Here is a 72,089-nt window from a genome sequence, read left to right as displayed (position 1 = left end):
AATTCCCAATTCGATTGGTGTTTGCAATCATCGTCAACAAAGCTCAGGGCCAATCTTTAGAATTGTGCGGTTTAGATCTACACACGGATTGCTTCTCACATGGACAATTATATGTTGCATGTTCTAGAGTCGGCAAACCAGACAATCTCTATATCTGCACAGACAATGGAACAAAAAAAATATTGTATACCCACAAGCATTGTGAAATTAAACATATTAGAAACGTGCGCTTTCTCTTTTCTTTCTTTTCCATTTAACCAGACTGAGTCACAGCAACGTGTGGCTGGGTACAGCTAGTAGATATATATATATATATATATATATATATATGTAGAAAATGTGATTGTATTTAAATTTATTTTGTATGTGAAGCTTTTCTCCCTGGACCTGCCCAGTGGACCATCCTGGTAAACAAATGCAAATAAATAAATACTCTATTTTTCTTGATTGAAATTTTACAATCTCATACAAGAAATATTCAGACCCATTAAAGTGAAAGTGCACTACATTGAAAGTGCACTTTCACAAAAGCTGGTTCTCCGAACTGGAAGAAAAAAAAAAAACTTTAAACCGTATTTTGCAGGGGGCAACCCCCCCTGCACCCCCCTACTTAAATATACTAACTATGAGTTTGCACTACAGTGGGGAAAAGGATGCATTTCCTTATCCCCACTGTAACGTGCTTTGGAGAACCCGCTTTTGCAAAAGTGCACTTTTGATTTAGTGCACTTTCGCTTAAATGGGTTAGATCGTCTGGTTGTTGAAAAAGTGTGTTTTTGACAATCAGAAGTAGACCTATATATATATATATATATATATATATATATATATATATATATATATATATATATATATAAATATAACAATTTGAAGTTCATGGCTTTGTTGCAAAATCCATCTAATTTTACATATAATGTTAAACAATGGTTGTTATATAAAGAAAGTTTCTTTATTTTAAAATATTTAACTTATTGCCCATATGGGCTGAATGTGGAAATTAATTAAAGAACATTTTTAAGACTCTCACTTTAAGAAATGTTATTATGGCAATGGCTATTACTATTTAAAATGATGATGAAAATGTTTTTCATAACTCCTTGATGGCTGAAGGGCTGAGGCGCTTGGGAATAAAGTCACTTTTAATAAAGAATCATTTATATTATTTATTATTTTCTTTTTGTGGCTCAGTGTTGTGTTTCTATATGAAATACATATGCAACAGCCTCCCTTTCTAATCACATTTGAGTCACCAACACAGATCGATCAGATCACAGGTTACCCAGTCCATTACCCAGTCCAAATTAAGTGACCTATGCGATGGCAGCAGTATACAGTATCATGCAATTGCATTTTGCAACACAGCAATCCCCCTTCCCTGCTAGTATGTTAACAACAGAGTTTCTTACAGTGCAAACAAAAATGTTATCTTAAGTAAATTTGTTCCAAATGCTCTCCCCCACAGTGATGCTGGTGAGCTTCTGCTAATGAGTTTCCACAGCATCAGATCTCCTTAATAACCATATTATAGTGTGATCCTAGTTCTGCCATAAACTTGTTAATCAGTCAGACATGACGGTGGAGCACAGTGCAGGTGAAGATGTTCTTTACTACATTATGATAACCTGTTATGCAACACAGCATAGGTTCTCAGATTAGTACGAGCCTGACTACCCTTGTGGGCCATTTTAAGTCCAGCCAATTAACCCATGTGAGAATCAGGCTCTGCACCTTGTCTCTGTAAGGTAAATATTTTAGCCATTATGCCAAACGTGTAGCAAATGCTAGGTTGTGCAGGGTTACGGTAATGAACTTGGTACTGGAACGCAATACATACCACTGAATAAAATATTCCCTTGTGTATGAGTCATAAATAGCTGGTGACATTTGTACAGTGTCATTCAGGACAGCAATCAATACCCATAGAGTGCAGTCCTGAAATGTGGCATATTGTACGTGTCTGGACAACATGCAATGCCTCTGTGTGCTATGTCTGTGAATACCAAATATATATTTTAGCTGAAATAATTATGCAGAATTGTATTGCATGTCAGTAAAGAAAACTTAGCCATCTAACTCTTCAAAGCTGTTTGAAGGCTATGAATTTATTTACATGTAAGTGCATCAGTTTCTAAATGTCTGTTTAATTTTGTTAATTAGATCTTTTTGGACTTTACCAAATATAAACATTTGTGCTAATTTATTTATTACATGCATAGTTACTTGCATATTTATTTTGTGTGTCCCGCTATGTTAATTGTTTAGTCTTTTTCACTGTTTTTTCATTCTACTTATGATCAATTTGTTAAGAGTGCTTAGAAGATAAGCACTGAAATAAATATGAACTTGAATTTAAAACTTTAAACTTTCTAAGTGACTAATACCACTATTGGGAAAGTGTAGCTGATTTTGGTCCTTTGTCTCTGAAGAGATACAGAACCACATGATGACGTTTGCTATCAGATGATAGCCTCAGTCCTGTGAATGGTCAAACATCAAAAACAACTCGTGGTCCTTTGTTTGATTTCCTTCATGTGCATTTCCAGGTATGAGTCTACAATTGAGTCATACAGCCTGCAAAGGATTCTGGGTCATCCTGAAAAGATGTGATTGTGCCTCATGTGTTTAAGGTAATAAACTATTCAAACAAAAGAGTAAGACAGCATCTATCTGTCAGGAATTTGGTTTTAAGAGAGTCACGGGAAAGCTTATGGCTAATAAGTTATGAGAAAGCATAAGAGTTTGCCTAAGAGAAGAATACAAAGTCAGTTCCAATTGATGAAGAGAACGGCAGTTGACAAAGTCATTTTAAGGGTGGCGATATGTATTGTTCCATAATGTCATATTCTGAGATTAAAAAAGTGTAAATGCCAATATCCTACTGCTGAGCAGTTTTATGTCAGCAGGTCTGATAACTGTTTATGTGTGCATGTACATCTGTGGGTGATTTGCTTGAGACTAGATTATTGCTGACAGTCTGTCCAAGGGTATGATAAAGCTTATGTTTTCAACGCCCTTTAAAGCCTTCACAGCAAAACTTATGAGGTCTTCTGAAGGCATGCTTGTACAGGCTGTACACATAACAAAACAGTACAACACTGATTTACCTGCAAGTTAAACAACATTAAATCATTTATAAAAACTATAATCATGCATAAATATTAATCTCCCTGGCTATCATCCCCATGTAGCCTTAACTCTATTCCAATTAGGCCACTTGTTCAGTGGCTGCAAGCAGTCCCTCTTTGGCTTGACATCTGCCAGCCTTGTTGATGTCATCATTTTGATGCAACTGTTGGTCTGCTTTTACAGTTGTCTCATTTACAGCTTGAAGGCATCTCCTCTTTTTCCTTATGATGTCCCATTTCTTAAACTGAACTTCAAAACACCTAGGATTAGAAGGGTTTCAACAGTAAGAGCTAGTGATTCCCATTTTCTCTGTCCACATAATTTGCCTCTACATTCTGCACTGGGTACAAGTCTGACAGGGAGTGGACTGAATGTCAACTGTAATAGCAGCTTTGGAAAGCAAGTTTAGATATTTGAGCTTTCTGTTGCAAAGCCTTAAAGAAGACAAACCTTAGCAGCAGCAAAGGCATATCAATTGCAGGGCAAAGGGGGTGGATACTATGGTTGCACCCTTTTAAGGGACATGATTGGTGGTCTAAAAGATGTGCTGATCGGTCCCTTCAGGTACGAGCAATTGTCGTTATTCATATAAGTAGCATTGCTTAACATCACAACTGATTACAAAATATACAGTATTTCCTTCTACTATGTGTGTGTGTGTGTGTGTGTGTGTGTGTGTGTGTGTGTGTGTGTGTGTGTGTGTGTGTGTGTGTGTGTGTGTGTGTGTGTGTATACACCTGTGTGTGTTTGTGTCTGTCTGCAGCTGCAGCAAGCAGACACCTGCCCCAACTACAGCTCTGGATTTGATGCCAGTATAAAAATAGTCGTCAGGATCTGATAGGATCCCAGAAACTGTCATAAAATGTGCTGGACTCACTCCATCTGTAGAAGGAGTAGAAGATGAATAAGACATGAAAGTGGTGTGTAGATCAGGTTGCTTGAAAATTCATTTTGCAGTATAAACCACTCTCTGCAGCAGCAGCATTTACTTGTTGGTTAAGAGGGATAGATGGAGAGAGAGAGAGAGACAGAGACAGAAACAGAGTGGGAGAGAGAGACTTCAGTACTTTAAATTTTGTTAATATAAACTAAGTGATGGCAGTATCATAATTATGAGTTCACTATTGTACAAACATAGTTTTGAGCTGCATTGCAACTTTTTGACCAGTCATTTCAAATCAAAGAATGAGTGCAATCAAAGCACTTACCTGTTAAGAATAAACCTGCACTCTGTCAATGATCAGTAAGTGCTCTGGTCCTTAGTTGTTTTAGCCTTATGATTAAATAAGTACTTTAATTTTGGTTTTGTTTTAAAGTAACCAAATCCAATTACAAACTTACCTAAACCACTATTTCACCTCCAAAAAGCTTCTCCATAACCCCCCCCCCCCAAAAAAAAATGCAAGACTATGCCATTTGGTACTAAGATAATAAGAAAAGGGTATCAAAAGTTCCCAACTCACTCCAGCTTTTTGACCAGCACAACAACCTTATTGACACCACCATTTAATTCAGATACCTATGCATCTGGCTTAACTAATCTCTTAACTTTTAGAAGTATATTCAAAAACACAGATCTAAAATCAACTAGCTCATGTTCTGAGCTCAGATAATATCTCAATTCCTTTCAACAACAGCTGGGACAGTCATTGGAAAAGGTGTCCAACTTGCACAACTTGAGTATTGCTTACTCGTTTACCACTTCTCTAACAAAAACAAATTATCTAATAAAATATGATGCTTCATAAAAAAAAAAATCCCCACACCTAGAATACTTTATCCAAGGCAAAGTGGTTTTCTGTGAAAATCAGATCCAACCTACTTCTGGACTCCCAACTATTGACATTTGTCCAACAAGATGCCCTTTCTGTACTTACAATGATGCTAATCACTACTGCCACAACAACCCACAACCTCAAAAGTCAAGGTATAATAGGCCCTGCTCTCCAAGCCAGATCTGCTAAACTACAGACCTCCACCTCTACTTTTTCTCCACTTGAAACACAATTATGGCAATCCCTTCCTCACTATCTCACAGAGTACACTACAACGATAAGTTCAGGATACATCTCAAACAGTATCTGTTTGAGCAGTGCAAATGCAAATACCAGAATGCAAGGTATATCACTTAATCAACAGTACTCTGCACTAAGTTAATTTCCTGTCACATCACCCCATTTTCAGCATTACTCAATTGGTTCCTACTAGGTTTCTCCTTCCTGTAAATATGTACATAACTTCTCTTTCTCCTTGCTCACTATCATCTTACAACTTGTACCTCTTTCGGTCTCTCTTTCTTCTTGGACTCCGTCATCACCATTACTTATCTCTTGCTTTCTCCTCTAAGCACTTTGAGTTACACCCTACAATTTGCAAGACTAAACCTACTTCTCACTCTTTCCTTGCTAATTCTCAGATTCCTTTTTTTCACTTGTAAAATGTACATCTCAATAAGGTGTAAAGTTTGTACACAGTATAGCTCTCTATTTATTGTGACCCTTTGTATTGTACCATTGGTTGTAATTGTTACATTTTTGCTGTAACCCAATGGAGCCTGCAATTGGCCATGCTGTGATCAATGCTCTTCCTGGTAATCAAAATGTAAATAAATAAAACAAGTAACTACAATCTTCAGCATGATGATTATTTTTTATTATGTTTAAATTGTACTTTTTTGTTGGATTTCATCTTTGTCTTTATTAACATTTATTTCTATATTCTACACTTTATTTTAATCTGATTAATGTGCAAATTAGATTTGATTCTCCAGCACCAGATCAGGCTCTAAATGAGACATCTATGTCTACAATGTCTATAAATATTCTGTCGTAAAGTACCTGCTCATTGGATGTTATACCAAAATCTCAGTACTGAACAAGCTCATAACGATTTCTCAAATATGTCTGAATTGTCCTCTCCTCCGCACACATTTGGCTCTATCTGTGGAAGCATGTAAATCCATAAATTACATTGCACTTTGGCATACGCTTCTATGGCAGCGTGGTGCTTAGAGCATTATAGTCAAGGGTCTGCCCATTAAAAAAATTGAAAGCACTGTAAATCATCTCTTGATCTGTTCCCAAGGCATATATCAAAAAATTAAATTAGCTGTACTTTGTCAACCTCATTATCAAGTCTTACTTCTGTCCAAAAGCACACAAACCTCTGTTTCCAACTAGACAACATAGATGGATATTAGAAATTAAAGACTGTGTGGAGTCTAATTTTGACATCTTCTTACCTGTCAAATTGCCGAAACATGGATTCTTTACTTCTGATAACATGTAATGATGGAGGTCACTTGAGAGCTTCTGAACTGCATAAACTTTTATTTTTATAATAGATTTATTATCAATGCACTTAAAAAGCAACATGCCTTATAGAGGATTATTAAGAGGGCTCTAATCTTAACCAAACTGTATGTTTGAGAAATGGATGCCAAGAAATTCATTTGGAGAGTGGAAGCAAAACTTGAGAGCTGAATCTCGACATCCATTTTAAAAAGTTAAATAGATCCAACCATAATTATTTAAATAGAGCTTTATCTCTTCCAAGCAAACCAGTTCGAGAGAGAGAGAGAAATTTTAAAGTGTTTCTCAGCTTTGAAAGCTGTAACACATTTAATGCTGCCAGATGCATCTTTGTAGTAAATAAAGCTTTAACTTCTGGAGTGTTCTATAAGGCAGAAAGATAAAACCAAAAATAACTGTAGGACTGTAAAACATTGTACATCTTTAAACGGTATAATAACCTTAACACTGTATCAGAGACAGCAGTAGAAACAACATGTATCTTCAATCTTGTAACAACTTTAAAAGTTGTAATGTACTTTGTGCTTCCCACACATGAAAAAGAAGTGTGGTAGTCTGACGTGCTGCACTAAACACCTTTTTTGACAAACTTTTGGACTGACTGTGTCAATTGCCAGTCTACATTTTGTTCATCTGCTTAGACAGGTCCTTGTCAGAAAGTACTTGTTGAATACAGGAACTGTTAAATTTGCAAATATACATTGATCATAACTTGCACCATTTTTGAACCATTTTACAAGCCCTTTCCTGCCTGGCCACACCAGCACCTTGGCCATTGACTGAATTTGGGTCAACTACATTGCATTTATGGCTTTATCCTTATCGGGCACTGCATCACCACTGCCTCCTATAATTATCTCTTTGTTCCAAGGGAATGGCTTTTTGAAAATAAACTGGTGAAGTTTAAGCCTAAAAATTCAACAAAAGATATTGCAGAGATATTATTTTATTTGTGATGGCAGCGTTTTAAATATCCAGCACAGCTTCCTGTGTGAAGTTTTACACATTACAGAACCTTATAAGTTGAAGTAGGAGGAAATCTGCATTTTTGTCCATCTTTTCTGTGCCCTGCCAACTTGCCTTTGTATGACATCTCACTTACAGACCTATGGTATGTTGTAACATAAAACATCGCATGATCTGTGTCTCTGGGTGCAGTAGGTGTAACATGGAACATCACATGATCTGTGTCTCTGGCTGCAGTCAGAATGTGGACTGTGGTCCCCAAAAGTACAGCTGAAGGCTGGAGTGATGCTACAGTGTGATATTCATGGAAAAATGAAAAATTAAAAATTGCAGACCCTCTCAAACTGGTGCTGTAATGAAATGAAGGGGCTTGTGTGGTTTGCAGAACTTAGGCAAATAGCATAGCCCATGAAATTCAATGGTAAACAACAACATAAAAAGACAATAAAATGCATAAATAGCATATAAGATTGTCTTTTTTGTATGATGCATAAAATATATTGTACTAAAGAATAAGGAAACTTGGTTTGTGACTTGTGGTTTTGCCACTTAAAACATTTCATGACATCACCAAGAAATAGCATCATTGTGCATGTATAATATACTGCCTCTAACACTTTATGAGCTGAAATATAGCAAAAGAAATTAGTGTTCAGTAGAATGGTGGTCAGTGCAATATCTTTGGGGAGCATTCATACTGTCTTTATCATAAAGAACATAGAAGAGTATTTTGGAATTACCAGGGTGATCTGTTATGCCCAATACCTCAAATAACTGTGCAAATATTATGTCCGCATTTAGAAAGTAAGTATTCACTGATGAGGCAGTACTTTTTAAAGAGATCCAGACTGTCAGATCTCCTGGCTTACACATGATCCACCACCAGTGTGACAGTAATGTGTAGTCCATAACTGAATTTATTTGCAGCAATGTGATACAGGCAACATACCCCCTTGGATAACTGTTCAAGAATGTCACGGGCTTCAGCCAATGTAAACTTGACGCTAACATGGCATTCTCCCATACAGCACTACTGAAGCAGGCCAACAAATTTGGATTTAATATCATGTCTTCCTTTCAAAGAAACAAAAGGCAAGCCCTTTGTTTTCATAAACTTGAACCATAAAATTCCAAGAAACCTAAGGAATATTTATATTCTTTTGTAAGAATTTTTAACTTTTCCTCCTGCCATATTGGTCTGGCAGTTACCATAGAGAATTAAGGCTATGCAGACTTAATGATCTGCTTCTTGCAGTCCAGAGTTTGAATCTTTCTAACTCAGTTTGCCTACAGAGTGACTTAGTAAGTCACTAATCAGACAGTCTTCCTGGAACAACCTTGAAAAGGAACATTTATATAGAGTACACTTAGCTAGTTGCTAAAAAAATACTTCAGCTTTATTGAGTTACTTTTAACGTAATAACATGAAACATAAAATAGTTATGTTGTTGTTGTCTTTCAGCTTTTCCCTATTAGGGGTCGCCACAGCGAAACTCCTGTCCGCTAATGATTGGCAATAGATTTTCACGAACACTGAGGTGCCAGCTTGACGTTCAACCTTCAATGAAGGCACGCCCATTTACGCATGTCTTTCAAACGCCCACTCAACTGCGGGGAGGACATGCAGACTCCACACAGAAGGCACTCCCCGCATTCCAGCCGAGAATCGAACGGGAGAACCCCTTGCTGTGAGGCAACAATGCTACTGCTGTACCACTGCGGATAAATAATAAATTTAACAAAGAAATAATTATAAGAGCCTTTAAAATCAAATTGCATTAACAGTTAATATGAAAAATGCTTCTGCCAAAAAAATGCAAACGAAAGCAAAATTATAAGAGAAAATAGGAAAAGCGTTACATCTAAAATCCCAATGTCTTCAAGATATATAAATTACTATAAAAGTGTAATTACAGTCACTAAATTAAAAATACAGATATATAATTTCTATGTAAAGTTCTTGTTTTTCATTATAGGCATAGCTAAGTTCTACGTTAACTGCCCTTGTGAGCCATTTAAGTCTAGCAAACTTTCCAAATGAGAAAACCAATCACTGTAACTTGTGCTACTTTGGTAAGCATCTTAACCATTATGCCACCCCAGATAAAAGAAGCAACTGTTATGATGCATGAATGAGTCCAAGAGCAATAAATACATCAGTAAATAAAATTATAAATGAAAACAAATTGACAAAAAATATATATAGATATAAGTGAACGGACTAAAGAGAAAGGATTAAAAGAGCATCTAGAACCTACCAGACCCAGTGTTATTGAAAACCAACAGTAACATGAAAGCCAAATGTCTGCTGAAGCAGATCAGTTTGGGATGTTCTGTCAGCCATCATGGAAGTAGGTTTCCCAGATGTGGAGCCCAAAAAGCAAAATCATGGCAGTCTAAAGTTTTCAAATGCACCCATGGTACCACCAGCATTTCCTGAGTGGCATACTGCCACTACTTGGGAGGGGAGAGCAGACCTATGATCTCCCCAGTGTAACTGGGACCCTTGTTGAGTATTGGCAACTATGCCAACACCAAGATTTTGAAGAAAATGCAGGAACAGCCCCAGAGTCAGTGCAATATCAGTAGAGCAAGCATTAAGTGATATAAGAATTTTGCACAAGCTGTGATCGATCAAACTTAGTGTCAGGGAATACCAGTTAGTGGGCAGATAAGAAAAGACTGGCACATAAACGACTGTTGACAGATCAGCTTGAGGGATAAGATATTTGATTCTAGAGAGATTCTGCATCTAGAAACATTATGATTTCACCACAGCGTACACTTGGCCCTTAGAAATCAGTTTGTTATCTAGGATCATACCTAAATCATGGACATTACTCACAAATTCAAATTTTCGACCACCCATAAAGGTACATAAAGGCAGTTGTGTGGTCAACGAATTCCTCAAAGTAGAGCAAACTGCTTCAGTTTTGGATGTAATTAGCACCTAGCAGTTAAGTAGAAGCCATTGATAAATGGCCTCCAAACTTTCAGTGAGGGAGAATACATTTGTTTTCTTGTCCAGAAATAAAGACAGGCAGAGCTGGGTATCTTCAGCATATACCTCACCTCTTGATGACATCATCCAATGGGAACATAAGTACTTTGAAAAAATAGAGGGCCCATGAATGAACCCTGTGGTTATTCACAATCTGAGGGGATGGCATAGAGGAGTTTAAACATTAAGTCATCTTCTGGGTATGGTCAGTAAGGTATGATGTAAACTGCTCCAGGGCTGTAAAAGAGAGACCACAATTGAAATGCAACCACACAAGAGGGATACCATGGTCAATGGTGTCAAATGCCACACAGACATCCAACAGGACCAAATCAGAGTGTAAACATGGGTCTCTGGCTATCAGGAAATCATTTGCTAGTAGAATGAGGGGAGTCTCCATAATGTGACAAGAACAAAATCACATCTGAGGGATCAATGATCACATTAACTCTAAGCTGGGATTCATACTGCCTGCAGTCATCTTTCTCAATGGGTTGATCTCAATTTGTTAAAAGACCAAATTGGTGGAACCCGTATGTTTGAGACATTGGTCGACAATTTTGTTCATTGAACCATTTTGTCTGATGTTGTAGTATGACAATGTGAGGTGTTGCCAGCTATGCCAGGAGAAGTAGGGTAGTGAATGTGTAACATGCCAGCAAGCTAGCTGGAATGTAATAAAGAATTAAATGTTATATGAATATCAAACTGATTTGTACAGATGCTTGTGTTGAAAATATATTTGTAAAGTTGCCAGTGTTAAAAATTTATCAACAGTGTGTCCTGCTGGACAGACTAAGACATGTATGTGTATTATTGTAACTGTTGAAATGTATATATTGCAACAGAGGATACTGAAAAAAAGAGGTTAATCTCAATCCACCTGACTCTGGAAAATGGCAAGAAATGAATTTACTTAATTAAGGCCATAAAGATTGTATCTTACAGCTCTCAATGCAGCCAGAGACAAAAAAGTATGTACTAAGAAGCTTCCTGCATTGTCTTTGGGGTGCTACTCTGGAAGCGTGGAGGTTTGAAATTGTTTTATGACTTCAAGCTGCAGCAGATCTTAGCGGCTCTCCGTGTGAGTATTATTGACACATATGTGATAAATCCTGACAGCTTTTAGCCAAGGGGGGAAGCATGAGAACCATAAGTCAGGTGACCAGATGTATGTGATGTCATTCTGTAATCCATCACTAGAAAAATGATGTTAAATTCTAGGTGATACTGAAGTCTCAGAGCACTCTGTTTTTTTAACCTGACAATGAAAGATCTCTCAACTACTTCATCTTGCCTTGCTCTAGTAAGTAACCAGGGAATAAAAGTTATTTTGATCAGTCAGGAAAATATAGTGAGATTAGTTAAGTACTGTTTCTCTGTATCAGTGAGAATCTATTTGTCTGTGTTATTTTAATATTTCCTGTGGTTGAAAGTATGGTGTTTATTGTAAATAGATATTTAGTATTTTCATGTTCTTTTATTATCTATTGTTAAATATATTTAAACTTTTCATTATAGTTGGTCCTTTAGAGAATATTTTAACCTTTGAGAGTACTTATATATTTTGGTGATACTGTGGCCACTCCTGGAAGCCTGCCTGTTTGGTTAACATTGCCATTTGTATTAATAGTAATTTCACTCAGTATAATTGGTTACCCTTTTAAGAGCCTTAGAGTAGTTGGCTTTGGGGTGTCTGGTGGCCATTTAAGTACCTTATAGTTTGTGCAGAAGGGGGAATAGCTAGTAAATCTGTGCCAGCCTTTCCCAGGTGTGTGTGTGTGTGTGTGCGTGTGTGTGTGTGTGTGTGTGTGTGTGTATGTGTGTGTGTGTGTGAAAATCATATCTCAAAGTGAGTGTGGAGCAGGGACATGAAGCCCTGGTTTCACAGAGAGGGTGCTGGAGGACTTGGCTTGGGCACTCATCTGAGGAGTCAACCCTACAGCTGTGCCAGTGGGGAGGCTTATTGGGAAGGGAGACAGATAGATAAATCCCAGACCACAGACTGTGTTCCCTATGTCCTCTTAAAGGAAAATGTGCTTGATGCAGTGGCATCTGGAAATACTGAGTGTATCCATTTTTGCTCCAACTGAATGTCCCTCTCCAGTGCCAGTGGTGAGGATTCAGGCTCCTTGGGTACATCACATATTGTTGAGCAGTGGAGTGGATATTAACTGAACTTCTATAGCCTGTAAGCAGTTGTCACTAACTGTGCTTCCTCTCAGCAGCCACAAGGTAAACAATGAGAGTTTCATTTAAGTATAGTTTTATTTATTTATTTTGTTAGTTTAGCTTAGTCAGGGAAAGTTGGCAAGGGTGTCAGCAGAGCATTATGGCAAACTGACAAAAAAAAAACAGTTGGCCAAGGTGTGAAAAGCCAAAGGACTGGTGCATGCCAACCTGACTAAAGAGGAAATGATTTCAACCTTAGTCACAGCTCAGACCAGCAACCAGGAGGATTACCAGTCTGGTGATGGGAATTTGCAGCCTTCAGAAACAGGACAGTTCTCATTTTCTTCAGAGGATGTAAAATTCCATCTACCCTGTAGTAGTGAGGCTGAAGGTGAGCCAGAGCTGCTGGTAGGTGCTGATGTTCCCTTGGACAGAGTGACTGCAAGGGCAGAGGTGAGTGGTAGTACCCAGGCTGACAGTGAGGCACCACTGTTAGAGGATACCAGACTTCCTGTGGAAGGGGAGCTGGGGAGAGTTATAAAGGTAGAGTTGAGATAGGCTCAGCTCTCGGACCCTACACTAAGAGGCTTGTGGGAGGTAGATAGGGAGGTGCCTGATTCTCAAGGAAAAGGGGAGTCTGTATACTGAAACAAAAGGTTACTGTGTAGAGAGTGGACCCCTGAGGGAGGGCTAGAGGGTGAGATAATACAGCAGTTGGTAGTGCCTAAAGCCTACCATCTGGCACTTCTAGCCGTAGTGCACGACATTACTTTTGCAGATGTTGTGGGCCTAAAGTATACCAACAGACATATTATACAGAGCTGTTACTGGCCTGGGATTTCAAGGGATGTAACAGGGTATTGCAGGACCTGTGAGCAGTGCCAAAAAGTAGGTAAGGCAGGAGACAAGGTCAAGGCTCCTTTTATGCCTTTGCCTGTGATTGAGGAGCCATTTCAGAGGGTAGCTATGGATATTGTATGGCCTCTGAGTGCTCCAAGTTCCACAGGGAAGAAGTATATTCTGGTAATAGGACATTATGCTACTAGATACCCTGAGGTGGGGGCTTTGTCCTCCATCAAGGCAGAGAAGGTAGCAAATGCTTTGTTAGAGATTTTCATCAGGGTAAGTTTCCCAAAAGAAATACTGACTGACAGAGGTGCCAATTTCATTTCTGACCTGCTGGATTGTCTGTGGAAACACTGTGGGGTGAAGCCCCTAAAAACCACCCCTACCATCCCCAGACTAATGGTCTTGTGGAGAGATAAAACTCTACACTAAAGACCATGCTACAAGCATTTGCAGACCAGCTTAAGAGAGAGTGGGATGAATATTTGCCCCATCTGCTGTTTGCATAAAGAGAGGTACCTCAGGTATCCACAGGTTTTTCACCCTTTGAGTTGCTATATGGGTGTAGGGTGAGGAGGTCTTTAGATTTGATTCATGATGAGTGGGAGGGTGAGTGTGAATCCCATAAGGAGTCTGTCATGGCATATGTCCTAAACCTCAGGACAAGGCTTAGGGAGCTCATTGCCTTGGTCAAGAGAACCTGGCAGGAGCCCAACAGCAGAAAAAGGTCTGGTATGATAAAAATGCTCAAGCTCAAGGAATATGCTGTGCAACAGCAGGTGATGGTTTTTATTCCTGTCAGACACAATAAGATGCAGGCAGCTTGGGAGGAACCCTTCAAAGTGGAAAGGAAGGCCAGTGATGTTAACTACATGGCAGCACTGCTAGACAAGAGGCAGGGGCCCAAATTGAACCATCTTGCACCATTTTAGCCTGATGAAAATTTACCATAATAGGGAGGCCCTGGTGCTAAATATTTGCAGTAGGAGGTAGGAAGAATCTGAAGGGGAGCTATGGCTACAGCAAGCCAACCAGCAAAAATGCCAAGTCACTATGATGGAACCTAGTGTTGCAACCATATGATATGACAGTGTAGCACTGTAGTGGAGTCAGCAATGCAAGGCAGATGGGATCTCAAGACAATGTATGGATTAATGTATTCCCAGATAAGCTCATTCCTCTCAAGCAACATTTCTCAAGGCTCACTTGAAAAACTAGCTTGAGTCTTCCAAGGGGGAGTGATGTGATATTGTGTGGTATTGCCAGCTATGCCAGGAGAAGTAGGGCAGTGAATGTGTAACACATGTGAACAAGCTAGCTGGAATTTACTAAAGAATTATAAGTTATTTGAATATCAAACTGATTTGTACAGATGCTTGTGTTGAAAATGTATTTGTAAAGTTGCTTGTTCTAAAAATATACTCCAACTATAGCACCCAAAAAACAAAGTAAAAACCACAAATCACTGCAAAGCCACACAAGGAGGAGCCAGACAAAGGAATTAGTGCTTTTGTTCGATTTATTAAACTACAAACTTCTTCAGAAAATAAATATCCAAGAAAGGCCACCCTTTTTAAACTAAAAATGAAAAAAATCACATGACAATAAACTCCATTAGAAAAACAAACAAATAAATAAATGAAACATGTATTCTTAAAGCAATATACATTCCCTTTCTAGACATACAATATGTATATACATATATATATATATATATATATATATATATATATATATATATATATGGATTCCATACATTTGGTCGAATTACAATTAGTCGAAAATGATTCCAGGCAATTCACTTCACTGAAAGCTCACTTGATTGAAAGCTCACTTGGCCGAAGTTCATTTGGTTGAAAATGGAATTTAGCCCCTGCCCCACTGCAGTGCAACCCTGGAGTGAGAATATTAAATAAGGGGGTGTGTGGGAGGCACAGCCCTGCCAATAGATTTTACTAAAGATATATATATATATATATATATATATGTATATATATATATATATATATATATATATCAATGCATTTCTAATGGATATACCTTCTTATAATAGTGAATACATTAAAATTATGTGGGGGGGGGCTACACCCCCCCCCCTTATTTAATATTCTCACTCCAGGGTTGCACTGCAGTGGGGCAGGGGCTATATTCCATTTTCGACCAAATAAACTTCGACCAAGTGAGCTTTCAGTCAAGTGAGCTTTCAGTCAAGTGCAATGCCTGGTATCATTTTCATCTAAATATATGTAAAATAGTTGTTTGCAATAATAATGATAATATACTTTAAAGTTTCTGCATTTGTAAAAAATATTTAAGACTGCTGGTTTCATTAAGACTGGGAGTGTGTTCAGCATCAAATAAAATTTGCCATTTACTCTCCTTACATTCTAATACAGTCTTAGAATCACCACAAAACACATCTGAAACAACTCTCAAGTACAAAAAAAGAAAAGTCATAAAATTCTTACATGCTACAGCATGTCATATCCCAATTTTTTATGGCCAAAACATGTTCATAAATTCTCCTACCAACTGTCCGGATAGTCTTGTCGATGTAAAGATGAATGCATGAATTACATAAGGCAATGTAAACAAGTGTAATGCCCCTTCGCCCAAATAGTTCTTTTGAAATATTTTAATTCTATGGAACCTGAGTTGGCCAGGTACTTTTATTGTCTGCAATGCCCCCATGCAAAAGTACCAACTAACATAGACTGATCACCAAAATGACCAACCTTAACCTTCTCCCGCTTTTTGGCTTAAGACTATAGTCGAGGTAGTAATGAAGTTACGGGATAGTACAGCAAAACCTATTTTATTTGTACAAGGTGGATCTATGTCAAATGATGTAGCTAACACTGAAAAGTATAGGTTAGCTTTTCCTATTCCATTTTCCAATGAAATGAGTATTATTAGGCAAATTGTTTTTGACAATTGGAAAGTGCTGATGGGAAACAGATCTTAATAAGATTTTAGGTGATAAACCTCTTTTTATGTTTATGAAGGTGGTCAGTATCAAAACTATTTTACAGAAGGTGAACAATCTGGGTTAGTTGGTACTTTTGCATGTGGGCATTGCAGACAATGCAGGTACCTTGCCAACTCAGGTTTTATAGAATTAAAATATTTCAAAAGAACTATTTGGGAGAAGGGGCATTACACTTGTGATTCTACGTTGGTTGTTTACATTGCCTTATGTAATTTCTGCACTTGCTTTTACATTGGCAAGACTATCAGGACACTTGGCAGGAGAATTTATGAACATGTTTTGGCCATAAAAAATTGGGATATGACAAATGGCATTAGCACGACATGCTGGAGCATGTGAGAATTTTAAAACATTTTCTGTTTTTGTACTTGAGAGAGTTGTTTCAGTTATGTTTTGTGGTGATTCTAAGACTGTATTAGAATGTAAGGAGAGTAAATGGCAAATTTTATTTGATGCTGATCACCCTCCCAGTCTTAATGAAACCTCAATCTTAAATATTTTTTACAAATGCAGAAACTTTAAAGTATATTATTATTATTATTATTACAAACAACTATTTTACATATATTTTATATATATATTGTATGTATAGAAAGGGAATGTATATTGCTTTAAGAATATATGTTTTATTTATTTATTTATTTGCTTGTTTTTCTATTGCTGTTTATTGTCATGTGATTTTTCATTTTTAGTTTAAAAAGGGTGATCTTTGTTGGATATTTATTTTCTGAAGAAGTTTGTAGTTTAATAAATCAAACAAAAGTGGTAATTCCTTTGTCTGACTCCTCCTTGTGTGGCTTTGCAGTGATTTGTGTTTTTTACTTTGTTTCAAAAATGTATCAACAGTGTGTCCTGCTGGACAGGGGAAGAAATGTACATGTATTATTGTAACTGTTGAAGTGTATATATTGCAACAGAGAATACTGGAAGAGAAGAGGTTAACCTCAATCCACCTGATTTTTGAAATTAGTAAGAAATTAAATTATTTAATTTAGGCCATAACAATTATATTTCACAGTTCTCAATGCATTACTTAATTTAGTCCATAAAGATTATATCTTACAGTTCTCAGTGCAGCCAAAGACAGAAAGTCTGTACTACAAAGCTTCCTGCATTGTCATTGGGGTTAACTAATTGCTGCTCTGGAAGGATGGTGGTTTGAAATTGTTTTATGACTTCTGGGAACTGCAGCTGATCTTAGCAAGGTTCTATGTGTGTGTTATTGACACATATGTTATAAATCCTGACAGCTTCTAGCTAGGGGAGCATGGGATCTAGAAGTCAAATGACCAGATGTATGTGATGTCATTCTGTAATTCATCACTAAAATAATATTTAATACTAGGTGAGACTGAAGTCTGAGGGCACTCTGTTTTTGTTACCTGGCAAAGAAGGATCTCTCGCCTACTTTATCTTGTCTTGTTCTAGTAAGTAACCAGGGAGTAATAATTCTTTAGATCAGTCAGGAAAATATAGTGAGATTAGTTAAGTACTGTTTTTCTGTAGCTGTGTCAATCTATTCATCTGTATTATTTCAATATTTCCTGTGATTGAAACTCTGATGTTTATTGTAAATAGATATTTAGTATTTTCATACTGTTTTATTATTTATTATTGAATATATTTAAAGTTTTCATTTTGGCTGGTCCTTTAAAGAATATTTTAACATTTGAAACTACTTATACCTATTGGTGGCACTGTGGCCACTCCTGAAAGCCTGGCTGTTTGGTCAACATTACCATTTGTATTAATATTAATTTCACTCAATATAATTGTCTTGGACATTCAACTGAGGACTCAACCCTACAGCTGTGCCAGTGTGGAATTGTATCGGTGAAGGAGACAGATAGAAAAAAAAAACAGAACACAGACTGAGTGTGTTCCCTGTGTGCTCTTAAGGGAAACTGTGCTTGATTCAGAGAGCTCTATCTGGAAATACTGAGTGTATCCATTTTTGTTCGAAGTGAAGATCCATCTCCAGTGCCAGTGGTGTGGATTCAGGCTCCATGATTACTGGGCCAGAGTGGGGGAGTCACATGCATTACAGTAGGGATTGGGGAATTTGCCCTCTTCCCCACTGTAGTACTAACTTGGAGTTAGCATAAATAATTAGCAGGGGGGTGTAAGGAGTGCAGGGGGCTTGTCTCCCTGTAAAAACATTGTTTGCTTTGTTGGCAGGTGTTATGGGGCTTTATGTCAGTTTTTGGATTAACTGCACTGTTCTCCATATGGTCTTGACCTTATGGGTTTTGACAATATGGTTTTCACATAAACTGACATAGATTCCTTTCTCAATAACTATGCAAACTGGATCCAAAAAAAGTACTGAGAAGAAATGGAATTAAAAATAATTACTTGAGAAGATGTCACCAAGAACTTACAGTACCATTACATCTATTATTTACTAGGTAGTATAAATATGTGGAGATTCCTCAAGATTGGAAATAGACCTGTCTTTAAGATAAATGTAGTAGGACAAACCCATAGTGATACAGACCCTTAAGTCTACATTCATGTTGTGGAAAAATAATGGAGAAGATGATATTGGATAAGTTATTGCCAGAACTGGAAAGGCTGAGACTCATACCTCTCAACCTCCTAAAGCAAGACATTTGGACAAAGTCATAAATAAAAGTGGGACAAAGGCCCAAAAATAGGTACACTTTTTTAAATATTGCAAAGTTAGAAAATTGATAGAATAACACATTGTGCATTAGCATGAATTTTCTAAAGGGTATGAAGGGTGAAACTCAAATGTCTGTCATTATTTTCTAACTTCAGTCTTTAATGATTTGCCAATAACTTGCCAAAAAAACACAATTTTATGAAAAATGGACAAAAAATATGAGGCAAAAGTTTAGACCTTCTCAAAAAATCAGTAGGGTTGAGAGGTATGTTGGGACTTGGAACCACATATGGGCAAGCATATGTTGAAAATAGATCTATTACCACCTATAACATGATGTTCTATAACAATATAATGACAACCATGAATGAAAAATTGTGCTGTGATGTACTTTATATAGAAAGCAAGTACAGTGTGCAAAAGTGGGTCCATTTTATAGCTCAGGAACAGCCAGTGTCAGCCATTAAAAAAATACTAAAAATATTAAGTAAAGAATACTTGACAAAGAAAAAATAAGTAACCAAACTAGAACAAGTAGCATAGATGAAACAAGTAGTTATGATGCACAAAACAAAAAGCCCCTAGCTATGTTGGCTTAGCAGCACACAAAAGTACAACATATGGAGGATCAGAGCAGGACAGCAGTAAGATAAAAATAAAATTGCAGTGGAGAGAATGAAATAAGAGTAATAGAAAACAGGTGAAAATCTAAAGAAAGTAACCTATACAGAGAATAAAACATGTCAAGGTGGAAGAAAATGTAATGGCTAGTAGTAATCCACAGACTAAACCCAAGAAAAAAATATAAGTAAGGATAATTTGCAGTATAGTTACAAAATAGATGGAGATAATATATATCAATAAAATTACAAGTGACATCTAAAATAAGTAAATTATATGCTCGCAGAAACAAGGCAGAATCAAAGTTAAGATATTATGGGATCTGTGGCAAAAGCAAACCATGTCAAAGTGAATTAAAATAGGTTTAAAACTTAGAGTGAAAGTAAGGTAACAAGGAAATTGCAGGAATCATGGAATTGTAATGATAAAACTTACAAACCCAATAGCATTCAAAATGCAGGATAGATTGTAAAGTACATTAAAGTTTAATACGAGAAAAGTTAAAATAACACAACGAACAGTAAAGTTCTAGCAACAATGTACTCTAAAAGTGGAAATGCTGCATTTAAAGGATGAACAAATAATTCAATTGAGTCTACAACTGAGGTATGACTCCACTATAATGCTGAACTGCAAACCATAGTCTGAAATCACAATAAGAAGAGGTCAGAATGGCTTGGGAAGAGAGACAGGATGTGCAGTTCACAGAAAAACAATGGGAGGACATATGTATGGTTTGCAAACATGTAATGGAGTCTGGAAGATTTAAGATTTTTGCCTGGAAATGTTTGCATAGATGCTTTTGTACTCCAGACAGACTTCAAGGAGTTATTCTTCAGGTAGATGGTGAGTGTTGGAGGTGTGATGGGAAGAAAGGGGTGACTGGGAACATATATTTTGGGAAAGTAATGAGTTGGCAGACTAATTTCCCTGACAGAGTACTCTGTCAGGGAAACTGGGTGAACAAATGAGTGTAACTAATAAAATTATTTTTTGAGCTGGAATACATGTTCTGAATTGCCTGTACATAGTAAGATCTTGTTGAGTTTAATTCTGGTGGCTGCCAAAAAAGCAATTACTAGAAAATTGAAATCAAAATCTAAACCAACTATATGTGAAGTAGTGAATGCTATAAGAGATAAGAGAGCAGGAAGTAGGATCTTTGGAAAGGGGTAGGAGTAAATTACATAGAAAGAAATGGTAACTGTGGGAACAATGTATCCAGAAAGAATGTTCTGGAGGAGGAATGAGGTTTACGAGACGGTAGAAATTGAATAATTTATATAATGTTACTTAAACTATAGGATATACAAAAACAAATGTGTTGTATTAATGTTTGTAAATGTGAATTTGGTAATATGGCTTGATTACTTTTATATAAATGTCACAAGTGGTAATTCCACAAAGGTATTTAAAAAAGGATTATTATTAATAATTAGAAACTTTCTAAGGCATAAAGAAGGTGGAGCAAAGGAGTTGTAAGACTGCCATCAAAGTAACCACAGAAAGGGAAGTGTTGCCCAAAATGTATTCACAGGCAACTACTGGTCAGCCAAGAAAGTGCTAACACAGCCAGAACAAGCAAGCTCAGATTCTGGAATTAAGGCAAGGAGTAGACAGACCAATAAAGGAGCAATAAGTAAAGTGAAGAATACCACAGTAGGTATTCGGCAACAAACAACAAAACATTCATGGTGGTCATACTGGAAAAGGCAAAAGCAATTCAAATAATCACATCAATCCAGCAGAAGAGAGAAAAAGAAGAATTTGAATAAACTCCCTAATTTAGTGAAGCTGGAGCACTGACACAGGAAGAAGATCTCAGTGAAAGGTAATAAAGCGCAATTAAGTTAAAAAGAGACAGTGTTATAACAGAGCAGTGGAATGATGTGGAATCTAAGGTTTGAGGTGTTTAATTTGGGCTGACCAGGTAAAATAGATAGCCCATTGCAAGTCCAATGCAAATGGACTAAATTATTTTTTAAATTAATTTCAAATAGCATTCAGAGCAGGTGTTATATAACAGACCAAATTATAGGAAGCAGTTGTAATGCAAAAAGAAAAGGAAAAAAAAAAGAAAAAAAAAAACTAAATGATACCAAAGCTATAACTAAACTTATACAGAAATATAGAATGTACAGAGGGGCGTCATAAGCAAACAGGTCAAAACTCAGCAGTGAGCCAGTCTCTGCCACACTACTGGGTTCAGGTTTCAATTAATATACTATTAAAGCTCCATGTTACATTTATAAATTAAGTCTGTTAGTCTTGATTACTGTTATACAATATCTGGCTCTTGTGACTGTTGTGACTGTGGGTAAAGTCTTTACAGAAGACTAGTGTGGAACTAGTATGCCTATAATACTTTCTGATGGCTCCCTAGCTGAATTGGTTGACCTTGTATCTCTCTCAGTCTTTTGAAACAAGAGAACATATTTTCTAATCCTTCTCCTATTGTCCTGAGCCCATCTCACTGGATATGAAGGGGTGAATGTTGAGGTGACACCACAGTTTTCTGGCTATTGGCATTCATGATTCACACCTCCTGTCTAAGTGTAAGTTGACTCATTTTCCTTGCACAATCCCTCATGTTGAAAGGCACTACATCCATCCAATGCCTATGTTCCTCTCCATATCAGCTGTTATTGTCAGGTGTTCAGGTAGCAGTAATTGATGACTAGTTTCCTGTTTTCTTTTGTTATCCTATAATGAAGATAGTTTTGCATTTCTAAATATTATTAGGCTGGAAATAGGCTTACTGGATAATTTACCCCATCTACCCTGAAGATGTTTTGATGGAACTGACATAGGGTCTCATTCTACCATTGGATCATTTTAAATTTAAGACTGCTAATATAACATGTCCATCCCGACTAATGACCCAGGAGGTGGACGGCTCATATTCCACTCTTTTCCCACTAAAGCAGACACTAGTATATGCATATCCCATTTTTCTCCAAAGAAAGGCAACCCACAACAATATTCCCAAAACAAGCTTCTCTTTCCATCATGACATTATATTAGACCTAGAGGATATTTTCTGTATTTAGCGTTTCTTTATTTTACCCTTCCCTAGTTTCTGTAGGTTTGTCATCACCTTTAGGCTCTTCTAAAGACTATTCCTTCATTCTAGGTTTCTAAAAGTGTATTCTTTCTTATCTACATGTCTTCCCATCCATATTGTAGTATACCACCAATGTCCATGACTATCGATTACAACTATTTGACTGTATAACCTCAGATGTCTAATTGTGATGAAAAATAGGCCACAGTAAACTATTCCAACTTGTTCTACATAAATACATGAGTCATTCCAAACTGACTGTTTATCATAATAGCCAGAGTCAGACATTCTCATCTACAGACTTCCACTGTACCCATCAGTGTTAACCCCATTGCTAAATATGTACACTTTGGTTGTCTGACAAGTGTAAAAATAAAACTTACTTCACACAAATGCACATTACTGCAAAGCCAGAGTGTTTAAACTGAGAACAAAAAAGACTAAGTTACTTTAATCCACAGACAGCCTCCTCAATCCCAGCAGTTCATAAGTTCATAGGTAAGTACTATGCAATCAGTCTACAGACCATTACAGTCTTCACCAAAAACCCTGTTCAACTGTTTTCTCTAGCCTCAAGAAGATCAAGACAAGATAAACTCACAAGACTTTGAGGCTGCCCATCCAATTATCTAGGTTTACCTTGAAGGTAGCAAGGGTGCTTGACATACAGCTGAAGATTGTTCCAGAGGTAAGGGGTATGCTGGGATATGATTCTATCATGTCATTGTGTCTTATTTATCTCCTCATTGAGGTTTTGTTCCTTTAACTACAGATTTGAGGTACTATTTATTCTGTTAAGCAACAGGAGGTCAAAGAGGGTTGGATCTGTTAGGGCATGAATGGCTAGACACGGATGTCCATGAAGGAGTATATACGTGGCTATGTACACAGAGAGAAAGCTGCTAGTTTCTTCTGATAATTAATATTTTTGCAACCACTGAACATTTTAGTTATGAACCTCTAAGGACTCTTAAGCTGAGTGATACGTTTAGACAAATACATGCCAAAAGGTCCATTATATTCAATAATGCATCTGATGAGATACAAGTAAAGGGTTATTAAGACTTTTTTGGATCTATAAAAAATGCTTTGGAAATGAGATGATCCAGATAGAAGGCTTTTTGACATACTGTAGAGACGTGATGGTCAAGTGCTAAGGAATTATAAACAAGAGTGCCTAGATCTCCTATGACAGAGTCTGATTGCAGCGGTGTGTCACGTGTATGGTATGTGAAAATGTTTTGTTTACCAAAATGAACTATGCATTATTATTTTCACGTTTTGAAATAATTGCCCTTGAACCAGTTATTAATATGGTCTAACCCATTTTTGAGTAACAGTGAGTGAAAGATTGAATAGAAAAAAAGATGTAGCCACTTTCTTGTGTAACCCTCATCTGATTGTGATAAAGATAATGCTTCTTAATTTCTTAGCACAACAATCAAGGACAAAGCCAAAAAAATAGGCAACAAAGGCCAAAAATCAGACATATTTCTCTTATATACATATGCATGCGTTTTTGAAGAATATGAAGTCTAAAACTCAAATGTATGCCATTATTTGTTGATAGAAATCATCCCAATGATTTGCCAGAAATACACATTTTCTGATGAACAGGCCAAAAATATATGCAAAATCAGGAAGTTCTGTGAAATCAGATACAGTTGAAAGCTATGTAATTTCAACTTTGTTTCACATAAACAACAGCCACAAATATTCCAGTTTATTTCACACAAATGGGGATTAGTCCTGTAAAGTCAGCTGGGTAAATTACTTTAATCCACAAACAGCACCCACCTCCACACAGTACAGTTATAGCCACTTTGCTGGGTAAACTTCATCTGATTGAGGTAAGAAATATAATTGCTCAACCTCTTAGCACAAGAACCAAGAACAAACCCAAAACGTAATGAGTGTTAAAAGCCCAACAGTAGGGACTTTCAAATCACTTTTATATGCTTGGAATGTTGCTAGAATAACATTCTTTTCATTCTCATGCATGTTCTAAAGGACATCAAGTCAAATGTTTCTTACTATTCAGTGACAACAGTTTTCAATGATTTGCCAGAAAGACATGGGCTTTATGCAGCACAGACGAAGCATGGGGAAAAGTTAGGGACAGTCTGCCAAATATGGGACAGCTTCAGCTATTTTGTCACAATCAAAACAGTATCCAGGAAGGCTGAATGATAGCATTACATATCCCTGGTTGTAACTTGCATGCACAGCAGCAAGCACTATCACTTCACTGTGACAGAGAATCAAATGATACCACCATCCATTTAAAAACTAGCTACCTGAAAACTCTATAAAAGTAAATGAGTCAGTTAAAAAAATTAAGACTTGTATAAATGTTCCTTCAAGAGCAGTATAAATTTTCAGATATTTTTAAAAACACTGATTCACGAAGGCTTGCACGGAGTCTAAGAGTAGTGTAAGACTCCATGCAGCCTTCGCGATCCAGGAACAGCCCAAAGTCCGTGTAAGAGACAAGCTAAAACGGCTCTTACACGGAGTGGGTGTGGATAAGCTAATCACCTCACTTGCAGCCGAATAGCATGCAAATGAGGATGATTAGTGATCCATGAAGCCCAGAATAGCCCATGTAAGAGCCGTTTTAGCTGCAGAAAAGTACTCAGTTGACAACTGAGTACGTTTCTGCAAAAACTGCAATGGAGCCATGTCAGCTCCAAATAAAGGGTGCATATGTGTCAGGCAGCATGCCAATGGCCAAATATGTGGCCATTGGCAAAGTAACCTGATGCAAATATATCAAAAATATAATTTTTTTTTTTCGGCGATTGCCGATGTTTAAACCCAGCGCAGCCCCGCGCAAATGAGCTGCGCTGTATAAAACATAAAAACGAAGGTTTTATACCCACAAATGTGGGTTTTATGCAATACATGGAATGTCAATGCAGGGACCAGCAGACCAAAACCAACATGGCCACCGTGTAGTGGTTGCTAAGGGGGGAAGCCGAGTCTAAGAGATGTAACTAAGCATTAGTAGGCAATCTGATGCAAATGAGTGTTAGGATACTGAATTCCACTGTCACATAGCAAATGAGCACAGTCTGAGTAGTGTAAGAGTTACAGAAGGGGGAGGAACAGAGTAGGAGATAGGTGACATCACAGGGGGGAATGGTAGAAAGAAATGCAGTTCATTGGAGGTCAGAGTTACATGACAGATGTCAGACAGATATCATGGAAAGAGGTGTGCCACTAAATAAACATGAGAAAGTCAAGAAATGGAAGGTGTACACTGTTTCCTACACCAAAGTTTCTTGCTGGGTGTGTATGCGCACGTGTGCGCGCCATGAAGCGCGAGTAAGGCAGTGTGCGCGCGTGTAAGGCAGACTGAGCATGTGGGAGCATGTTGGGAGATGTTTAACACTGTTTGCATGGGCGTGCACGCGTTGTAATCCGAATAGGCAGATTCTGAACCGTGTAAGCATGTGTGCACGCGTGTAAGCCACTGTGAGTGTGTTTCTGCTTATTTGCACACGGCTCCTCCCTGAGGAAACAGAGAGGAAAAAGGAAGCAACAGATTTAGTAGGAAGCTAGCAGGGAATACTGCTGGAGCTAGCAGGTGAAAACAATTAGACGCAGGCAATTACACAGGCAGAATAGTAGCCCAGCCCAGCACTTAAAACTCTGCAAACAGCAGTGCAGGATGTTTCTCTCAAGAGACACTGCAAGACAGGAGTTAAGTTATCAGAAGTGAAAACTGAAAAAGCTGAACTCAGAGCAGAAATGTTAGGGGCTGCCATAGCTGTCATAATGAGACATAGGTGACTTGCTGAGGGTGGTGACAATGCAGATGGTGCCAGACAACCCACAGTGAGGAGACAGAGAAGAGTGTACAGGCCCAGGGTCACCTACCACGGGTTACATGAGCTGGAGATAGTAGAGCTATAGAGTGGACAGAGACCTCCTACAGCAAATAGTGGAGCTGTGCAGGCCACGCCTCACACACAGAACCAACAGAGGGGAACCCATCCCAGTGGAAACCAAGGTATGTGTTGGCCTAAGAATACTAGCAACAGGTACCTTCCAGAGACCAACTGGTGATATGATGGGGATATCACAGGCATCAGCCTCCAGGGTACTGCACCAGTTTCTGGATGCCATGTCAGCACATGTCGGTGATCATGTATATTTCCCCAATGCCCGTGAGGTATTGGCCAGCAATATGCGTCTCACCCAGCAAATAGCGGAATACCCTGCGGTAGTGGGTGCAATAGACTGCACGCACATATGCATCAAAGCACCAGCCGGTGAGCGGGGTAGGGCATACATCAACCGCAAGGGCTTCCCCTCCATCAACTGCCAGGTCGTGTGTGATACCCTGGGTATAATAATGAATGTGTGTGCTGGCTGTCCTGGGAGCTACCATGATTCCCACATCTGGCATTTGACGCAGCTGTACCAGACATTTGCCAATGGGGACATCCCACACGGACACCTAGTGGGGGATGCAGGTTATGCACTGGAGCGTGGCTGATGACACCCATCAGAATTGCACACACACCTGAACAGGAACGCCATAATGAGGCACACTCACAAACACGTAATGTAATAGAGCGTGTGTTTGGGCTGCTCAAGTCACGGTTCCGGTGTCAGGACACATCTGGTGGAGCCTTGCAGTACACACCAACTACATGTACCCAAATTGTCATGGTATGTGCTATGCTACATAATATGATCTTGCGAAAACAGCTGCAGCAGGACCAGGGTAGGGCCGGGCCAAACAGCCCCCCACCATTGCCAAGGCCATCACAGGCAGAGCGTGACTCGGAGGAGGAACAACCTGAGCCTGCCCCAGTAGGCAGAAGGAGGCGTGCCCAGTATGCCCTGGCCTTGGCAAAGAGGCAACGCATAGCACATACACTGGCTCAGTAGGCACCCTGGGAATGATACCCCTCTCTGACTCACTCATATAGTAACAGGAATGCCTAACATGACACAACCTGCTCTCAAACATTACAGGGAAGTGTAATATGCGCATCCGACAGAGGCAGCCCTGCAGCACCACCTGAGGCATGAATGCTATGTGTTAAGTAATGTAACACCATGTACTATATGCACACCTGAGGACCCTGACCAACATCCTACCCTCACCAAGCATCATGCCACAACATGACAATGAGATGATCAAGTGCAATAATTGACTGGAGTATCGCAGTTAGTCAAAGGGGATCCAATGTGTGCCAGTCTGGGATGACATGCTGAGCATGACATGATGCACCACCTGCTAGGAATGGCGTGCACCTATCAGTGCAGGCCGTATGGATACTGGCAAAGGCTGTTGTTACCCACAGTGTGCCCTGAATAGGTAAGGCTCAAAACACAAACCTATCTCCATAGGTATCAGAAGGGATAAGAATAAGATAAGGGATAAGTCGAAACAGCAAGATGCATGCAGTCTAAACTCACCCAGTATGGAGAATGTTGATATCTGCGCTGTAACAGAAAACTGAGTCAAGGCTCACAACAGCACCCTAACACTACAAGGTTACACCTCATACTGTGCTGTACAGCCTCAAAACATGGAACAAGCTACAAAAGGAGGGTGACTAGCAAGAATTGTCAAGGATAACCACACACCCATGTTGGAACCACAACAAAAAGCAGCATGGACTAGCCATGGTCAAGTAACAGTGGCTAAAACTGCCCCCCAGTTTATAGCCTGCTACAGACTACTGTCCCAACACCAGGAACTGCACCTGGCCTATGCTGGAATACATGAATATATCAAGTCCTCCAAACCACATTATATTGGGTAACTGAAAATACCCAGACATAGACTGGGAGCATTATACTAGCTCCAACAGTGTTGGACAAAAGTTCATAGAATCCATAAACCAAAAGGCCCAGGAACAACGTACCACTCCCACAAGAGGGGTAAGCATACTGGATGTGATAATCAGCAACATGGGTACTGGATGGCAAGATGAGAAGTGTATTGCTCATTGGTAAAACCAGACCATAGAGTAATCACACTGGATATACAAATCCTGACCACAGTCCCTGGCCAGAAAACCACAGTGGAAAACATGTGTAAAGCAATATTTGCACTCCTCCAAACTGATGTGGAATCCATTAAAGGTCCTGTGCAGGTGCAAAATATGGGCCACACCTCAGAACCTGTAATACAGCCATTCCATGAACACTGCCAGGAATGCTTGGATTATGCAATCCTAAATTAAAACAAGACACAATGCCATACACGCAGGAATTTGGCATGGTGGACACCAGCCATAACCAAACCATGCAAGAGAATGAGGAAGCTACTACATGATAGAGCAAACATAAACAATGAAGTAATCACTGATCAGTAGTATGGCAATAAAATCTGTCCACACATACAATCCACTAAGGTCAGCCACAACAAGTTGAATCTGTGAATCCTGAGGCAATGTTACACCTGCCCCAAGTGCACAGACAACCCCCAACTCCACCCAAGAAATACAAATATATGTGAGAGATGCAACCATCTATCCAAACTGGAGGCTGAGCTCCCTCAACTCAGTACTCCCAAAACTAGTCAGGAGGAGAAGGTAACCACACACACCACAAACACAGTCCCACATAGACCTATCACAACTGCAAACCAAACACATAAACACAGAAAAACACCAACAGAGGCCTCTACATGAAGAGACATTGAGGAGCTCTCTGATTATGTAGCCCAGGCAGGTATGACCCTGACCTTGAGCAGTATCCTACCTTCACCAAGAATGATGCCACAATACAGAGATAAGATGATCAGCTTTAACAATTGGCTTAAACACTGGTGTCATTCAAAGGGGATCCAGTGTCTGTCTGCCTGGGATGACATGCTGGACAAGCCACGCTGCTTCGCAAGGGACGGCTTGCACCTGTCACCCCTGGGATTCCGGATATTGGCAAAGGCTCTTGCCACCGCCATAGTGCCTTTTTTAGGCAAGGCTCAAATTCTAAACCTACCACCCTAGAACACAAAAAAGGAAAAAATAAGGGTAATGCTGCTCAATGCCAGAAGTCTAAATCTCAAAATGCACGCACTCGAGGCCCTTCTCAGTATGGAGAACATCGATGTCTGTGCTGTGACAGAAACCTGGTTCAAGGCTCCTGAGAGCACCCCAGCTATCAGGTTTTACCTCATATCATGCCCGCCCCAAAATCCGGACAATACCAAAAAGGAGGGGGTATCCATATTCATCAAGGACACCCACACCTCAAGACTGGTGGCAACGCACGATGCATCGGAGACCATCCAGGTGCAATTAACCATAGGCAAGACTTCTCTGCAAATTGTAGCATGTTACAGGCCACCCTCACAAACTCAGGAACCTCACATGGCCTTCCTGAAAACACTAGAGGGATAAATGTATCACCAAACACCATCATACTAGGTGACTTCAATTACCCTAATATAGACTGGGAACACTACTCAAGCCCAAACACCCTAGCCCAAAAGTTCCTGGAATTCATAAACTCAAATGCCATGGAACAACTAGTCACCATCCCCACAAGAGGAGATAACATACTTGATCTCATCATCACGAACATGGGAGCACAATGTTCAACACCAGAGGTGTACCCCTCACTGGTGAGATCAGACCACAAACTAATCTCGCTGGAGGTCCTCATCCCACCCCCACCCGAAATAAAAAAGACCACAGTAAAGAACTTCTCAAAAGCCGACTTCACACTTCTAAAGACTAGTGTGGTCTCCTTTAAGGCCCCCGAGCCGGGGGAAAACAGTACTCAAGCCGCTGAATCACTTACAAATGCCTTCTACCAGCACCTGCAGGACTGCATGGATAAGGCAATCCCAAGCAAAACAAAGACTCTTTGTACCAAAGGCAAGCGTCCAGTCTGGTGGACCCCAGCCATAAACAAACTCTACAACAAAAGGAGGAAGCTACTACAAGATAGAGCAAAATCCTTAAAAGGTAAGACACCCTTGATCACTATAAGTAAAAACTAAGAGCTCTCATAAAATCATCCAAAGCAAATTTCGAGAGAAAAATAGCTAAAGACTCAAAAGACAATCATAAGGCCTTCTTTAGCTATAAAGAAACCTGGGAGGAAACTCCCAGATATGCTCAGAGCTAGTTCAAAATGATGTGAAGATTACTGATCCTACAGACATTGCCAACATACTGGCTGACAGGTTCAGTGCAAACTTCTCCCCCCCAAAAGGAGAGATATCTATACCAAACGATTGCAGCCCCCAAACATCTCCAGCGCCCAAGTGAGAACTGCTCTCTCCAAAGCAAAAACACAGCATCCATGGGACCTGATGGTGTCCCCGGCTGTGTGCTCCATGAACTCAATGAGGAATTAAACCCACAGCTAGGACAGCTGTTTAATCAAAGTCTTACCTCTGGATACGCACCCAGGAGTGGCGACTGCAACTGTGGTACCACTTCACAAAGGCGGTGCCTCCACCGACCCTGGAAATTACCGTCCATTAGCTTGACAAGCCTTATCTGCAAAGCCATGGAGAGGATCATAATGGACCTCATAAATAAAGACATAGGGAATTTGCAGACTTTGGATCCAACCCAGTTTGGCTTTGTCAAAGGCAGATCATGCCTTTTAAACTTGGTTGACTTTTTCAAACAGTCACCAAAGCCATTGATGAGGGAAAGGCAGTCCATACAGCCTACCTCGATCTGGCTAAGGCCTTTGATACAATACCCCACTGGTATCATTGAAAACTCATCAGCTTAAATGTCAACCCATACATCACAAGATGGGTTGCAAACTGGCTGAGTGACAGAACCCACAGGGTCAGAGTTGCTGGCGCCATGTCAGACTCAAAGCCTGTCACAAGTGGTGTCCCACAGGCTCAGTCCTGGGCCCAATCTTGTTTGGCATCTACTTTTCCAGTACAAGCAAACACAGGAGGGTTATGGCTGACAAAGTTTGCAGATGACTGCAAACTGGCCATAGTAGAAAACACATCTGACCCAGATATTCTTCAGAAGGGTCTCACAGAAATGGATAACTGGTGCCAGAGCCACGGCCTAAAGTTAAATGCCAAAAAATGCATAGTCATACCCTTCGAAAAACAAGGTTACCCCTAGCTACCAAATAGGTGGCAATCCACTGAGCACAGAAGAAGTTATCAGGGACCTGGGGACCCAGGTTGATAGTAGTCTGTCATTCGACACCCATGTAGCTAAAGTAGTTAGGAAGACCTTCTACATTGCCCACCTTATCATGAAGGGATTCTCATCTAGATCAAGGGAGGTCATAGTCTCCTTTACTCATCACTCATCAGACCAATGATTGAGTACAATGCCCCATTCGGAATGTATCTGACCCGACACTTGCAGCAGCTGGAGAGGCCACAAAAGTTCCTCACCAAAAGGATAAAGGGTCTCAAAAATCTGTCCTATGCTGCCCGACTGAAAGAACTCCAACTCTATTCAGTCGCCTTCCCCTTGCTCCGAGGTGACCTTTGCCTAACATACAAGGCCATGTCAAACCCAGATTTGATGAATATGCTTCACCTCAAAAAATCTAGATCCATTAGAGCCACAAGGGCGGGAGACTTAAACCTTGACACGGCTATTAATAGGACGTGCTGGAGGGATAGATTCATCACCCAAAGACTCCCTATGCTGTGGAACAAAATCCCGGTACATGTGAGGCAGAGCACCTCGCTGGCCTTGTTCAAGAGAAATCTTGACCAATGGATGGGAGATCGCAGATATACCCCAGGGATTACCTCAGTGTCACTGCTCAACAGAGACACAGCAAAATAATGGGTATAGTTCCCCATACTAAAGGGGTGGCGTAAGCCACAAAACGATGGGCTAGGCTTGTAAATGCCCTCGGGCAGATAGCCTAGTATGAACCTATGAAGCTATGAACCTAAGTGTATAGTCAACTCCCGTGGATATACAGTAAGTGTCCACCAATTACCACATAGGTGTTAACCCATTATGTAGTTAACATGTAATGAGAGACCTGGGGACACAAGGTGATAGATATCCTGCATTGGACAAACATGTGCTGTAGTGTTTACAGAAACATACCATATACCCACCTAATCATGAAGGTTGTCAGATCTAGATAAGGGGAGGTCATAGTGGCTCTGCAGTCATCCTTCATCAGCGGTACAATTGACTACAATAGCCCCTGTGGGATGTACCTCAGCAGACACCTCCATCAACCGTAAAGTCCCCAACAGTACCTCACCAGGAGTTTCAAAGATCTTGCACAGATGCCATGTGTTGCCTGTGTTGCTGGTATCAATAAACATGCTGCACCTTGTACAATCTGAATGGCAGTGAGCTATGCACATGAGAGACCTGAACCCCAGCACTGACTTACATAGGACAAGCTGTACTGCATGATCCATAACACAGAAGCCACCCCCACCCATGAGTGAACTCCCAGTACAGGCTACCCATAGAGTCACTTATCAATCTTCCTCAATAGGAATCTTGATGAGTGGATGGGATATGGTAGCTTTACCCTGGGTATCACTGTCATGTCACAGGTAGACAGAGGCACAGTATACTAACCATGACATATGTCATGGCAAACTCCACTTACAATGTGTGTTGAAGGACAAACACACTCTCCATCTAGCATTAGACATGGACTAGGGCACATCGCTAGTGTTTGCAAATGTACACCTATGTTGTGGAATACACTACCAATGTTGGACAAGCCTGGTTTAAGTAGTTCATATCTGAACAGAATGCAACATGGCCAGATGTACACAACTGGCCCGTAACCAGGCTGTTGTGCTCACTATTGAAATGTAAAGCAGTGATAGTACTAAAGCCCAGGATACTGTCCACCACAGTCAAAGTACTACCAGTACACTATACAGAACTACAGTGTTATGTCAGTGTGAAAGGATGTTGACAACTGTATGCAAAGTATCCCATGCAAACACTGCAGGCACAGTATAATCCTGTTGTGTTCACACACAAAGCAGTTGTACAGTAACTACACAACATGACACACAACACACAACCATAAACGGGTGATATTTGTTGAAGTTCACACTCATCCACAAATGTGGTGGGCTGCAGAGTCCAACATATGGAATGCTCACACTGGGCATGCTCACACACTTTGATAAATGAGACATATGTCAGACAACATGCCATGGGAAGGCTGAACTGGGCATGCTCACACACTTAGGCCAAATCTCAGTTTAGCAGTTGGACACACATATCTGGTATTTCTACGTGTTATTCCAGGAACCGACCACATTACAGCAGTCTGCCCAGTGCACACAGTTAAATGACTACAGAGACATACGTGATATAGTGGATCCCTCCCATATGCAAACATCTTCCACAGATGCACAAGTTGTTCATACAAACAGGGAATGCTATGGCAATAAAGATGTGCAAACAGTCTATCAGCAACAAATAATGTGCATTTGACAAATAAACATATGGGTGTAGAGGTCAACACTAGGCTGTTTGCCCTAGGGAATGACAGCTTTGCCAGAGTGTGCTTGGTGTCTGCCTCCCCACAGGATGCACATTCCCCTTTCTAAACACTGATGATGTCAGCACCCTATAAGTACAGCAGGAGAAACAAAACTTCCAGCTAATGTGAATAGCGCTCTTTGCTAATGCGTCCGTTGCAAGTGTCATAACATGGTTAGATAGGGGTTTGAATCTTGCAAATACTCAGTGTGTGTAAGTCTGTTGGAGAGAAATGTCCCTTTTGGCAACTAGGAAAACACACTACAGGATGCACATTCCCCTTTCTAAACACCGATGATGTCAGCACTCTATAAGTATAGCAGGAGAAAGGAAAGCTCCCAGTAATGCGAATAGTGCGCTCCGCTAATGCGTCCGTCATAAGTATCATAACATAGTTAGGTAGGGGTTTGAATCCTGCAAATGCACAGTGTGTGTAAATGGGGTTGATGAGTGTGTAAATCTGTAGGAGAGAAATGTTCCTTTTGGCAACTGGGAAAACACACTACAGGATGCACATTCCCCTTTCTAAACACCGATGATGTCAGCACTCTACAAGTACAGCAGGAGAAGAGAAATCTCACAATAATGCGAATAGCGTGCTCCGCTAATGCATCTGTTTCAAGTGTCATAACATAGTTATATAGGGGTTTGAATCCTGTAAGTGTGTGTGTTTGTCTGAGGGAGCTTAGTGTGTGTGCAATTGTGTGTGAGGGAAATGTCCCTTTCGGCAACTAGGAGAACAGACTACAGGATGCACATTTCCCTTTCTAAACACTGATGATGTCAGCACCCTATAAGTACAGCAAGAGAAGGAAAACCTCCCAGTAATGTGAATAGCACGCTCTGCTAATGTGTCTGTCTTGAGTGTCATAACATAGTCAGATAGGGGTTTGAATCCTGCAAATGGCAAGTGTGTGTTTTTGGCTGAGGGGGGTTAGTGTGTGTGAAAACAATGTCCCTTTTGGCAACTAGGTGAACAGACTACAGGATGCACATTTCCCTTTCTAAACACTGATGATGTCAGCACCCTATAAGTAGAGCAAGAGAAGAGCACCCTCCCAGTAATGCGAATAGCACACTCTGCTAATGTGTCCGTCTTGAGTGTCATAACATAGTCAAATAGGGGTTGGAATCTTGCAAAGGGCAAGTGTGTGTCCTTGGCTGAAGGGGTTAGTGTGTGTGAGGACAATGTCCCTTTTGGCAACTAGGTGAACAGACTACGGGATGCACATTTCCCTTTCTAAACACTGATGATGTCAGCACCCTATAAGTACAGCAAGAGAAGGGAAACTTTCCAGTAATGTAAATAGTGCGCTCTGCTAATGTATCCATCTCAAGTGTCATAATATAATTAGGTAGGGGGTTGAATCCTGCAATTGGTAAGTGTTTGTGTTTGGCTGCGGGGGGGTAGTGTGTGAGGGAAATGTCCCTTTTGGCAACTAGGAGAACAGACTACAGGATGCACATTTCCCTTTCTAAACACTGATGATGTCAGCACCCTATAAGTACAGCAAGAGAAGGGAAACCTCCCAGTAATGTGAATAGCACACTCTGCTAATGTGTCCGTCTTGAGTGTCATAACATCGTCAGATAGGGGTTTGAATCCTGCAATTGGCAAATGTGTGTTTTTGGCTGAGGGGGGGTTAGTGTGTGTGAGGAAAATGTCCCTTTTGGCAACTAGGTGAACAGACTACAGGATGCACATCCCCCTTTCTAAACACTGTTCAGCTGAAGGCCATGGCTCTGGCACAAGTTGTCTGTTTCTATGATGCCCCTTTGGAAGATGCTTGTGTCTGCTGGAGAGTCGATTATGGTGGCCAGTTTGCAGTCATCTGCATATGCAGTCAGCCACAGTCCGTCCGTGTTGGCCTGTACCTCCAATAAATATATACCAAACAAGAGAGGTCCCAGGACTGAGCCTTGTGGGACACAACTTGTAACTGGTTTGGAGTCTGGCATGGCTCCAGCAATTCTAACCATGTGGGTTCTGTCCTTGAGCCACTGTGCAATCCATCTAGTGACACAGGGGCTTATATTTAAGCTGGTGAGCTTCTCTAGAATGCCCAAGTGGGGTATTGTTGTGAAGGCTTTGGCGAGGTCCAGGTAGGCTGTGTGAACCACCTTCCCCTCATCAATGGCCTTGGTGACTGTTTCAAAGAAATCAATCAGGTTAAACCTGGTAGTGCTGGTGTGCTCTCAGTAGCCCTGAACCAGGCATCTGTTACTGCACAGATATCGATGTTCTCCATGCCAAGGAGTGTTTTGGGTGCATGCATCTGGAGGTTTAGACTTCTGGTGTTGGGTAGCATTACTCTTAGTTTCTTATCCCTTGTGATACCTATGAAGGTGGGTTTGTCATTTGAGCCTTGCCTAACATAGGCACTATGAGGGTAGCAAGGGCCTTTGCCAATATCTGAAAGCCCAGGGGTGACAGGTGCAGGCCATCCCTAGCGAAGCAGGTAGTTCAACAGAAGATGAATATGTGAAGGTGTAGTGCCTCTGATTAGTTAGCAGTAGCATATATGACTGCTCACGTGGACACAAGCCAGGTAAGTCATATGCACTGTGTCATAGGCAATGTACATGTGAACAGGACAAATAGTGACATCCTGTCAAGTGGGACATGGACATACATATAGTAAGCTATGCAGATGGCGCTAGGAGTCCACAGAAGCTCTATAACTATGCATTGCAGGTGTGATCAGTATTCCAGGGTAATTGCAAGCAAACATGCATGCAAACAAAGCTACAGTAAACAGGGCTGCATGTAGTCCATTGTACAACAAACAAGCTGTACCAGTTCCAGTAGGTAACACTGCAAATATGCAGGCACTATGCACATGTACATGGAAATACACGGGTCAGATGGCTAGGGTCCAGTCTCAGTGCACACAAGTGTACAGACCATGTACTGTCAGGATGTACAATAACTGGATGGAAACCCATGTGCTCATACCTGCAGTAATACACATGTCAAATAACAGACACTGAGCCTTCACTCAGTGGTTCCATACTTAGTAGGATGTATGCTACCTGGCCTGCCACCACAGTATCCCTGACATATATGGGGACTCTCCCTCCTGTGACAGTTAGTTTTGTGTGTTGGGGCTGTCTAGCATGGTATGAGATGTGAGCATGCAGTGCTAGGGTGCTCCTGTGTGTCCTGTACCAGTCGTGTAGTACTGCACACATATCAATATCCTGAAACATCTGCATTGCAGAGTCCAGTGTGGGCAACATGCCACTTGCAATTTACATGTCCATCATTGCGTATTACTACATTCATTACCTTATCCCCTGTGCTACCTATGTATGTAGCCTTCTGTTGACATCATTACCACCAGTATGCCAACATGTGCAGATGATACACTATGGTACTTACCATGGGTGTAGACAACAGGACATGACAATCACACACTTACTGCATCAGGCATGCTGTGATATACCCACAATTAATTCAGCACACAGTACTGTTAACAACATGATACTATTACTACACATCTATGTGGTCACCCTGTGCATCAGCAACATGTTAACCTGTACCTGCACAGTTGTTACAGATTGCAGGAGGTGGCACAGTTTCATCATATGCACAGGGTGTGAACTTGGTATGCCTGAGTCAGCCACCGATACCACCAATTGACATGTATGTGTATGTGTGTTGGTGAGGGACAGCAGTAGAAGGTGGGGCAATGTTGATGCAGTGTGTGCATGTATGCGGTAGCCCTAGGTGTTGTCAATTCGCATGTGTGTATGGATGCACACAGTTCCACCTCATGGCTGCCATATACTGGTGTTTGTGGACAGCCACAGACTGTACCTGCCAGGTCATACAGATCAGTGTCTCTGGCCACAGACACGGTACCTGTGCCTTGCAGGGGTGCTACGGACCGTATCCAGTACCAACCCAGACTGGGTACTGTCATCAGAAGCAGGTGTTCGTTGACTGGACACAGATCCCTATCGGGCCCGGCCAGAGCCACGTGCACGTGGTCTCCTGGGGTGGTCTGATGACAGCACAGACCCAGCATTGCTGGGGCTGCTGCTGGCACTACAGGGGCGGCCGCGGCCCTGTTGTTGTCCGCGATGACTGCCAGCTTCTGCTGTTGCTGGCATACGGCCACGTCAACGCCTCAACCGCCCACCATCACCCTGGCTCATGGACAGTTGTGGAACCGGTCTAATATGTCCCCACAACGTCTGTCTATGAAATCGGTGAAATCACGGATGGCAGCCGCAATGTCACGCATACTGTCAGTCATGGCTGTGCAACATGCTGTCAGCTCCCTCAGACCCTGTCTGGTGTACCGTTCAATATGTGACTGTGCCTGCATGACAGCCCGAAACATAGCTGAGGTTGTAAGACCTCTGTGGGCACATCTGACAGGGGCAGTACGCCCACGGATGCTCCCACGAGAACCCCTGGACATCTGTCTGTGTGGTACCATCTCTGGGCCATGCCCATGGCTGCTGTGTGGGGAGGCATGTGCCACAGATACCACATTACCCTGGTCAATGCCCACTGTATGCTGTCCATCACCTAGGGACATTGGTGACAAAGGGTGTATTGGCAGGATAACTGTGCGCATTGAAGGGGTCAACAGCTGTGTACTGTCAATTGGCTGACCAATGGCGGACCCTGGCATACTTTCCTGTGCCATTACACAGATGTCATCATTATCAGTACCCACGGCACCTGATTCAGGTTCCCTGCTACATGACACCAGAGCAGCAACAGAACCTGTGGGAGGGAAACAGGAAACACAGTTTACAATGTCTACGCATTACCAGTGATGCACACATGCACACATGCACACATGCACAGGTGCACACATGCACACATGCACACGTGCACACATGCACACATGCACACATTCACACGTGCACACGTGCATACATGCACACATGCACACATGCACACATGCACAGGTGCACACATGCACCCATGCACACATGCACACATGCACACGTGCACACATGCACAGGTGCACACATGCACACATGCACAGTTGCACACATGCACACATGCACAGGTGCACACATGCACACATGCACACGTGCATACATGCACACATGCACATGTGCACACGTGCACAGGTGCACACATGCACACATGCACACATGCACACATGCACACAGTTTCTCACAATTGTACAGTACTCAGTATGAGTGATATCAACACACAGACACAGACACACCTACATGCATACAAAGAGCACTACTAAGTGAGCCAAATAGTACTATTACTATCAACACTATTACAGGAATTGTTAATACACACTCACCAGCATGGATAGGCTGCATTGCTGTTATACCAGAGGGTCCTGCAGATGTGAAGAAACTAATGTCAGTGGGCACAACTGTGCCAATGTTACTGAGTATGATACAGGTCAGTAGTACAACAGTCGCCTTTCACAGGTCAGCTGCTAGTATAGACAATATCACACTTGCACATTAAATACTATGGTGACAGCTACAAACCAAGGACACACCTCACACATGCATTAACTACCAGTGTACACAACAGTCAACTATACATATGGCATATTACCTGCACGTTCACTGTCTTGCTGCTGCGTGGCTCCAGCCTCCATCATAATGCATGTCTGCTGCTGTTGTTGTTGCTGGTGGACTGGAGCCACTACACTCATGAGTAGTCCCTCCAGTCTGGTGAGTGGGGGATGTGTAGCCACCCCACCACCTGTGGCGACCTGTTGCCTGTGGATATCCGACGCACGCTGACGGACATGTCTGATTAAATCACTGCACTGATGTCGTACCTGCTCATATGTCCTATTATGCGTGCCTATGTCATTTACCCGACGGACAAGGTCTTGACACAGTGCAGCCCTCTCCTGCTGATTCTGGCTGGTGCGGGAAAAGAGTATTGCATAATCCCGCACCAGGCTCTGGTGTATCTCCTCATCCTCAGCTGTGGAGTAGGTGGGATTCGCTGGTGGGCCATGTACCTGAGAAAGAAAATAACCTGATATCAGCAATATATGTCAGCAGAATTTGGCACACATACTACACATGCTACTCGACTGTTATGATACAACATATCTCACATATGTAGCATCTGTCTGTCTATTGGTGGATACACATGTAAATGGCCAGGTATCAGTGCTCAGCCAGCAACTGTGCAACAGTACCTGGCACACTCCATACGACATACTGCCAAACCCCAGCAGTCAGAACACTGATTCAGGTCAAGAGCACCTCCTCACTCTGGGGGTTTGTATCTAGGTACTGTATGGCCTACATCATCAACTACAGTGAGCTGACCACACACTGATTGCCCTGGATATACATATCCCACCTCCACCACCAGCACAAACGACTATAGTGCATAACATTACAGATGCAAACTTTACACTTTGTAACAGTGACATGGTATCCTTTCAGCCCACTGGGCCAGTGGCAGATACAACCCACAATGCTGACCCCTACACAATTGCTTTCTACAGACATCTCTGAGAATGCCTGGATCATGCAATCCTATATATGACCAAGACACTCTCCACAAAGGGACAGCATCCTGTCTGGTGGACCCCAGCCATAGACAGATTGTATTACAGAAGATGGAAGCTACTGCAAGACAGAGCATAATTCCATAAAGGGAGGGCATGTCTGAGCAGCACTAGTAAGGATCTATTTTCCATCATACAAACATCCATGGGCAACTTTGAGAGGGAAATCAAGAGGGACACTACAGATAACCAGAAGGCCTTCTTATGTTAGCAACCTGGTCAGGATCCATCCTCTATGCCCATAGTTAGTACACAACAACACATATTTCACTGACACCACAGAAATTGACAATATTGTGGCAGACAGGTTCAGTGCAGGTGTCACCCCGCCCTCTCCCCCAAAATAAGACATAGTTATCCCAGCTGACTGTAACTTCCCTGTCATCACAGATGTCCAGGTGAGAGCCACCCTCAGGACAGCAGAATACACAACATGAATGGGACCTGATGGTATCCCCAGTTGCATGCTACATAAACTCTGACAGGAGCTAAACACACATATAGAAGTGCTATGTAACACTAGCCTGACTACAGGATATGTACCTGTACACTGGCGCACAGCAGCAGTGGTTCCACTCCACGAAGGAGGCACCTCAACATACCAATACAATACAACACAATACATTACATTACAATACAATACTATACAATATGCTATTGCCCCTGGGACTACAGCAGCATACTGTTCTGCTACCCTGACCATTGTGACACATGTGGTGTGATGGTACCTGCTGCTGTCACACAGTTACACAGGGAGACTCATATGGCATATTACCTATCTGACTAACATTCAGCAGGGGTATGTGTGACATGTACTCATGGGGAGTCTTGCTTCTTAACACTGTGTGGTTTATTGCAGGGTATGTCTTATCTGTGGGTAGGAACTTTTACCTCCACATCTGCACTCTATTGCAGTGGCACGGACGACACACAGCTGACATTTAGGTTGTGGATGGTGTGAGGTGTTACTATGGTTGTTGGACATCTGTCATGGGCGTGACTTACATATGTAAATCCGGGAGTGGTAACCTCTATGTGTGTAGTATATGTGTACTCTGTGGTGATGTCAGTCACTGTGCATTGGTAATGTGTTTGAGTGCATTGTCACAGTGTTGTACATGTCACTGTGTCCTTCTCCATATCTGTAGCTGTCATGTGAGGTCCATACCATGGCATCCATTATGTGTTGTGGAGGGGTACACCGACCTACATGTCCATAGCTGACACACCATGTCCGCTGACACATACCATGTGCAGGTATTCCAGGGATAGTGTGCCACTGTGAATATCATTTGGGCCACTATTGTACACATTTATGACCCTGTTCACCCCTGACACATGCAGTGGTGGGCAGCCAATCACATATCTGGTGGTTACTGGTGTAGGTGATTTGGAATGTGGTATGGTACTCCGGTTTTGACACTGTTGTTCACTCCATGCCTTTGTCACCAGGCACCTGTTGCAATACATCTGTACACATGTGCCTCACTCAGAATTTATATACATCTCTCTCTCTCTCTCTGTATATATATATATATATATATATATATATATATATATATATATATATATATATGTCTGTATACATATACACATTTATATATTGATGTACATATATTGCTATAGATGTGGAGGGGGGACACAGAGGGGGTGTGAGTGACAGAGGGGTGGGACAGGCTGTGTTAAAGGTTGTCATATACAGTCATACCTGTAGATAGTCAGATCAGTCTGTCTATGTATATGTAGCTACATATATCTATATCTGTATGTGTGCATTACATAGATATGTTTGTACAATATTCTATCTACATCTGTCTATGTATTCCTACATCTCTCTCTCTATGTATGTATACATATATGCATATCATATATATATATATATATATATATATATATATATATATATATATATATATATATATATATATATATATATATATATATATATATATATATATATATATATATATATATATATATATATATACACACATACATATGTTGACATACATACATATCCATATGTTAGACAGGTATATCAACATGTTTGTCTACCATACTGTATACACACACTAACATACTGCTAAACATACATAACTGTGAAACCTACTTTGTACATGGCACTACAACCTACAATCAACCAACATTGATATGTGCACATAGATGCTCTCACATACAAATGTATGTACAGCCTTCACTGATAGTTGCTGTATGTCCCCTGCCCTTTACACATCTTCATATACATATGGATACAGACCAATGACACATATGGAGGGTTCACAGTATGTAGACCTTTATAGTATTACTTTACATTACCTGTGTTTGTCACACCTGCTTGTGTTGCCATCTGGTTCTCTGTCCTGCTGCTCCACTTCCCAGTTGTCAGCTTTCAGGTGGCTGTTGCTGAACAATTTGTTTGTGTCTGCTTAATTGCAATTTTCTCTGTCTCTGTCTCTGTCTCTCTCTCTCTCTCTCTCTCTCTCTGTCTGTCTATCTCTCACGTCCTTCTCAGGGTGCAATGAAAGTATTGCATGTGTGGACTGGGAGTACAGCATACTTTTGTAGGTATCTGCATATGCTCATGTGATGGCCCCTGCACCAATTGTTTGCCAGCATTTGCTAATTGCATGCAGCCAGTTGTGTACTGATTGCAGTTCTCACTGTGACTTCAGAACAGTGCTATAAAAAGGTATGTGAGATAGGCATAGCCCTTTCAGATTTTAAGGGCAGGGACCATGCTGTTATGCTGTGGACAATGTTCTGTGAGTGTAAAGGTTGGTATCTCTCTTATATTTCCAGGTGTGTTGTAGATTAACATTCCTCCATTCATTTCTCCAGTTTCCTGTACTAACTGTGTATGTACACTGACACCTACAACTATTACTACTGTTAATGTGTGTGTGTGTGTGCTTGCCTTTCACTTTTGCTTACACTTTGTTGCTAAGGCTTCAATGGTTGCCCTTTACAGTCACTACTTGTATGCTTGCTAGGTGTCTTGACTGTAGTGTGCTGCTGTAGCTTTCCTATTTTCCATGTACATTCACACCTTGGAATGCTTGCTATATCTGCTAGGGTGTTACAGCATGCAGTGTAGTCTGGCCATGGTGTGGGCCTTGACATCTATTAGGGTATTTGAGTATGCTGCTGAGCAGGCCCCAGAGACTTTCAGGTTCATCTGTTATGTGCTTCATGGAATGGTACATATCAGTGGGGTACACCCATTAAAATGTCTGGTATGCTGCAGTTGTGACTGTGGGTTAGCATGAGCATATGTATTACTACACTTTTTCTGCCATGCAAGTGATGAATACTTTCAGGACTCCATAGTTACCATTGCATGTGTTACACCTTTCTGCCTACTGTTTGTACATTTCACATGGGGTCTGTGGGGCATCCCTGTAAGTCATTCACTGTTGCTATGTCTAGGCTCTTAACTATTCAAATATGGTGGTGTCAGACCCATCATGTGTACAGATATTTGCAGGTTGTCCACATTTCTGCCTCATATTTTGGTCAATATCTCATGCACACCTTTTTCTGGCAAATCACTTTGGGCTCAAGTCAGAATATGGTGACAAACATTCAAGTTTCAGACTGCATACCCTTCCAAACATCCCACAAAGTGCAGACCCTGTTACTCTCTGAACTGTCTGCGTTTGTTGTAACATTATTTGTAATGTGTCCCTGGTTTTGGGCCTTTGCTCCACATATTTTATTACTTGGTCCAGATGTGTTCCTGTAAGAGGTTGTGGGGTATGGGCAGTGCTTATCCTGCTGTGAGTATGTCTGTGGCTTGCAAGGTGCTATAGTGACATTATTACCTTCTAGCTTCCAACTAGCATGGCTGTTTCTGTTCACACACTACTATTATGGAAATCCATTAGTTTTGATAGTAATTCTAAATGGCATGCTTTGTGTACTACACATCTATATTCCCTTTACATTCATTCCTACTATTACATGATATATTTATTTTAGCACAACGTTTTTATATAAGAGTCATGGCTTAGTGGTAAGTCATGCAGACTACTGTTTCCAAGGTCCTGGGTTCGGGACTCAGAATGGGATTTTATTTTGCTTTTGAACTGAGTACAGGACCTGTCATTCAAAGTGACTAAGGCACTTTTAAGCAGTTGTAACCGGGTTAGCACTGGTTTGCGCGGAGCTCACGCATGTGCACTGGCGGTTAGCTCCGCGCACACCCGCTTACAACCGCTTAAACGTGCTTACTCTTACAAGACACTGCTATTTTCTTTGAAAGAAAAGAAAATGGGGAGACAGGAAAGTGGTGAAAAAGGGGTCACAAAGAGGGTAAGACAGTAGGGAAACAAGCTTGGGATGTGCAGGAGGGATGTAGGTAAGGCCCATAGCTGCCCATTTCTTCATCAGCAACAGCTGTGCATATGTATGTAATTTGGTGTGACATTTGAAACCTTCCACCCCTGAGAGAGGTGTCAGGACAACAATAATACTTGTTGTACAGCCAATTGTAATTGATAGGTTCCATGTCCAGCAGACATGTGTGCGGAATGGGCAGCTATGTATGGGGCGTAATTTTTGTGGGTACAGAGTGCCCTTTTTTTTTTTTTTTTTTCAGGTGAGAGTGGTATGTCAGGTGAAGGAAGTCGGTACAGCTGGGGAGGTAGGTTGGGTAGGTAAACAGACAAGACAAACAAGATGCATACAGGGGCGGTGTATGACATGTGTGGGGGGGTTACACAATTGACGGGGACGGAGGTTTGGATATCCAGAGCCCATGAGCCCACAGATGGCAACAGTGGAACTGATATCCCCACCCATAGGCAGTTGCCACTGTTCCTTCACTGCCCAGGACGGGGCTGTGCTGGGGGCTGTGTAGGCGGGGCAACAGGCATGCCCGTTAGTTGCGCCACCCGTGCCTTGAGCTGGCGTAGGGGCTTGAGAACAGAGTCCTGAATCTCCCTACGCACCACAGTCCGGACATTATGGAGGGTGAGTGGTGGTTCTTCTCCGGCCACACTTGCAGAGGGGGGGCGAGCCCCATTCCCTTTAGCGCTTCCACCCGCAGGTGGCACAAGGCCACCAGAGGAGGGTCCGGACTCGGCACTAGTGCCAGGTGCACTCATCAGCTGAGGTGGGACAGGTGGGTCCGCTGGAACCCGCCTTCCCTGTCGTCCTATGTTTTGCATTATGTCATGACAGTTTGGGTTAGTGACATATAATACCATTCACAATTAGTTGTAACAGCATGCATTAGTATTCCCATTAACCAAACACCCAGATATTCACACCATTGAACAGCGTGCATAACACATGCATAATTTGAACAGAAATACACAGTCCAACAACATGCAGGGTTAATTGATGGCAACAGGTCATCAGGTGTGGATGTATGAACAGGGCAGATGCATCACCAGACATGCAAATATATATGACCCAACAGGACAAACGTTCAGGGGTGTTAATTGTGATTGCACATACCATTTTCACGTGGAATGGGTTATATGTGGTTATAGGGTGGGGTAAAGAAAGTAATATTAACACCTTCGAATAACAATACATATGCTGCACATTTCTAATAGCTACAGTTATATACACACTACTGTTCTAACTACGGTTTCCTATATGATAACTATTTCAACTTGGTGATATGACTGTTACTGCAACATCAATATACATTTTATGGTTCTTCATACACATTCATATCTAGCTTTGTTCAGCTACATCATCCTGCTACATTTGCTTTATATAGCTGTAGACAAGTGTGGATGTTTGGTATATCAGACAATCATCCTATCTGCATATTGCAGACTGAGAGCAACATATCCAGATTGTGGGATACACATTCCAGATGCAGCAACACTTTGAACAGATTTTGCTGTTTGGTTTTGAATCTCACATGCATTTCATTCTGTCTTGACTGCAGTATACTTTATTCAGGGGTTATTACTACTGTATTGCTGGATTCATGACACTTTCTCACACTCTCGCACTTGCTTTCATTTTACTATTCAGGATGGTACTTCTAGGCTTTATTGACATGTTTTACCAGTAGTTATTACAATCCTTTCCAGCAGTCTCACTTCTGTCATGTTTCAGTATTTCCACAGGGATATATTTCACACGTGATTTCATCATCTTCTGCAGCTATACTTTTCAGCCTGCTGCAGGTTGTGTACTATTTTCTTACAGGTAGGGCATTTTATTTCAGAATATATGTCAGACAGTTTCATTTTTTGGTTAAACTTACAGGCTGAAACACACTTTTGTAATCAAGCAATACTTGCATACACTTTCACACTGTTACTTGCAGATTTTATTCCTTACTGACTACACTGCACTCTTTTGCTGACTGTCATACTTTTATATTTCTTTATAGTTACTGGTAGTGGATTACTGACCTGCCTGGTGGCGCAACCGCACCAGCCTATCGCCATAGGCTCTGCGGTTCGCAGAACGGACACCTGCAGCTGTAATATAAATGAAGTAATATTGGAATACATATCTCCATAATATCAGCTAGTTTAATTTCTTACATACATAATTAAATGTTACTTACTCAGTAGTGGGGCGTTGGGTGTTTGCCGGGCCTCCTGGATCCAAAGGTTCAGTTGGTTCTGCTTGCGTCTCTTCAGGTCCGCATGGTGGTGACGGACCTGCTCACCAGTCCTTGGAATCCCTGTGGCACTGGTGAGATCATGAGCCAACCGGTCCCACGCCTCGGCCCTGTATGCTCCCCTGAGGACCTGGCCCTGCATGAGTTGGGCCTCATGATTATGGACTAGGAGCCAGACCATGTACCTGGACTCCTCAACACCCCACCTCTGTGCTCGAAAGCAACTATCCTCTCCTACTGTCATTCTGCCTGCAGGTCAGTTCTACAATCGTTTATGCTGTGTATTCCCACCTATCGGGCTTATATAGTCCGTTTTTCCCACACATATCTGTGATTGGCCATTTTGGAATTGTATCAACTTCAGTAAACCTGCATTGTCATGCTCCAGTTTGTATTCATTCCTATATATTAGCTATTATTGCATTTCTAGGTACTGCTGTCATGGCTTAGTGGTTTGGTACCTTGACTATGGTGTATAGTATCCTGGGTTTTAACCTGGCCACTGCTTTTTATTTTTCATGACTGTCTAGACATGCTGAGGGGTGTGTCTGTGTAAAGGCATTTTTGATACAGCTTGCTCAACGTTGCCTGTCGGTTAGCTCGTTTGCACGGTGCGCAGCTCTGCGCAAACGGGGTACGCTGCTTTAAGCCTCATTTGGCCATCAGCACGCATATTACGCTCAGCTCAGTTAGGGGCACATAGATTTAGCGTGTTAGACCACTGCTCAGCTACGGGCACTCATTTTGCGCCAGTTAAACCACTGCTCATCTACGGGCACATGCACTCACTCTGTTAAACTGTAGCTCAGCTATGAGCACATCTGGCATTTTTTCTTCTTTTGTTACCTCACATGTCTTCAATATAAATGGGCTATTTCATTACATTTTACATAAATTGTGGTTTTATGTGTACATATTTTTCAGGGACTTGTTTCCTGCTTATTTTGAAAAAAAAAAAAATTGGTGTTGTGGGGGCTCGAACCATGAATGACTGCTCTGCAGCCAACATCTCTACTGCTACGCTATTGCTTCCTGGCTTATTTTGCATATTTAGTTCTTATATGCTTTTCCACTGACTGCTAACTGTAGCTGCGCTACGGGCATGCCAGCGCAAAGGAGCGCACTCACGGTTAAACATCTTTACAATTTAAAAAAAATATATAACATGTTCATTTATATATATTTTATGTTCATAGTCTGTGGGGGCATGTGTTGTGTTGTGTTTATTCACATTTCCGTGAACTCTGTTATGGGTGTTTACTTTGGGCACTTTTACACTTCTGGGAGCGTGTCCACTTGCAGGGCTCAGCCTACGGACACGCCCCCTACTGTCTTACACGGACAGTGTTAGACTTAGGTGTGATTCAGCATGCTCTCATGAATATGCAAAGCATGCTGACATCACTCCGTTTAACTGCAGCCTCCGTTTAAGAGTTATAACTCTTACACGGAGGCTTCATGAATCCTGGGGACTGACTTTTTTAGTACATGAATGGAATACAAACAGTGAACAGTTGAAGACATTTACCATAGGTTCATAGGTTCATACTAGGCTATCTGCCCTAGGGCATTTATAAGTCTAGCCAGAGTGTGTTTGGCTTTCGCCACCCATTTTAAATTAATTTTGCTATGCCTTTTTTTGAGGTTAGTATACCGTGCCTCTGTCTAACAGTGACACAGAAGTGATAGCTGGGGTAAACCTACGATCTCCCATCCACTCATCAAGATTCCTCTTGAAGAGAGTCAATGTGGGACTCTGCCTAACCTGGACTGGGATTTTATTCCAGAGTGAAGGGAGCCTCTGGGTTATGAATCTGTCCCTCCAGCATGTCCTATTTATTTCAGTGCTGAGGTTCAAGTCTCTCGAGCGCATAAATACAAATACTTCATTACATTTACAACTAGAGACAGACACTAAGATAATTTTGAAGGCATTTTAATGTATTATTTTTGTAGTTAAAAACTAAAAAAATACAGTACATTTGCAATTAATGATAGGTGGTAACACAAGGTGATTATGTTGCAATGCTGTCCTTTAATAAACAAAGTGGTGCATGCAGCCTTTATTATTGTTGGAAAGGGCTGTAAATGACATACTTTATTAGATATTTACCAGCATTTAACATCACAGAAAAGTTATAATGTTTGCCATTTTCAGCTATTTCCAACATTCTCAAATAAGGTAATCACTAATTAATTTATTTTTATCAGTAATTTTTAATTAATACAATAGTTGAATATTATGGTGCAAAGTTGCTCTATTTAGTAAAAGGCAAGTAATGGATTAACTGAATATCAACCATAGGAATTACAATTATTCCTGCCTAGCCAAGCTTGGGATCCAGAAAGGGAAACTACCAGTAGTAATCCCTAGCGTGGGAGGTCAACCACTGGTGAATACTCTTTCTGATTCAGTGACAGACCCATTGCAGTGATTCTACATGGCAAGTAGAGTTACCATGGTGGGCCAGCTCCATGGCTATACTACATGCTAATGAAGCATTCAGAGGAAGCAGCCAATGCTGATTAGCCATGGTCTCTCTCTCTCTCTCTCTCCTGGAAATGCCTGCAGGATGGGATTTATGCAGCCGAGTGAATCAGAGAATTGCACAGCCTAAATGCTACAGTACTCAGTTATGATCAGTGAGAGATACTGTGTTTCAGGTAATTGTCAGGAGGTTAAGTGGAGACATAGTGGTGTGTGTGTGTGTGTGTGTGTGTGTGTGTGTGTGTGTGTGTGTGTGTGTGTGTGTGTCTGTGTGTGTGTCTGTGTGTGTGTGTGTGTGTGTGTGTGTGTGTGTGTGTGTGTGTGTGTGTGTGTGTGTGTGTGTGTGTGTGTCTCCATGAGTGTGATCAAATAGTAGGAATGTCATGATGAATGACTATCTTTTGTGTGTGTGTGTGTGTGTGTGTGTGTGTGTGTGTGTGTGTGTGTGTGTGTGTTTCTAAGTATATGTACAAATGTCTACATGTATGTAAGGGAATTAATGAGGAGGATACCTGTGCTAACTGGATACATGGGCCACCAGTAGTAATTACTGTCAGAAAGTGCTGTTTATTAGTGGAGGTAATTACAACTGATTTGCAGATATGTAAATTAGCCAAGAATGAGCTAATTCTCATTGTAATTAACATGTCTCTGAATCACATTTCCCACATTTGTGTAAACTGCAACTTTTGGCTTCAACAGTTTAAGTGAGTGTAGTGATCTTTTTCTGAATGTTATCTCATGTCAGTTATTCACTGTCCACTGACCATACATGCATCTGTGAGATGGTGAGCCATAAACTTAACAATCACCTGAGAAAGTAATGCTCTGAGGCTTTAAACTGATCAAACCACAAATTGCTACCATCCATATTTAAAAATGATCAAACAATAAGGGAATAAGTTGTTTTCATCTGCAGTCATCCACCCCATCCCCTTTAGTGGCAGCAATCCTCAATAATTTACCAGAGAACCAAAAATGTTTTGAGGCACAGACCAAAATATGAGGAAAGTGAGGGACAGTCTGCAAAATCGGATAGTTATAACTTTTTTTCTCTTTTACGCACAAACCATAGCCAGAAAGTAAATGACAAGAGAGTAAGCTGCTTACACCCACAGCTATCTTAGTTTTGCACACCATAAGTCTTAAATTCTTTTTTTACAAATCAGGTACAAAGCTAAAATTAAGGGGGGTAAAGACCTAAATCAGGCTGTGTGATGAAGGGTATGCAACTCTAATATCTGGCATTATTGGCTGACTGGAACCTTCAGTGACATACCAGAAAATCAAATATTTTATCAGAAACAAGGGAAAATATGAGGTAGCATCATAGACATTTTGCAAAGTCAGGGACATTTGGGAGCTATATTATACAACAATAACCATAAAATAATAGCATTTTTAAAATGAGCAAAAGGCAAGCTATTTTTATCCACAACTAGTTTCAGTCCCCCTATACTGCAGTTGTGATAGCACAATGAAATTGAAGTTATGTGAAATTGGCCGAGTAAGCCAAAATACAGATTTCTGTAGATATGGTAGAGGTAATATAGATAGGCAATGGGCAGCAACATAGTGAAATATGATTTCTATGGGGGGGGGGGGCAAATAATGCCTAAGAGGAGAGAACAGTGTGCAAGAAGTACTGCTATAGCTGGTTGCTGCCAGGACTAAAACAAAGCAAAAAAAAAAAAAATTGCTTGTCATTTACATGAACTTCTACAGCTGTCCAGTTCACTGTTTAATATCCATGGAGGTTATGCTTGCTGTCTTCCCAATAAATCAGAGCATGATGGTAACAAGAAAGTTATGGCATTAAGCAGAAGCTTGTCAGGAGATGTTTTCCTTGTTTATTTTTTGAAGTAAAAAAACATTTCTTTGCTTATAACTAACTAATTAACTAAATAAATAAAGTATTGCCACCTGCCCCTGATACTCATATGCAAGTAGCAGACACTGCTTGGATGAGGAAATACTTACAGCATGCATAATTTTTTTTTAACTAAAATGAAACACATTTGGTAACGATTTCAATGCTTTGGAACCATGGGCCACAGGCAGCCACCTGAACTGCTCTATAATAATCTTTGGAATCACAAATTAAATAACTGTGATGATTTGTTAGAGACAGATACCCCTGTTGTTAAAAAGGGGTCCCTCTCACTTTCTTCTGGATACACAGCAACGAGCAGCTGTGTTTACAGTCTTCAAGCAGTGCAACTGTTAATCTACAGGAACTGCTGGTCTCACCTTAGTGAACAGCTATCATTACATGCATAAACTAAAACAAACAACAGTCCCTTTATCCTAGGTCTCACTCTAGCGAACAGCTGCATCTGAGTAAAACATATAGCATTTTTTCTTTCTTTCTCTGTTTTCATGTGTCAGGCTAATGGCAATTACAACAAAATAAAATTTGTGATAGGTCTCATACCAATAAGCAGTTGCAACAAAGTAAAACAGTCTGTTCTTTGCTCTTTTATCCATGCAGATAGCAGAAACATTCAAAATAATGAAAGCAAAATAAAAGTCTCTTTCATTAGATAACTCGCAAGTGTACAAAACTAAGCTCAAGGAAGAATCTTTTGCTGGACCTCTGACTTGCAAATGGTGTTATTTCAGTCCCACAGCACTTAAGCATGTTAGATAGCAAGAATAGTTGCATAACTATGGCAACATTTTTGGCAAAAGTCCCTCTCCTTTCTATAAAGTCTGTTGAAGGAAAGGAACTGGTATTTGCAAGTACTGTTTATTTTAGTGGACAATCTTGGAAAAAATATGAAATTGTGTTTACTGAAAAGACATTAAACTGAACTTTTGAAAGAATTTATATGTACTGTGGCAAACAGACTGGATTCTGTAGACTTTCATTTACAAAACATTTGCTAGAAAAGCTTTGTTTGCAACATACCAGAAGTTCATTTGAGAGAGTTTCTTTTCTGTTATTCCACTATTCCACTGCTTTTTGTGAGAAAGTATTTTTATGTTCATCCTTGGAAGTAAACATCAGCTTAAACCTGAAAAGCTGGTTGCAGAGATGCAGAGATTATCATGCACAGCACATTTGACTGAAATTTCATTTGACTGATTTTCATTTGACCGAGACCAAAATACCTAATTTTCAAAATACTGAAAACTCACGACTGAAACTCATTATACTGAAACCTAGCAATGCTAAATTTCAAAATACTAACTTGCAAACCATTGACATGCACACTTACAGCACCAATGACTAACTCTTAACAGAAACTGGATGATATAAAACCAAACTGGGGGGGGGGTATAGCCCCCCACATCCCCCTAACTATATATACTAACTCCTGGATCGCACTACAGTGGGGAAAAGGGCATATACCTTTTACTTACCTTACAGTAGTCTACATGCTGTCATTACTGTTGCGAACGCACAAAACATCCACCATATTAATTGAGATACTTCCCATAAAAATATAAACAGACATACCTACATTTAGAAACACTACAACACTACTTTCTACATGACAGTATTCTGACAATCAGCACTATAAGTTACAGTAATTCTTTTCATCACAGGCAAGTCACAGGAGAAGAGAAATCCACATATGTCTATGGTTTACAATTCAGTATATTGAGTCCAAAGTCCAAAAATTCACCAATCCAAAAAACAAGGCACAAGGTTCTTCTCCGAAATAAGGCAACACCAGCTTCAAAAAAGGCTGTATAAGCACTTTCTTCCTTTATTCAACCATAAAAACGGAACTTCATCAGATACAAAGAACACCTCATTTCCTTCCATTTAAATGCCACATAAGAATCATGTGATCTAAGCTTCAAATTAAATGTCTTTGTTAAAAACAATAGCACCTTTACATTGATATTAATACAGTAAATCGAACTATACAAAATGCCCTACATTTGAAACTGTACCCTAATCTATAAAATTTTTTGTCATAAAATATAATTAATACATTTAAACTTCGCACACAATTTCCACTAAAATTCCTACTATACCTTTTATGGGTAAAGGACAAACTAGAAATTATAAACTATAGCTTATACCTACCAACGGCATCCTAACCATTTGGGATATTTTTATTTTCATTATTATTTTTATTTAAATTTAGTTTTATTTTTATGTTTATATTTTTATTTTTATATCTTGTCCGCCCTTAAATTCAGTAGACTAATAATTGAAATCCTGTCATTTAAGCCAGGCAGGGTATTTGCATTTAATAAAACCTGCCAAAATGTTTCCCTATATTCTGGCTTTTAAATGGAAGGAAATGAGATGTTCTTTGTATCTGATGAAGTTCTGTTTTTATGGCTGAATAAAGGAACGAAAGCGCTTATGCAGCTTTTCTTGAAGCTGGTGTTGTTGCCTTATTTCAGAGAAGAACCTTGTGCCTTGTTTTTTGGATTGGTGAATTTTTGGACTTTTACTTGTTTTATTGTGGTTCCGGAACTTTTGGGTACAAGGGTTCGGACCGAGGAGAGGACAACAGGCATGAGAGACTGTTTAACAATTCCTGCTCTTTTAAAAACTTTGTGTATTAGTACTGGTGAGGATGGATAGTTCGCAGATGGAAGAGTCCATGACTTTAACCCAGTTGGCGTTGATTAACGAAACCAATGTGAAAGTGGATGTGGTTTGTTCTAACACGAAAGAAATTACCAGTTTAAGGGACAATTTTACTGTGGTGAGTGAAAAAGGTTTTGCGACTGTTAGAGACAAAACTAGAGAGAATGTATGTGGAGCGTCTCAATTGATGAAGCCATTCAATGGAGGTGTGTCTACAGGCGACAACGAGAGGAGTAGGAGGGGCCAAGTGGGTTTGAATTCCCCTCCTGTACTTCCCCTAATGAATAATGGAGACTTTATTAGCTGGTTGACTAGAGAGCCAAAACTGATTAGTCTCTAAGGGGAATGTTTAATAAAGAAGATCCAGTTTTAGACTTGAGGCAGAAAATCGATAAACTAGAAAAAAACCTTAAGAAATTTAGGGGTTTGCAATTGGACAATGGCTTCTTTGAAGACTGCATAAAGGTGCAGCGAGTCCCAAAAGGACTAAGAATGTAGAACTTCCCAAATAATTTGGTGAATGGTTCTGTATTGCACCAGGAACTTTTGGAGCTTTTTGACCACATGAGGATGGAGTACATGTGGTTGCAGGTTTGGGACAATCAATGACAGCTGGTTAAACTGAAAGAAGAAATTATTAAGCTACAAAGAGAGATCACCAAACATGAGGTGTTTGGTGTAAATGAGGGACTGTACTGCAGAATGTTTTCCCGTGTGGAACAGCACGAGAATGCAGTTAAGGAAAGAAAAGGAAAAAAAGCTGAAAAGAGATGATGAGGATTATACAGAAAATACAGCATACCTGGTCCCAAAGGCTAATTTTTAACAGAGGGTTTTGTTTGTGGATTCGGATGAGGTATTAATGGAGGCATCTTGTACGGATGAGGGAGAAGAAAGAGAAGTGTTTAGAGAGTCCAACATCAACACCAATAACAGCCAGGATTTGCAACAAACTCTGAGATGGTCAGCAAGGTTAAAAAACAAAAACGGACGGTGGACTCCAAGGAACAATGGGCAGAACTGCGGGGGTATCGGGGGCAAGAGGGGGGCCGAGGAAGGTGGGCAGATGATACCACCAACGGTAAGTGAACTGTTTTGTAATAGTTCCTTGGTGACTGATAATGAACTTAATAGTGTTTTAGAGGGTGCTGAAGCTTGTAAAAGTACATTTAATGTACAGAATCAAGAATGTTTAACTGAACTCTTTTTTTTAATAGCTCCTTGCTGACTGATAACAAACTTAATAGTTTGTTAGAGGATGTTGAAATTTGCAAAAGCACATCTGATGTTTTGAATCAAGAATGCTTAACTAATAAAGAGCTTGTTCATATAGGTAATTGTGAAGATATGGCTCATGTATGAAGGAAAATGTCCACAAAATATGTATGAATATGTATCTCTGATGGACAATGAGTTAGCAGAGTATGTACTGAATATACCTGAATGTGATCATTTTGAACAGCTGCAACCTGGTTCAAATTTAAATTTAAATTTGTTGGAAGCTGGGGAGACTAAGGCTGTAATTACTGAATATAAGGGGTTTAAGATTTATAACTATACTAATGAAATTTTGGATGTACACCATGGTGAACTACTTTCTAAAGGGTTCACATTTGTTCCTAAGGGGAAGAACCATGGGGTGGATACTATCTTGGATGTGAAACCGTTTGCCAGAACTGTTAATTTGAATTTATTATTGGAAAAGGGAGATAAGAATGATGTTAACAGAACCCCATTGATAAGAAGAAGTACTTACAACCCCCCTCTACTTCCCCCAGTAGCAATTTTTGAAAAATTAACTGAAATGAAAATTAGAAACTTGTTTGGGCACTGATCCAAACAGATTTGTGATAATTTAACCAAGGAAGAATATCAGGTACTGAGGGAATTAAAGGATAATCATCAGGTTAGGATCATGAAACTGGATAAGGGGGGAGGGGTTGTGATTATGGGGCAACACGATTACACTAGTAGAATGTTGACCTGCTTAAACAATAGTACATATTTTAGTGTAATGAGATAAATATCTTTAATAGCAGACTGGATATGGTTTAGGAGGAATTATTCCAGGAATATAGTTTTAGTGAGGAAGAAATAAAGTTTTTGAAAATGAAGTACCCTAAGGTCCACTTTTTTTTGGGATTCAGAAAATCCACAGATCTCTGGAAGACCCTCCAATGAGGCCAATAGTGGCGGGGAGGGGGAGTAAAACTGAACCTCTGGCAAAAATGGTGGATTTCCACCTAAAAATGTCTTTGATGGAAAAGATCATGTGCTTAAGGATTCTTGGCACCTCTTAAAAAGTTTAGCAAGGGGTGAGTTTAGGGAACATTTGTTATTTGTAAGTTCTGATGTGAAAGATTTGTATTTGAGTATCCTGCATGAGGAAGGGATGGAAATGTTTCAAAACGCACTCAGAGGGGGTACTAGGTTTTCTAGTGACACGGTGTATGTACTGACCACATTGATGGAGCTAGTGTTAAAGAACAATTTTGCATGGTTTCAGGGCGAGTATTATAAACAAACCCAAAGGGTAGCAATGGGTGCAATTGTAGCACCAGTGTTTGCAAACATTGTGCTCTGGTACTGGGAAACCAAGCTGGTATTGGATTCTATGTTTAATAAGAACATTTACAAGTACTATACATTCCTTGATGACATCCTGGTGTTATGGGAAGGCATGGAGGATGAGGTTGTTGAATTTGTGGAATATATAAATGCCACAACACGTTTTTTTTTTAAATTTACATACACAGTGGGGAATGAGATGATGAATTACTAAGATGTTCATTTATATAAGAATGCTTTGGAAAAATGTTTTGAGTCAAGGATATACAGAAAGCCTACATTCTCGAATAGTTTCCTGCACTTTCAGAGTGAACACCCGTTTTTGGCAGAAGAAAAATCTTGTAAAAGGGCAGATGATTAGGATCTCTAGAGTAGCCAGTCATAATAACAAGTTTTTAGAGGAACTAAGAATTTTGAAGGACTTACTAATTGATAGAGGATACCCTGAATTTCTTCTTGAGGGGCAGGAACAATATGTGATTGGTAGAAGGGATATATGGTACCCTCCGTTGTTAAAAAACCCTAAGGTACAGATGAGGAAGGACAATGAGTCTAAGGTTAACTCATTTTGTTGTGTTGTAACATATGATAGTTATTCTTCTGAGATCTAAAGAATATTGGAAAAGAACTGGTGTGGGGTGTTTGGAGCTTTTGGTTTAATGGATAATGTGGGGCCTAACCCTAAAATTGTTTATAGAAAAGGTAGTAATATGAAATCATTATTTGAAAGAAACCAGGAGAAAGACAATAGGGTGGTGTTAGGGAGGATGAGTAAGTGTGGAAACTGTAGGGAATGTAGGTTTATGTATGAGACCACAAATATAGTTATTGCAGGTTACCAAAGGGTTATCCCAATTAAAGGTGTATATAACTGCCAGACTAAGGGGATTGTTTATGTGGCTCTATACCAGACATGTAATGCTTATTACATAGGAAAAATTGAAAATGAATTAAGAAAAAGGGTGTATCGACACAACTATGCTATTAGGAGGTAGGATGGGACCAATGTGCTATACAGGCATAATATTATATGTAAAGATTTTTAAAAAATGTAGATTTTGTTGTTGTTGTTGTGTCTTTCGGCTTTTCCTGGTTAGGGGTTGCCACAGCGGAACTCCGGTCCGCTAATGATTGGCAGTAGATTTTTATGTGCCGAGTTGCCAGCTCTGACGCACAACCTTCAACGAAGGTACGCCCATTCATGCATGTCTCCACACAGAAGACGCTCTAGCTGAGAATTGTGTTGGAAAAAGTTAAAAGGCAGGAAAGAGGTGGAAATTGGTTGAACTTTTTAAAATACAGGGAACCATTTTGGCAGGCTTTATTAAATGCAAATACCCTGCCTGGCCTAAATGACAGGATTTTGATTAGTAGTCAGCTGAATTTAAGGGCAGAAGAGATATAAAAATAAATAAAAATATAAAAATAAAACTAAATTTAAATAAAAATAATAATAAAAATATACCAAATGGTTAGGATGCTGTTGGTAGATATAAGCTATAGTTTATAATTTTAATTTTGTCCTTTACCCATAAAAGGAATATTAGGAATTTTAGCAGGGATTGTGTGCAAAGTTTAAATGTATTAATTATATTTTATGACAAAAAATGTTACAGATTAGGGTACAGTTTCAAATGTAAGGCATTTTGTATAGTTGGATTTACTGTATTAATATTGATGTAAAGGTGCTATTTTTTTAAGAAAGACATCTAATTTGAAGTTTAGATCACATGATTTAAATGGAAGGAAATGAGGTGTTCTTTGTATCTGATGAAGTTTCGTTTTTATGGTTGAATAAAGGAATGAAGGCGCTTATACAGCCTATCTAGAAGTTGGTGTTGTTGCCTTATTTCGGAGAAGAATCTTGTGCCTTGTTTTTTGGATTGGTGAATTTTTGGACTTTTACTTGTTTCAAATAAAATTCAGTCAAATGAGATTTCAGTCACGTGAAGTAGACCCATATATACATATATACAGTTGGTTTAAAGTTGTGGCATTCATGGCACTTTGTCATTTTTATACAGATTTAATATGGCAAAAGCTTTAATTTTAATAACAGCTAACTGAAAGTTAGCATTTTAGCATTTAAGCCGAATCATAATCCTTATTTTAACTTGCTTTTATATAGTGTATTCAGGTAGCATCTGACACCCTTCTAATGCAGTTGTGGAGCTCCTTCCTCTTCTTCTCCAGAATTAACGTTTAATTAATTAATATTTAAATTCTTCACCTTGGGTTCTATATAGATCGGCAATAGCTCCCTCATTTAGTAAGGCTGAGGATTTTTATGGTAATAATATTTGAAAATAAAGGTAAAGAAAGAAAGCAAAATATCCATATTGCAAGTCATTTCAGAGTGTTACCCATAGAACTAGAAACAAAGAACAAAAGTATCCCCTGTGCAAGCCATACCTGGGTGTTACCCATAGTAATAACCATCGCACTTAGGTATACAGATTATTAAACATATATTACATCCAAGAAAAAAAAAACTTTCCTTATTCTTCTGGTGCAGTTATAGCAGTGATTTTGTCACATTCTACCTTACAGAAATCTAGAGCACTTCTGAACTGTATCTGCAGCTACTACAATAAATTTGATATGCAATGAAAGGATGCAGACTTGTATCTGTAACAAATCTAATAATAACTGTGCTTTTTTAAGCAAAGTGATTGTTATTGAGGCTTGTGGTTAGGAACATAGCTTCAAAATGCAGGTGGGTACTATATAACTGCTACCTGAAAAAAATAATTGAACTGTTATTCCTGTATAGGGACAACCTTAAAACACGATTTGCAGTGTGAAATATTACATAGTGTAGCAGTTAGTACATAGAAATGAGTCCATGAGCTACTTCCTGTAGTCTAGAGTTTTGGTCCTTCAGCCTCTTTCTTCCTACTATTTAACTCAAAGCATTTCACTTAACTTAAGACAGTCCTCTAGGATGACTGAGAAATCCAGCAATGGCTCCCAAGTAGTTTCTTGGTCTGCATGTGTAGTAACAACTTGTGAGCCCCTGAATAAGGATTCCATAGCAGTCCTTCACTTAAAATACAAAAAAACAGAACACTGGAGCATAGTTGAAAGAGTTAGGGTAGCTAAATAAGGAGAGATATGAAAAAGTGTTTTCAATAGATAGGGCAGGGTACGATTGAAGCAAATTTCATAAGGAGGCCTTTTTTCACTTAATTATGCTGTTGGTCAAAATGTATACTAACTGTACAAAAATCTGGTCAATGGATAAATTATGTGCTCAGAATGTTTTGCAATGAAAATCCTGTTTTTAAGAATAATAAATGCTACCGGAGTAATTCAGCAGATCTTTTGAGATGAATATTGTGGAAAATTTGTGTATTTGTTTTCTTTGTGATCCATTGCAACCAACAGTGCGGTCACTAAGAATTCATTAGACAATATTTTTTCTTCTGTTTTTGTTCATATTTCTGATGTAAGTAGCAAATCTAACCATGAGGAAGTTATTGTTGTTTACCTTATATGTAGGGCAGGTTAAAATCTGTCAAAAATCTTGAATGGGAAGAGATAAGAGTTACACAGAAAAACTGACCACAGTCATAATTGCATAATATTAAAATACCACCAGTGATGCAATTGATACGAGCTTTGATTTAGAGATAGCTGAAGCAGAAAAAATGTTTATTAAAAGAGGCTATGATGTCCAGCTGGTCAGGGAAGCCAAACAAAAAATTATGGCCATGAGGTATTTTAACTCTCAGGGAGATTCTCATTATGTCCATGCTAGTGGAATATATAATGTTTGTATTGGTGGAAATAGATCCACCAATAAAGCTGTGAACAAAGGAGAGCAGAAGAAAGTTTTCCTAGTGACAACTTATAATGTTATAACTGAGGAAATAGTTAAAAAAGCAGGTAGCTTGTGGCCAGTGATCCTAAGGGATAACATTTTGAACTCTATACTACCTGATTTTGTGAGTATTGCATATAAAAGAGCTAGGAATGTGTCTGATATTCTGGTGCATAACTAATTTTGTTTACCAGATGTTAATGTTAGCCAGAGCTTAAGCATAAATAAAGGCACTGTTCCATGTGATGGTTGTTCCATCTGTCAATATTTAGTAAGTTTGTTTCCCTATATTAATGACATTAAGTTTACAGCTAGGCATGAATACAGTTGTAACACGGAGGGGTTAGTGTATGTGCTGAGACGTGGATGTAAGAAGTTTTACATAGGGGAAACTTATAGGAGTTTTAAGGTCCAGTTGCAGGAACATATTAGGGACATAAAAAATAAAAAATTAGAGTCCCCTTGGGAGTCATTTTTTGATAGCACACAACTCTAACCCTGATTCTCTTAGGGGTTATGTCTTGGAAAAATTGCAAGTTGGCATAGGTGAATGTGTGTCTTTAAAAAACAAACTCTTAAAAAAAAAGAAACCCTGCTGATTTTAAAGTATGACACTTTGGAGCCTCAGGGACACAACGAAGAATGTAATTGAAGTATGTGATTTGAATTGTATGCTTAATTGATTAATTGTTTTGCGCAGTATGTTGTATATAAGCAAACAGTATTCTGTAGTGTTTTTATTCTTGGAAGGCTGTGCAAGCCGAGGCGCTAAGTCTTTCATTAAATTCGTTGACTGCTTGGATCGGTGGTCTTGGTGGTATTTTAATATTTTATTTTTTTGTTTTTTTAAGTTGTATTTGATAATTGCATAATATCCATGCAGTCAAATGCTGATGACATAGAGACTTATTCCAGGTAGCAGAATTTAAGTAATTAATTTACTTATTTGACATTTGTTAACTGGCTCGGTGCATTGGTGCAAGGATCCCTTTCAGGCATGACTCAGACCATTTAGGCAATGAGATAAACAGCCATGCGTGGTGTTATTCCAGTCCACAGTCGTGTAAATGTGGAACACAGTTACAGCATATGCATCTTATAAGCAGTCTGATATACAGTGATATACAACATAGCAGTTTTTAGACATGACATTATCTGTTAATACAGTGTATTCTACTTGTTATTGTACGTCTGATACCACATTAACACTGATTCATGTATCAAAATGCCACAACCACACACACTTTCAACAAATAACCAAACGTAAAAAAAGGTTTGCTTAAAAGGTGGAATACAGTAAAGATTATTTATTCTGATTCCAGGAACTTTTAAACCAAACGTCACCTATTATTTAGTGAGATCATGGCGATTTTGCTTGCTTTAACCAACACTGAGGTCATCCAAAACAGTATGGGCATTCTGAACTTGCTAGACAGAGAACCTTATCTTAAATTATCCAGAGAAACAAAGATAAGGGCATTAAATATCTGCATAACTTAATGTATTTTCTGCTTTACCTCAATGGTGGTATGCCTCATAAATAGTTGTACTTCTTAAAGATAGAGTCATTTTACAGGAAGATGTTCCTTCTGAATACCAGAAAACCTTGATCCTCTGTAAAACATACATTACCTATTTCTAAAGTCAGTTATCAAATTGCTTTACAGATAATAAGATCAAAGCATATATAAGATAATTGAGTCACAGGATCATTTATGCCATGCCAGTATCTACTCTTGTGCTGTACCCCCTCCCCCAAGAAGGGTTAAGCATGTCAGTTGTGGAGTAAATTTACAGGTACCACTCCAATTATCCATGTTACACTGAATATAATTTTTTGTTGAAAATGGGGAATTTTTAGCCCATCAATATAACCTGGATGGTAAGTTTTCAATTACCAGATTGCTTGCCTGCTGGACTATTGGAGAAGATTCTGCTGACACTGTGCAGGACCCAAGGGTGGAGTTTCTCAATATTGACCTAAAGTAACTAGATGTGTCAGAACAGAAAGCCTTTGTAACATCTGGTGCCCTTACACAGCTGAGTACTGGATGAAGGGGTCTGCTTGGGGATAAGTATCTGGGAAAAAGTAAGGGTATATCTGACCTTTTGACACAGGAGAAGAGACGGCTTGTGATTATCTGTTTCCGTCTTTTACAGAGTGCAATGTTATCACTAATCTTTCTTAGAAGTAAAGGCTGCACCAAAACCTCACTTCTAAGAAAGAATAGTATTAACATCATATAAAGTAAACCAATATTATTCACAATTTTCTCTATTTCTACAAGTTTTTAATGAATCTTATGCTCAATATCTGACTGTGTTTGTATTTTTAATACTTTTCTCCCCCTTTCATTTTTGCTTATAATCATGGAAGGATATGGGTCACATTAGTTGTTTTCTTGCACCATTCTTAACATTTATCAGCTGTGAAGTACTCCAGCTGTTGTGCCATTCATTTGTATGTTATTTATCCTGTGTAGCACTAGGTACTTAAACATTCAGGCCTTTCAAAACTGCCACAGGGCACAAGCAGTCATTTGTCAGTAGTGCAGTCAATTAACTTTCCCATTGATGGAAGAACTTGCAGTACCCAGTAGTTTCTATGTTCTTGTAGACTGCCTTTCTTGTAGCGGTTTGATTTTCATATGTGAGTTACAGTTTTTATTTATTGAAAAGAGTTCAGTTAAAGCTATATTGTGAAGCTGGCATATTGACCTTGTGGGTTTGACACCAGTTATTGTAGCTCTGTGGTTCACTGCCAACAAGTCTCTTGTTTCAGTTGTTCAGTGTAGATAGCATAGTGCTTGCATACTGTTTACAATACATTTTTGCATCTTATGTTAACTAGTAGCAGTTTTATAAGTACTGTTTTGGAGGATAATTAAGAGTATTCTGCTTTTTTATATCCTTTACCATCCCCTTGTCACAGTTCCCCTGAGAATCAACAGGCAGTTATTACAGTTTATGTTTTTACTTTTTTCACTTAATGTTGGTGGGTTTTGCAAAAGCTTTCAAGAATATTATTTATGACAGTTTGTTTGTGTCTTTTGGCTTTTCCCGGTTAGGGGTCGCCACAGCAGAACTCCAGTTCGCTAATGATTGGTAGTGGATTTTTACGTACTGGGTTACCAGCCATGACACAGAACCTTCAACGAAGGCACGCCCCATTCACGTATGCTTCCCCACAGAAGACGCTCTAGCTGAGAATCGAACGGGACAACGTCTTGCTATGAGGCTGTACATATCTAAAAACAGATACTCTTACACTTCCTTTAGGTATAAACTGTGTCACACAGGTGCAGCAACTGTGAATGGTGGGGGTGAAAATATTTCTCTTTGTTTGATAAATCCTGGTACCCCTGCCAAGTAAAAGGTGCTTGCATTTTAACATCCATAAAGTAAACATAGCATTTGTGTAGGAAACTAAATCAAAACATCCATAGAATCACAGAGATTAAAGCAACACTGTATTACTCAAGAACAGTACTTTGCAAGAGGTGTATTAGTCAAGAACAATACTCTGCAAGAGGTGTGCTTGTAAGGATGCCAAAGGATCTAAGACATCAGGAGGATATGTAGTAGGTAAACCTGTGCATCTATTTTTTTTTAACTGTACAAGAACCAATAATTTTGGTACAGTCTTATTGCTGTAATGTCAGCGTGATGTGAGCTTTAAATGAAGAAGATATGGTGATCCTAAAATCTGAAAGTGTGGAGGAAGAATGTTATCTAACAAGGAGACTTCAGTTTTAACCACAAATTCACCCCAGATCATATTGTGGGTTTATACTAACCAGTGCAAAGGGTGGAGAGTATGTAATTTATTTAGATGATTCTTTCTCCACTGGTGAACTTACAGACACTGAAACCCCAAATTCATTCAAATTCACTATTATCAAGTAAGTTTATAGCTATGTCTTCTTTCTTCTTTCTTCTTCTTCTTCTTCTTTCGGCTTTTCCTGGCTATGGGTCACCACAGTGGATAACCTGTCCCCACATGATTGGCAGTGGAGTTTTTATGGTGTCGAGTTGCCAGCCCGGTGCCCAACCTTCCACTGAAGGCACACACTTGCATGCATTTAAAGTTGTCTGGTTCTCTAAATCTGCACCCATTAGTTGAGTCTGTTGAGAAGGGCCTATTTTATAACATGTCTGCAGATTAATAACTTTGAGAGAGGTAGAGATAGGGGAACTGTGTGTGATATAAAGGCTCAGTAAACACTTGCAACAAAACAAGTTTTAATCAGAACAGAATTAATGAAACTGGACAGGAATATGTGAAGACTGATGCAGCCCTCAGTTATAATTTGTCATTATAGTGAAGATCTTGGCTACAGGGAAACTAAAGGATATATAAATGTTGTGGCAAAATTATTTTAATAAATGTACGAAAGACATATCCAAGGAACCTCAAATGTACCACACATTGTTCAATAAGCTACACATGGAGACAAGTAGAAAGAAAGAAGCATGGCCTAGTTTATTAGAAGGAGAAAAGTTCCTTGTCCTTGAGAACATGAAATACTCTGTAGTCTCTGACTGCCAGTTAAACCAAACTACTGGCTTATTACTTGAAGAAAAAAAGACTCGGGAGGATGTACATTTTTTAAAAAGATTTACATTGCAATATATAGACAAGTTGTTAGCAGACAGTTGTTCAATTTTTTCTGCTTTATACAACAATGGCATGAAGGAGGAGAAGGGAAGGAGCTTCACTCATGTGGGAGGTACCTTATGAGTAGACTGCAATTATGCCTGGATTCACTGTGGGCCAGCACTTGCTTTTGGACTGGATGGCTTTCAAACTAATTTTTATAAACTGTCATAAAGATGACACACAGCATTGCTTCAGAGGATAAATAATGAGGCTTTCAAAAGGGGATAGCACTGTGTTCATTTTCTAAGTAACATGGCTACTCTTTTATCTAAGTCTTGTAAAGACCCACAGTTGATGAAAAAAGTATTAGACCATAACTCTAATCACACAAGTGCAGCAAGAACAAACGAACATAGACTTGTAAAATAACTAGACTGGGATTGACGTCGTGCAATGACTTTAATAGAAAAAACAGACAGCCAGTAATCCATAGAATAAAAACAGAAATCTCTTAGCGCTTTCACCCACATATAACAAGGGCATCATCAAAGTCATTGCACGACGTCGATCCCAGTCTGGTTATTTTACATAACTCTAATCAACCTGTGCATACAAATTATATTATTTGAATCCTAAATGCCCATCTTTTTTTTTTTAATTTATTCTAGGAATTGTTAGGAATTTGCAGGTTGGGACTGTAAAGATATATCCAGTGAAGATAATGTTAGGTTGCTTCTTAATGTGTTGGCAGCACTTTGTTGGGTCCCATATAAGTACCGTAGAGTTTTATTTTATTGATTTATTCATTTTATGAAATCTTGGAATACCATACACTACCCCTACATGTCTACAGTCCTAGAAAAGTATTCCTGACTGTGTAACATCTTAAAATGTTCCAATGAATTAAGTGATTGCACTTCAGTAATCCTTGCAGGTAATAGACATGGATTATCATTCTTATCCTTCTGGATTAAGATGAATACCAAGCAGAGTTGTCCTCTTTCTCCACTGCTTTTCCTGCTTACAGCTGAGGTCTTAAGCAAATATATACAGACCTCCTCACTGGTGCCTGCCTGTTTTTATGTAATAGGTGGGATAAATGCTCCAAAGATAATTGTAACTGTCAAAGATTGTGTAACAGCTCTCGTCCAACCTTATTATGGATTATGGGTGATTTTCAGTATTTTGTCATGTGGTATGAGTAGTGTGTAGAAACCCAATGTGTTGATAGCTCTGAATTCTTAGTTTGTCAAAGGTAGACTTCCAATTAATCTACTATTTTCAGTGGTCTACATGTGTTTATGTATACCATGGGATCCAAAAGGTATTTATCAAACAATGTTCTCAGGTTAAGGGATAATGTCTGCTTTGAAGATGCAAGGTGTCATTTCCTTCTAGAGTAACTGTGCTCAATATGATGCTCTGCCTACAGGTATTCAAGCTGTATGCCTCATCTTCTTGTAATGTGTACACTGGTACATGGTAATCATTAATCTTAAAGGTGATATGAAAAGGCAAATCACCTAGAGTGAGAAAGGTGTTAGAGTTATGAGAGGGTCTGTTTCTGGTTACTTGGCTACCTATCAAGTTGTCTTTTTTGAGGGCGACTTTTTTGAGTGGCAAGAAGGGGTCTCTCTTCAGCTGCTTTATGGATCTGGGAAGTTAGAATTGGGGAGTCCACTTCTACAAAGAGGCCAGTCACAAGTGGAGTCCCTCAGGGATCATTGGATTGCTCCTTTTTGGTATTTACTCCTCTGAAGTCAGGGCCAATGCCAATGGTCTCTGGCTAACTAAATTTGCAGAGGATTGCAAATTAGGAGCGTTCATTGAATCCCACACTGACACAAATGTTCTCCAGGAGGGGCTGACCTAGACAGACAACTGGTGTCAGAGCCATGAACTAAAACTAAATGCCAAGAAATGCATAACAGTATCCTTCGGGAAGTCATCCACCCCTTGTAACTATCATATTGACAACACATCCCTTACAGTTGACCCAGTAGTCAGGGATTTAGGGACACACATAGATAGTAATCTAGCCTTTGACCGTCATGTGTTTACAGTAGTGAGGAAATCATTCTGTGTTGCACAACTTATAAGCAAAGGTATGGCATCTAAGTCCAAGGAAGTCATTGTTCCACAGTATTCATCATTCATCAAACCTATCACTGAGTACAGTGCCTCCTTTGGTATGTACCTAACCAGGCATATCCAACAACTGGAACATCCACAGAGGTTCCTCACTAAAAGAATACAGGGCATAAATATGTCATATGCAGACAAATATATATGTCCTATGCCTCAAAGCCCTATCCCTGTATTCAGTCTCCTACAGGCTTTTGAGGGGACATCTATGCTTGTCATACAGGGCATTGTCAGGCCCCTCTCTGATGGACCTCTTGCATATCCACAAAACAAACAGCACCAGAATTACCCATTCTAACAATTTAAACCTTGCCTGTGATATAAATAGGACCTGCTGGAGAGATAGGTATTTATCCCAGAGACTACTCCATCTATGGAACCTTCTCCCCATCCATGTGAAGCAGAGTTCCTCCCTAATCCAGTTCAAGTGCAACTTGGACAACTGGATGGGAAACCGGAAATTCATCCCTGGTTTGGCACATATGTCTCTAATGGACACATGTAACCTGTAAATTGTTCATCTTCCAGGCCCATGCTTACACTTATCAAGGGTATCAGAACTTGTCAGAGATTTGGGATGCATGGCCAGGATTAAAAAGGCCCTTGTGCTTATTAGCCTAGTAAACACCTATGAACCTATGAACCAATGATTATATTTTTAGGTACATGCAAGATTTGATCAGATATTACAAAGAAAATTGTTTTATCTATCTATCTATATATATATATATATATATATATATATATATATATATATATATACACATTAGAGGATTAAATTATCTGTATGCACTTCTTATACTTGGCATAGGCATTTTTGCCATCCATTGATTTTCACAGATATGCAGCCGCATTAACTGTCATTATGAGTGTTATTGTTAAAAATGGTTATCTTACAGTCTTCTGTCTTATTCCATGGCATTGTAATGTACTATTCTGTCAATGACACAGGGGTGTTATGCTTTTAAGATGGTCCATAGACACCACCAGGAAAGTACTGGGCACAGTGAGAGGTGCTTAGCAATTGTATACAATTAAGATTTGTCTTGTAAATGTGTACACATTCTGTGAGAATTGTGTGGACAGGATTTATAACAAGTATATTATATGTTATTCCTGGAATTGTACAAACTGTCATTTTCCTGTTGTTTTGGGGATGGGGAGCCAAGTACAAGTTGGGTTTCAAGAGTTTTTCTCCTGTAATTGTATAGTCATCCTGGTATTTCCATGGTAAACAATACGGTACTCCTTTGGTATTCATTCTTTTGGACTACACATTGGTTTGTGCGTGAGTGTGATATGTTACAAACATAACAACCTTATATAACACATCTTATACTTAGTTACATGTGTATGTTTAACAGGCACCAGCCTATGTTGCTGCTGCAGCCCCTAACATTTTTTCCATGTAGAGTAGTTTCTGTGGCTGTATTTCAGTAGGTTTTGGAATTTGCAGGGAAAACCTACACTGAGTCTACGCAATTGTTTTATAGCTTGTTGAGTAGTTCCTCCATCTTGGATTGGTCAATTAGCATACAGTTCAGCTGCTTATGCTGTAATTAGCACTCCACAATGTTTACCATGTTTGCATGGGTCTGCACAATGTGTAGAGCCACTTACTGAATATAAAATGTTGCACTATTATATGCGCATCACACCACGACATGCACATGGTTTTAACGCACTGTATAGGTTTTACTGAATCCAGCCATATATATTGTTGAAGTGTAGTTATTTGTGAGTATAGGAATACAAATAAGATAGTGTTAATTCATAGTGACAGGTGGGACCTATCTAGAGAGGAAATACAGCAGTGAGCTATAATTAGGAGAGATATGAGAAAGTCAAAGAGAGGAAATAGGGAACAGTAAAGAGATGGAGAATGAGAATAAGAGACAGATAGGAGGGGTGGGAGGACAACAGTAGAAAGGCTGCAGAAAAGCATTAATGGAAAGAAATATAACCTAGAGTTAGACAAGTGCATAACCAGGAGTTGAGGAGGAATTCTCATAAACATTTTTAAACAAATGACTGTAAGGTACTAAACTAATACCAATGGAAATTGTATTTCCAGGATTTAGCTATAGAGTTTGAATACTGGCAATGGCCTATGGACTTTTTTGGCTTGTTGATTTCAAACAGATGCTGTTCTGAAGAGTGAAAAGGCCATTTAGGAAGGTAATGTTTGACAATGGTGCTGGTTGGAGGACAGGATGAAAATGTATATATCATGTTATGAGCAAAGAGAAACTGACTGAGCATGAGGTAGTGAAGAAGCTCCTGACTGAGCAGTGATGAGAGTTGAATGACTGATTGGCAACTAATCTGGCTGCCTTGTTTTAGCAGAGCTCAAGTTTTGCTCTCATGGGGGGTCCGTATATTGCTAAGAAAGGGAGGGGCCTAGAGTAGAGAAGGAAGGAGGTAAGCTTCTGCAAGTGCAATTCTAGAAGTGTTAGTTAGGAACCTTTTTTTCTGCAAAGCACACCAAGTATTTGATGAGTTTTTCTATGTAATTTTGTGTGTGCAGATCAAATTTTTGTTAATCATCTGTATTGACACCCAGTAGTTTAGCATGCGGAATAACTTCTATTTTAGTGCTGTTAAGAGATGATATTGTGAAGGATTTTTGGATGAGCTTGAGATATGAGAAGAAATAAGAGTAATTTTTTTTTGGTGGGTTTAAAATAAGTTGGTTTTCACAAAGCCAGTTCTCAATTGAATTGAAAGCACTTTGAGGGATAGATTGTAAATAGAGAAGATTGAGTGATGAACAGATGATAGTGGAATCATCTGCATACTGTATGAATGTAGATTGTAGGGAGGATGTATCTAGGTTGTTGAAAAAGGTGTTGAAAAGGGGAGGACCAAGTATGGAGCATTGTGGAACTCGACTGGGAGGAAAGGATAGGAGAGAAAGTAGAGAGCCAGTTAACTTATTCCTTTTTTTCAAAACAGGTTTATTGTTTTAACATATGAGAGAAATATCATAACAATTTTATACAAGTAATTAAAATAGGTATTATTATAATATTCAACAAAACAACTAAAGTATTTACAAAGACATCCACTACAATCAGATCAATTAATTAAACTAAAATACCATGTTATTGAAATTAAAATTTTTTTAACAAATTTTGTAAATTATCCCATACAATATAATAAGATGTTTTTCTATTTGTTCTTGTCCTAATTGTGTTTATTTCCATATGGCACACTATATTCATAACATTTTTAAATTAATTGAACGAAGGAGGTGTATCTGAAATCCAATTTCTAGTTATTATTTTCCTAGCCACTGCTAGAATAGACCATAACAAGGGAAGCTTAACCTTTTAACACTTTGAGGTACAGGTGTGTTGAATAATATAAGAGATTTAGAAATAATGAAATTATCTGTAAAAGAGCCTGCAAAATTCATTAATTGACTTCCAGTATTCTTTCAATTTTATACAGTCATAAAACATATGAGCCCAGTCAGCATTAATTTCTACATTACATCTCTTACATAAATTATCTTTATTATTTATTTTATTCATCATCAAAGGTGTATAAAAAGATCTATGTAAAAATTTCCATGTATAAAGTCTCCAGACAATGGAAGATGTAGTTCTATAAGCAGATTCCAATATATATTGTTTATCTTGTTGATTTGGTGGGTCCCCATTAATAGAAGTGAAATAATTCCAGTATGAATCTACACTGTAAAAGTTTCTTGTCTGATAATTTTATGTATGTATGAAAGTTTACCTTTATCAGAAACTTTATGTTGTAAATTTAATATCAAGTAATCAATCAGTGTTGGAATAGATTCTTTAACTGTTATATACATTAGATCTATTTTATTAATGAGATGTTGTCTAAAGGTCTGAACCTCTAACCAGCAAGTTTCTCTTAGATCAAATTCTTGTTTTAAGGAATCTAGATTTTTAACTTTATTATCAGATATCAACTGATACCAGTACTTTAGATCATTATCTATAGTTAAATGAGTTCCTTCAGAAGTAGATGACAAAAGCATACCCTGAGTATACATTATAGGGATACAATAAAATTCCATTCCCTATACTTAGGGTGCATGAATATAAAGTTACGATAACTAATAATAATATTTAATGGGTAACAAACCATATGTTTAGGTGTAATAGGTGAAGTACAAAATTCCTTTAGTAACCATAACATGGAGTTATTTACAATCATATTTTTATGTGTTAAGGAGATTTTCATGAAGGGCATACTAATTAGCTCCCAATAATCTTTCCATTTTGTGACATATGACTGATCTATTAATAAAGTAATAACTTTTACAATAGAAGAGATAGTATATAAATTAAAGTCTGGAAAAGAAATACCGCCTTGAGACCAGCTATTAGTATGTTTCTTTAATGCAATCCTAGGTCTATTAGGTGCCCATAGGAAATTTAACATGAGTGTATTCAGTTTCTTGATAATTATTTTTGTAGGTGGAAGTATTATTGATTGTATTAAGTATAAAATCTTGGGGAATATTATCATTTTAATAATTGTAAGTCTCTCCTCCATAGTAAAAAACATATTATTCCAGGTATTAAAAAGATTTTGTATATTAAGAAAACAGGTATTATAAT

Source organism: Protopterus annectens, chromosome 4.part1 (genome assembly GCF_019279795.1).
Source record: "Protopterus annectens isolate FY-2018-M chromosome 4.part1, PAN1.0, whole genome shotgun sequence".
NCBI classification, from domain to species: Eukaryota; Metazoa; Chordata; order Ceratodontiformes; family Protopteridae; genus Protopterus; species Protopterus annectens.
Note: the sequence above shows the minus strand (reverse complement) of the source record.